Raw genomic sequence first — 72,089 nt, forward strand, 5'->3', positions numbered from 1 at the left:
TGCAAAATGACAGCAGTAGAACATACTGAGACAAAGATAATTGAAGGAAAATATATAGGATATGAAAATATACCAAAACATGAAATGAAATGAAGTGAAAGATGAGATTGTGTGTGGGAGAGTCACACAAATGTACACATAAACACATATAGAAGCACAGACACACACACTTTCTCCCTCTCTTTCTCACTGTCGCTTTCTTCCAGGCACTCATACACACGCATTCTTTCATCCCACCCCATGCACACATACACACACACACACACTGCAGCAAGGTCCCGTTTCAAGGTTAAACCTTTCTAAAGGGAACAGCACCTGCATTAATGATCTGATTAACTGGCAACAATCATGAGATGAAACTCCCAGTGGAATATGCATTCACACACGCATGCACACACACACACATACAACACTAGCACACCATATTTCTTGATCATTGAAAAACACACACTGTACAGAACACGCTGTACACACATCCAAACATACTGTCAACAGCGAGGCGCAGCAATCCTTTAAAGTGCAAAGACAAAGTACACAGCATGCTGTGCACAAATACACAAAACACACACACACACAAAGTGAAGCACATCTCATTTCTATGAAAGATGTAAAGTTTATTATTCTCCCACATCACTCTCTTGTGAAAACGTCGTCTTCGCTGACACTTGAAGACTCAAAAAAGAGATGTAGAGGGAAGCGGCGAGGTTCATCCCATCGCAGCAGCTTCAAGACAAAAACAGAGAAGCGATCTGTCATTACTGTTAACTAGAGAAGGCAGAGAGAGACAGACAGCAGACTGCAGCGGCAGAGTGAGAGGAACCTGCTTCATTTTTTGTCATAAAGCTGTGAGTTGCAGCCTTTTTGAGAATATTTGCTCGGTGAACATGATTTGAGTTAGACCCATTAAACGTAGAAAAATCTGTCAATCAGGCATGTGAACAAAATTAGGCTGCAATAATGAAAGACACTGCTTAATTGTGAACTAACTAACTAATTTGTTAAAAATGGTGATTGGAGATGCAGGCTACCTTGCATTTTCATGGTTCCATTTTGTTGTTTGGTGGATTTTTCTTATTCCCGTGGTTACGTGACCAAGCATAGACGACATGACGTCACACTGAGATATCTCCAGCACAGCTACAATGGAGTTTATTAGCAGCCGAGGGCATCACGAGGCAAATTCAGGTCAGACAGGCAGTCAGTCAGTCAGTCATCTGTCGCTTTGTGAGATGATGCACTTCGTCAGATGGCCTCTAGAGGGCGTCTCTGACTGGCAGTGTTTCCCATACAGAGGCACAAAATCAAAAGTTGGTCACTGTACAGAAATTGATTTAAATCCATCTCTGATGCACCTGATGTGCGCGTCATGTCATGTCTGTCATGTGGAGATGCACAGACCAGTAGCATTGTACTCACACAGTCTCCCGGTGTGAAAACAACAGTCAAACTTAACATCATACTGGTGATCTGCTATTGGCTGGAAACATCAACAATAATTTCTACTGTTTAGAACAGAAGTGAGTGATTTACATCTTGGTAAGCCACATTTTTAATTTTAAAGAGGATTTTGCTGAACAGGCAAACAAGAGACAGAAAATCAGGGAAGACTAGTTGTTTGTGTTGAAGGATTTACATTTGTGTCCAGTTCTTCCTTAGTTGTATTTACATTGTAAATTCACAGTTAGTTTGGCTGTTGAAACAAAACTATGATGAAAGGCATAAGATGAAGCTATGATGAAGCATGTTGACCTTGAATGAAGCTCCATCAGGTGGCCTTATGGTTATTTGATTATTAAGATTTTGTCATTGCATTTCTTTCAGCATCCATGCAAATGGTCGCTCAACTCAATGCCCTTAATGACGATCGCCATGAAAACATCAACTGCATGTTTGTGAAAGTCCTGAATAAGGAGCATTATCTTTATGCTGAAGCCTCTAGTTTCTCTGGAGTGACTGCTGAGCTCGACTGTGACCTTTCACCTCAGTCTGCTGTTGGTCTCGGCTCCAAACCTGCTTGTGGATTTGAGAGCCTCAATATATGGGAACCAATAGCCAGCACAGCTTCATCAGCATACAAACTTCTCTTGGATGTGGACAAAGGAGACCTTCCTCCCACAAACAAGGAGTCAGTTCAGGATGTTGAGGCTCAATCCAACCTGCTCCGCCTTGTTGAGGCTCCATCCCATGAGGCTCCAATGACTGATGACATCAAAATCATTGAGATATTGAGGCTGCTTCAGCACTCCCCCTTTGGTTTTGATGATGACTACCACCTGGAGGCAGTTGGAAAGAGATACCTCTATGCTCCCTCATGTGACACATCTGGATTTGTGTCTGACTGCTGCTCACCCTGTGGATCCACTCTGGGCTGCCTGGATGAGTGGGAGCCACTGGTCAAATCCCACTTTGACTTGGAGAAGGAGGGATTTGGTGACGAGCTCCTCTACGCTTCATCACATCTCTCTAGATTTGCAGTTGACTGCTCCCCACAGCATGGGCCGACTCTGGACCAGCTTGACAAATGGGAACCTGTTGTCAGCAGCACTGATTCTCACCTGATGCAGTTCCTCTCGGTCCTCCTGGAGAAGGAGGAACTTGGTGAAAAACACATGTATGCTTCCTCATCAGAGAGTTCTACATTTATGGCTGCCTGCGCTTCACACCATGGCCCTACTCAAGATCATCTTGATGAATGGGAGCCAATCGTCAAAGCTGATTCTAAACTGATGCTGTTCCTCCAGGACTTGGAGAAGGAGGACAAACAATGTCCTTTTATCATCAAGAGTGAAACGGTCTCTTGTGCACAGACTGAGGCCGCTGGTGAAAGCTCTGTCACCGTCCTGCATCAACCTGAATGTTGTGAGGGAACAGAAGTGTAGCATGTAGAGTCGAAAATATCAAATTTAGAATTTAGTAAAGGTATGGAAATATGAAACTTTGATCAAGATATCAAATTACACTCGTAGGGGCACCACCTTCATAGATGAAGGAAAAACAGACCTTTACTTGGCTATACTAATCAGTCATCAATCTGAAGATCATGAGATCTTTTCAGTTCAGGGATTACTTTTCTCTGCAGAGAAGGAAATACAGAACAACCAACTTTATAGTGAATTAATATATTTAGTAACTACCTACTAGACAAACAAACAAACAAACAAACAAACCATGTAATACATGAAACGGGGGAAATGTGTGACAAATGGACAGATGATAAACCAGAATAAAACACTAAAATATAGGTTGAATAATGAAATGAGAATGAAATAAAATAAAATGAGAATGAAATGAAAATAAAATGAGAAGGAAAGGAAAATGAAAATGAAAATGAAATGAGAATTAGGGATAATTATTGGCAACAGTAAATAGTGATATGCCAGTTTAGATCAATAAACCGGAGAAACGAGGCGGGTCGCTCTAAAGGATCAATCAGACTATACTAACTTTCCTGATTGGATTAAGTGAAAATTTTAGTAAGGCTTTTGCATCAACTCTCAGCAGAAAGACATGGAAAATGTTTCAGCCTACTTGCTGGGTCCATCAGGAGGTTTCGACCGTGTAGAAGCTGGTTTCCCGAAGATCAGCGAGTCTGGTAAGCTCGGCAATAGTCGGGTCGCCTGGCAATGGCAAACGATGGAGTTGGAGCGGGTCTTTTGAAAAAGACGCTCTTTCAGGTGGATCCTTGCGACTGGCTTTCCGCTGTCGACCGGACTCCAGGCAGGATGGAGCAGGAGGCTTCGGCAGGCTGGTCGGTGGTCAGCTGAGAGAGTTGACTGGAGCTTCTGACTTCTCTAACTTTTACTAATTAACGGATTAACAACTCATTCTTAAAATAACTTTGTAACAATCTTCACGGTTCTGGTGATGATGTCTATTAAACTGAGGCTCAACTTCGTAGTATCAACGGCTTGTAAAAAGGCAGGATCACATTAGTGACAAAGAGTAGCTACAAGGCAGCGAGATCTGAATCTCCGCTCGTGCTAAATCTTGGCTTGTTGGTCTTGGAGTTGGTGTTGGTGTTCGTGGCCTCCGGCATAGAGCTCGGGGCGTGAAGCACTTAGTTCTCTAAGTTTGGATCGGCATCGTAGCTTCCGGCATGAAGTGCACAAGGTGACAAAGAACTCAGAGTTTTATAGTTTTTCCGAATTCCAAGGCGGGGTTTTGCAGTGTAAAAAGATACTTCACGCGGTTTTGGAGATTCCGCCTACATTTTTTTGTTCTGGAGACAGGCAACGCCCGTGATAAGACAGAGAGACACATGAGGATACCTCTCTCAACTACTTTAGTAACTAGCCTATGTAATGATAAAGATTTAGAATAACGCGTTTGGATTTTACATACTCAACCAATTACTGTTGTCAGTTGGTGAACATTATGAAACCTGTAAACAAACACTTTTGTATTGCATAAAACCATTACATGAAACATGATTAGACAATACAACTTTCACTGTTCAAACTTTGCTGTGAACTGAGTTGTTTTAGCAGAATAGCCTAGATACATACTTATAATCTTAATATTTAAATCACGAATACATAGTAACTTTGGTGGTTGATATATATGGAAACAATGAAATAGAACATAATTATCGATATGGGGTCCCAGGGGAATAACTGGGTCCAACTATTGGGAGGATAATTAAAACACTTAAGCATATATGATTAACCAATTTAGTATATAATTCACACTATTCTAAAAACTCATTGGAGACATTAGGAAATACAAAGTAGAGAAGAGGACTAAACCAAGAATGAAAAGAATTTATGGATTTACGACTTTTATGGCTCTATCCAGAAAGGTGGGGGTTTCCTACAGAACTAAAAAGAGAAGGGAGAAAGCAATTCCCGATCCTTTTGGTAACATGATACAAAATGTATTTAATTATCTAATGTGACTAATTGTCCAACATCAATTCAATAGAACTCAGTCTTCTGGTCCAGATAAAAAGAAATCTTCTTATTTTAATTTGTGTGAGTCTGTGTGTGTGAGGGAGATCCTGGTCTGCAGTCTGATGTGGCTTGTAGATAAAACTTGTACATTTCAGAAGAGTTGTCTGATTGGTGGAGGAGATCCCCCCTTAGTCTTGGTCAGCGTCAAGGTGACACTTTTGTAGCTTGAAAGGTGAAGGGTCATTTTTGTTCCTGGGAAAGAAAGTTACTCAAGGGTCCATTTTGAGCTGTGGAGACCTGGTTCTGCTACAGAAGTCACTGTCCTCTCTGCTGGACCTGACAGTATCTCCACCTCAGAGGAGGTTCTCTCCGTCTCTCTTGCTGAAAACACCCTGATTCACCTGCTTAAAGAAGGATTGCCCAACCTGCTTCAGGAGTCCCAGGCTCCAGCCAGCCAGGCTGAGGTCAAAGCTCCACCAAGCCTTGTGGTTGAAACTGTAAAGGACACCAAAGATCTGATTGGTCTGACCCTGGAAAAGACACTTTCACCCGTCCTGCCGACATACGGTATGCTTCCTTTTAGTTCTTCTGTTGTTAGATTGAGGACAACCTCATGATATACTAACTTTGATATCAATTTTAAAATTAGCAAAATTCCATCCAATAAAACATCAGAGATTTTTTAACAATCCCGCCCCTCCGCCCCTCCCATTAAATAAAACTGCCTTTCTTCCATGAGTGATATTCCATTGGTTTCCAATTGCGAATGATCCCCCGCTGTGTTATGCTCCAACATCCTGATTCAACAGGAAATACATCACATTAAGGAAGTAAAGATGCCATTTCATGGGGTCTTTTAGCTGTTATATTGGTCAGCTTTACAGACAAAACAGGTGGCGAACCTGAAACTAAGTTCTCACTTGTTGAATTGTGGCGCTTGGAAAAGCAGATGTCAGCCAGCAGGGAAAACAAGTGCGAGTAGAGAACACACATGATGTTACTAATGTGTCTGATTCCAGACTTCTCAGATAACACGCATGACATTATGCAGCGATAATCACAGAGGGGCAACAGTGGAGCGACGCATGAATACAGCCTACCTGGCAGAAAGGGAGAGTTTTCCTGAGAGAGAGGAGATGAAGCAATGACCTTGGAAATGGGAGTGTCATCACATCTCTCTCATGTCCTATTTCTGTCTCTGGCATTGACACTGGCTGCTTTGATAATCCCAAACTTATGCCCAAAAGGCTTCACATGAATGTGCTTTTGTTGAGCAGAGAGAGGTAGTTTACTGTGCTACTACTGCTGTTAAAAATAGGCTGCGGATGTCCTTGTGGCTCAGACACTGTACCATGTCATTTACTGTCTGTCTGTCTGTCTGTCTGTCTTCCTCATGCCTTCTATCCACTGATATAGTGGTGAAGAAAAGGGGAGTGACCTATGACCTCCAGTTGGTGATCATCATGAGGCAAACAAGCACAAATATAAACAAAAATGTGTTATTTAATGCATTTTTTGGCCCTAAAAGACCCTATCCTCATAGAAATGACATCAGGTTGATACTTACTCTGATATACGCTACGAATTTACCTCATAAAGGTTTAATTCAGCCTGCAAAAGTGGTAAACTCAATTCTGTTCTATTCTGCAAATAAAAAAGCTTCTTTCTCTCTTTCTATCTCTCCCTCTTTCTCGCATTTACACACACGCGCGCACACGCACGCGCGCGTAAAGACATGAACACACGCTGAGTGATGTGTGTGAAATATGAAAAGCTTATTCCAGGGAAACCCATCTGATATCTGTTTCAGTCATTACCATAATAATTGGCACTCCACTGCACAGAGGAAGAGCCTGGCGGACTGGGATAGAATACTAACTAGAAAGAGAAAGGAGGGGCACACTGCAAAAAATGTCCGTCTTAACAAGTCATTTAGTCTCGTATTGAGCCTTAGAATCTCATTGTCCTTTAAACAAGTGAAGATCTGTGAGATAATTCCACTTGTTTCCAATGTAGTTTCTTTTGTTTCTAGGAATTTTCCTAGAAACAAATAGCAGTATAAGGCAGATCATTGCACTTGTATCCACAAAATGACACCTGATCAAAGAAAATTGATTTCTATTGTAAACAAATGGAATTATCTCACCCTCGATGGAAGATTTTTCTCACTTATTTGAAGATAAGTCTGATGTTTACGGCTCGATGGCAGATTCTATGATTTGTTAAGATAGATATTTTTTTGCAGTGTAACAGAAAAAAGAGAGAAGAGCAGGCAATTCCAGTGAGCATGTGTCGAGCGTAGCCGCTAATGCTTAGTTTCACGCTGTATGTGCTTTGGCTCCGCTGGCTGACAGCCATGTGAATCCCAGCTCCTCTGTGATTTTTCAGCTGCCACTTTTATCAAAGTTTTTCTCACCGTTGGCCATGTGGGTGTCTTTTTTTTTTTTGCCATTTTGAAAAAGCTTTAGGATTTATTCTGAATCCACAGGTTCAGCACGGTTCAGCCGATAGGGGTTTTTGAAGGCTGATACCAATGCTGATATTTTTAGACTTCTGTCGCCGATAGTGGATATTTTGTGCTAATATCTTTAAATCTGATCATTTTCATGCCAAAAATGTGCAAGGATTCAGTGTTTCCCCCAGAACTGTATTCTTGTCAGGATGGAAAACCATACATTTTTCAGATTGTTTTCTGTATCTGTAGTCAGGGAGGAACCTCTATCATATCAGAGGTCGACCACATGACTGGCTGATATCTGATATTTAATAAAAGCCCAATGTCAGCCCCATATATCAGTCTTCATTGCCACTTCCAAAACCTAATGACTTGATGGGCGGCAGTTGCTATGTGATATTCAATCTGTGTGTATGTACATATGTGTGTATGTGCGCGTGTGTGTGTATATGTGTTGGATGCAGTAGGAAGTTAGTATAGATATTGATTATTAGAATTTAAACAGATAACAGTATTTTTATGATATATTTAAGTAATACCGTTTATGAAAAGTATGTAATCATAGGGATAACTGATAGTATATATTGTTTCTTGGCTGAATGACACATTTCCTAAATGATAGATAGGGAGGACGGGAAAACAGTGCAGTTGGACTCCCAGATGTCCTGACTTGAATCCTCTCCAAAAGTTTATTTTGTAAAAATCCAAAACCAGAGAATTATTGACACCTATGCAGTAATATCAATGCATATGCTTTGTTGGATACAAAGAAACTGGTATTCTGTTTGCAGTGTAGCAGTACTGTAGCAGTAGCATAGCAGTACTGTAGTACTTTGGTAGCAGCCATCAATTCGGTTATGCTTTGTTGGATAGAAAGAAACATGGTACTCCGTTTGAAAACATGTGGGACGTTTGCAGTGACCAAGTAATACTGTAGTAGTACTGCACTATACCGCACTATACTATACTGCTCTGATGGACACCAAACTTATCTGTAAGTCGGTGGTGTTCATGTTGAGCTCTTGCTGTGAAGGAGGAGTAATTTCCTTGTGATTCCAGACTGTTCTGACACTTTGTATAATGCCAAGTTTTTCTTGTATTGGCGTGCGGTAGGTCTACTGTAAATAAAGCTATGACCCCCAGCATGAACAGCCAGGGACACACAACTGAGAGTGCAAAAACTCAATGTGAGGTGGCATTTCCCTCCCAGAGTCAAATTCACATTGTTGACCTTCCTGTGAAAGGGATGAGAAAAACAGACGAAAACTTCTGAGCTCCATTCCAAACACTTAGAAGACTGAAGTACATGGCTCTATCAAAGTTAGACACCAGCCAGCAGAATGATAGCGGTGCTATCTGCCATTGATTCAGCAGCTGAAAGGAGAATGCTAATGCCTCGCTAATGCCACTTGCTAATAATTTCATCATGTCTGGAGAAATCCATTCAGTAAAACCCACAGAGGGAATTCCAATTGGACGACGAGGGAACCTGTGGAGAATGCTAAGCAGGGAAGGTGAGGCAGTTTCACCAAGTTCATGTCACTTCGCAAAGATCGAGCCTTTTGTGGGAGGGAGGGAGGGTTAGCTCTCTGACGGTCAAAGAGCAGCCAAACTAAAAGACGGGTTGAGTTAAGCTGTGGGCCGGTTTGGCTTGTATCCAGCAAGGCGGTGTCAGTCCAAGGTCGGGAGTGAGGTGGAGTGTGAGTCATAAAACTAGTTAATAAATCATTAAGCTAGGGAGGAGAGAGAAAAAAAGCCAATACCTGGCAGCAGGTCTGTTACTGGTGAAATGCGGCAGGAGAAGGAATGTGATTGGTTGAAGGCTGAGGATGTGTGAACGAATTGGCAGCTCGTCCTATCTGAAAAAACTTGTAATTGTGTTTTTTTTTAACGTTGATATACTCATTATTGCCTATTGTATTATGCCATACTATAAGGAATAAGAGAAGATGGCATTCCAAGAATCACTGAAGAAATCACTTGTTTTTAAATGTATTTTGTTTATCATTTCTTTATCATTGGTGGAGGTTTGTTTGCCTTCTAGTTACTTTAAGCCGCACTTCTTGGCAGATAGTGCTGCTTGATTCAAAACACCAACATTTGTGTTCCACGCTCCGTTTTCCACAAAAATCTCCCACTGCAGGCTTTAGGGCATAAGGGCCGATCTCGAATAATTGGAAAACAACCGGTATCCTCGCTTTACCCACTTGAATCTGTCTGACAGCTGCATCATGTCTTGTCCCATCAGATAAACATTACCGGATAATTCCTTGACAATAATCGCTGGTCTCCGTCTTTCGCCGCCCGCCCACCCAAACCGCAGAAAGAGAGCCTCGAGGCGCCGATGACAGCCAGATGACAGAGTTAATTGCGCTATCTTTTGCCGCGTCTTCTAACGGTATCGCTCCATCCTCCCCGTGTCTCCTCCTCCTCTCCTCTCTCATCCTCGGCTCATTAAAAGACGATGTTTGCCTGCTAAGACAGTGGAAGTTTATTCTGATTTGCTATTAGGAGCCTGCGGTCGCAGAAGTCACACCTTCCCTTTTCCCTCCTCGTGCCTCAATTTAGCATGCCCTTCCCAAAGCTCTGTCTAGCCAATATGTCTCATTACTGCACCACAGGGGGGGTGGGGCTGACACACGCACACGCACACGCACACGCACACACACACACGCAGGCCGACGTAATTAAAGCAAGCACACAAATACTGACAGGCACGCACGACCAAATCAGATGCAGGCACAAACGTAACGAAACATAACGAAACCATAATACATATAGCTGCATGCATTTCTTTGTGCAAGCATATATGTAAAATACACACACACACACATACACACACATACACACACAAACTCACACCTTTTAATAACTCCAGAGCATAGGGGAAAAATCACTGACTGTTTGACATAAAAACTCTAGAGAGACAGAGAAATAGGTCTAAAAAGCGAGGCAGCATGAAAGGTTGACAGATACATGCACATGCACACACACACACACACACACACACACACACACACACACACACACACTAACAGGACTGGCAGCTCACTGTGAAACTAAAATAAAAATAAAATGAACAGAGGCCAGTGGCATAAACAGACTATTATTTGAGGTCTGCAGTGTGTGTGTGTGTGTGTGTGTATGTGTGTGTGTGTGTTTATGTGACATACACGCTGACATTGACATGGTTTGCTGTAGGCTCACTCTGTGTGTTTGTTCAGTTGCATAACCAAGACAGCAAACTGACAATGAATCGACCTGGAATCAGCTTTAGGATTCATTCATTACCTTGGATCAATGTTGAAACCGGACTATAGCTGTTTTCATCCAGCTGTCAAGCGAATTTTGTTTTGAAATGTCACAAAAAATAAAATCCGAGTTAGGTGCGTTTCCATCATCTGGGTTGAAGCGAATAAATCGGATTAATGGATGTCTGAAATATAAAAAAAAAAAAATACATCCAGCAGAAAAGTGGAGAGTGTTTCAAGAAATCATTAGTATTAGTGACGTTGTTCTTGTTCTTTGGTGTCAATTGGATCATATTTCATGCTGTCTGAAGATGAAAACAAAGAAGTGCACTAAGTAATATTCCAGTGCACCAACCATGATCAATGGAGACTTATGCATGGAAGAAATATTTCAGAATGTCCAAAATTTGGATGTAAACCCAGCTTTTTTGCTTATTGATATGATATTAATGCAACATTTAAATTGAATTCAAACCGACACAAAACCAACTTCGTTTCAATTAAATTTCACTCATCTGTTTTGTTTGAATTTAATCAGTGACACCTTCATATCTGGGATGTGTGGTCGTTTTGTATGCATGAGTGTGTGTGTGAGTGTGTGTGTGTGTGTGTGTATGTGTGTGAGTAAACCTGAACATGTCCCCGTTTTGCTTTTGAGAGTGTACTTAAAAGCGTATATGCTTTTACGTGAGCACATTGTGAGCCGCAGGCCTGAGTGTGTGTGTGTGTGTGTGTGTGTGTGTGTGTGGCGGGCCAGTCAGAGGTACAGCTCGTCTTCAGATGATGACAAATGGCCTCTCTAGTAGACTGCATGTCCACACGCTGTCACTCGTTTGTCTTCAGCAGACTGAGGCACACACACACACACACACACACACACCCATACTTGCATATACCCACATACACACTTTAACACATGCACCTACACAAAAAGGCCAGAAACATACACACAAATATGGATGTGCAGTAATACTGTGCATGTATTCTTCTTTGACACATACAAGCACTAAAAGACAGGGACCACACACACACACACGCACACGCACACGCACACACGCACACAGATGCTCCAGCCTGTCCTTCAGTTGCAATACAGTGCAGTTAGATAGACATGAAACTGGCTTTTATATAAAACTACGCAACACCTTTATACAATCCATCTATCACCCTGTGGGAACACACACACACACTCTGAACAGCCTTGGCAGATAGTGTGTGTGTCTATGCATGTGTGTGTGTGTGTGTGTCAGTGTAATGTAATGGCTTTATTGACCTGAGGCCCAAGGACAATAGAGCACTCCCCACCAAAACTGCTGCTTGCTTAATGGAGGGCTCTCATAACTCACCTCCAACTCATCTCCTCCCTCTCCTGCCTTTATCCACACTTCTCCATCTCCTCCACTTCTCCCCCCCCCCTCCTCTTCCTCCTCTCGTCTGTCCTCTCCTCCTCATCGACGTCTTCTCCTCCTCTCCTCTCCTCTTAATCTCCCCTCTCTCTCTAATCTCCCACTCATCGTCAAGTTCAGCATAGGCGAATAGGGAGGGAGAGGAGAGGGAAGAAAGTGGAACAACTGTCAGGTTTCTCTAACACCTCCCCCCCCATCCCAAACACACACACACACACACATACACACATACACTCCCATCCTCACTTCATACCTCTCCCATTCCATTATAACTGAAATGGAGTGTCTGGAAGCTGTCATGGATGAAATGAGGGGCAGCTTGGAAATGTACGTGTGTGTGTGTATGTGTGTATGCACATGCGTGTTGGTGTGCATACATGTACACACACACACACACTAGTGCATGAACACACATATTTGCACGTGTGCATGTTTATGGATTCTACAATCAGGTAATGTAATTAAGATTGATATCTCCTTTTCCTGATGATGAAAAAAAAAACATTCATGAAAGCAGCAAAGTCAATACACAATATAATTCAGTCACATGTTCCTGCAACATATAGGGACTTACACTGTAAAAAGCAATCACACACATCAGAGACATGTGAGAAATGTGAGATATGGCTGCTTTAAAGTCACTGAAAGGGACAAGAAATTCTCATTTTCTTGTCCACGTGTGCTTATTGCCACGTGTGTGTGCGTGTGTGTGTGTGTGAGTGTGTGTCGACATGCAGGTATTTTCCTCCCTCAGCAGCAGTATGAGCTGCTGATAATGTAAAGGCGGCGATGGCTTCAGAGGATTCAGATAGACAGTATAGCTTCGAGGAGATTTCCAACTTTACACTCCAGTCAGCAGCCTCACTTGAGAGAATGGGGCGGGTGTAAGAGTCTTAAAAACTCACTCGTGCGTGTGTGTGTGTGTGTGTGGCTGTACATGTGTGTGTATATTCACGTTGCAGAACAAAAAGTGTGTTGGGAGCACATGTACTGGATGTGTGAGTGTGCATGTGTGTGTGTGTGTGTGTGTGTGTGTGTTACCCTCTCCTCTCCCTATCCAGACTAAGTGAGGCAGATCAGTGTGATCCCAGATTACTGTGAGGCTCCTCGCCCTGCAGAGAGCCGTCACACTGCACAGCTTTATTACACCTATCAGTCTCCTGGACGCACGGAGCCGGGGAGCGGCCGCCCTGGAAGGACAGAAAAATCATAACCCACCGGCTATCGTGTGCGTATGATATATAAAACGTGTGCTAGAGTTGCATAAAAAGCATGCAAATAGAAAAGGGCTCCGTATATTACTGCAACTTATCATGTGTGCATATGTTCTGATGGTGGTGTTGACTGATCCTTTATAAAGTCTATAACTTCCCTCCAGTCTGCATATTGATGACAGTAGAGCCCATTGGTTCTGATTATCCTATTAATAGTTTCTCACTAACAATAACGCCTTGCATTAGAAGAGTTGCCACAGACAATTAGGGCTGGGTATCGTTGGGATTTTATCGATTCCGGTGCCATTTTCGATTCTCCTTATCGATCCGATTCTTTATCGATTCCTACTGCATACATTTTCAGGGGTAAAAGACTACATACAGCTTTACTGGAGTTAACCTTGTTTTATTACTCAAGACAGACGTTGCTGTGTATTGTTACTCCTGTCTCAGAATTATACTTTTCAAAACAGCCAAGGCACATTTGGCATAAGGCCTTCCTTTAGAGAACAAAATAGAAGAACAAGTGAAAAAAATCTAAAGTAATTCAAGTAATTGGAGGTCAACATAACAGAACAAAAACAAAATATTTGCCACTGACTGTATTCACCACTTTATTGGGTTGTTCAAGCGTGCTCTACCCTTAATTACAACATTTGCAACAGCACTTGAAGGCAGCATCTGCTTGCTACTGTAGTGACGGTTGGCATGTGCAGAAGAATTGCGGCAAATCTAGGAAATAATGAGGAAAATATTGGACTTTTGGACCCACAGTGCAATCGTTTGCCTTCAGAACACTTGGATTATGCTGCACGAGCTGTTTGGATGAATTTTATGGCCTTTTTACTTTCCGTTTTCGGAACTCTAAAGAAAATATATCCAGCCACTTCTGTTGTTTTGAAGAAGGCTGCCACGGAGCTGCACTAGCCAACTCTTAAATGGACATACAAACTTAGCCGGTGTTTTGACCCTGGTTTCCACTGACATCCGACCGAGCCAGGACAGCCTGCATTGTTTGTGACTGACAGCACAACGAAAGGGTCAAAAAGGTTGTTGCGCAGCTACTGGAGAAGCATCCAGCTGTTGCTTAATGCTTAATGATCGATAAGAGGAATCGTTAGTGCGGTCGCATATTAATTCCGGTGAATTAGGCAGTTTGGAACCGGAACTAAATTGAAACCGGTTCTCGATACGCAGCCCTACATACAATGCCTTGATAACTCTTTCCCAAACTGACACATTTTTTATCCATTATAGCTTATCAAAAGCCTTATTCACCAAAATAAATCTTTATTCAACAAAATATGAGGGTAATTACACTAAATAAATGAATTAATTCAACTAAATTCAACTAACTATAGCCAGTTAGTAAATAAGCTAAATCGAGCTTTAAAGTCACAACGAAATTGCATTTTGACAGCATCTTGCTTCCTTAATGTGATGTATTTCCTGCTGAAACAGGATGTTGGGGCAGGACATAACGCGGGAAGGGATCATTCAAAAGTGTAAACCAATGGGAGATCAGCATTAGCATCGTAGCTATATATTAGCTCGTTAGCTTTTGTGAGTAGTATTGTACAGTGGCAGACACTGAGTTTTATTCCAAGCATTTTACAGTATTGTGAGTGTTTATGTGTACAAAAAGTTTTATTCCGAGCACTCATACAGTGTCATGAGTGTTTACTAATCAATAAGCACACGCTTGTTTGTTGTCTGACGTCATTAAAAGTGTCATGGCAGTAAAATCGAGTGACATTGCAAATTCTGACCGGAGTAGCCACTGACATTAGTTATCACAGTTAACTTTAATGTGGAAAAAGGTGCATTTTGTATAAAAAATCACAAATTAGAAACTGTTGACACAAAATACAGGAAATGAATCAATATGAGGGTGCAAAGTCTATCATGTGTCCTAGATGTGGACAATCATGGCCTTGACGCTCCGTGCTGATGAGTCCAACACAGCCAACTTTTGGTGTCGTTCAGTTTGTTGTCGAAAAATGTGTCCATTTTTTCCCCCCTATTCATTTAGCAAATAGAAAGAGCATAGAGCTTCTCATTTCTAAGATTTGCGCTCTGCTTGCTTCCAGGCGACATGTTGTGTAGAGAAATCTGGGAGGTATTAGAGGTATTTCTCTTGTGGTTTGACATTTCTGCAGCTCTCGCCTCAAGGACAGCACCAGTGTTTCGGGTGGCAGTTTATTTTCTCTGCTACTTTAGATGCACCTTTTCCAATGCACGACATGTCACGAGATACATGGATGAATGAGGTTTGAAATTTCAATTATTTTTCTCATGACATGTACATGTCTTTAAGTTGATTTACCTTCTGGTTCCAGTTGAAATTCCATCCAGCACAGCAGTAGCAGACATCCTCAGCAGTCTGAAGCAACAATCCGTCACTGTCAGGTAGAAAGTGTTGCTTTTGTTCTGATAAATAGCTTGCCAGGTCCTTTTCAGTCAATAACTTACACGGAACTTGCAAAATTGTTATGTCAAATACCTGTCAGACACAAGCTGTAGCTGTATGGTTTTAATTCATTTCAACTACAGTGAGTTCCTCCATGAGTTGACTTGAAATCAATGTCCACAGCACCAACAACAACCTTAACTATGAACTCTCACTGTGCGCGTGCAGTACACCCTTTACCTTCACCTCTGAACCATGCACTAACCATGCTGCAAAATATGCAAAGTTAGCTTAAACTTACCTCGGTCCCGATCGTAAGAACGGAGTGAACTGTCAAGGGAAACGATCGCGCAGATTCATGTAATACTGAGATCAAGTGCATGAAGCAAACAGTAAAAAAGCTCTGATCCTCTGCTGCAGCACAGCTAGCCAGTATGAAAGACGACAAATCCGCCTGGTCCAGCTGTGTTTCAAATATTGACAAAGCTGTCCGACACCACGCTAAAATCAATAGGGATTTTCACTGACCTTGGATTGTGGATGTTAAAGCCATATTTCACTTTGGTGCATACTACCTCCTGGGCTGAACATAATGTTTTCAAGATTGTCTAGATTAGTAAACATTTCTTTTAATGGTGATGTAATGTGACGGCCTCCCATTTTGTACCTTTGCTGCTGTTGCTGGAGCCTGATTTTTCTCCTGTGTAGCACATCTTATCTTAAAGAATAGCAGTGTCGTTTAGAGTTACAGCCCATTTAATTCTGTCTATGTCTAGTTTACATTTCCCCAATCATTCTGCAATGCATGCCATATGTAATTCGATTTTTTTTCTGACATTTACTCATTTTTAAAATACAAACTTTAGTGTCAAACCTAACTTGAAATTGTCCCGGCTAACAAAGATGGCCTAAATTAAAAAACATGAATTTGACAATTATGTTTTTGAGATGACATGTTAAGCAGAGTGTAACGTAATACGGCACTGATGAAAACACTCAACTCGGGCGCAATAAATAACAATAAAACAGAAACCGAAGTTGTTTTTCATACTGTGTGAGAATGAATGGCAGCAAATGGCTTTTTCTGAAGGGGGGAAAACAAGCTCTGAAATCTCCAACTACGCTGACTGTGTGCAGAAACCACCAGGAAGAAAAAAAAAAACACCAGAAATATCATTTAAAAGTGATCTCAAAGTGCAAAAACTGTAGAAACACATGCATTAATACAACAACAGTGTTACTGACATCAGCCGAATGTTGGTGTTTGGCTGCTATACAGAAAGTGAATTAGAACATCAATGCTCTTTAACGCTTTAGAGCTCGTATCGACAGGCTATTAGGCGGCTCCTTACACATTCAGCGACGCGCCTGTCATCCGTAACAAGGCCGCAACCCGTCCCTCGCTCATTTTGATTGCCTCGACTCCTCGTCCGCCCCTCTCCGGGAGTTGATCAGTGTGAATTACGCCGGGCTGGACCCCGACTCCATCCCGGTCCGCGCCGCTTCCCGCTGCGCGATCGATTCGACCGTGATAGTTTATCGATCGGTCCGATGGCGGTTATCAAGCTTCAGGAGGCGATATTGCCATGCGAAAGATATATTAAAAAAAAAAGAGAGCAATAGTCAGGATTGAGTATGAGTATCAAGGACGTTGCAGGGCGAGGAGGCGAAGTGTTTTTCCTCCCCAGAAAAGAAAGGAAGTAGGGATAAGCCACCTGAGAGAGGAGAGGAGATTGTCATTCAGCAGGCGTCTGATGGCTGTCAGACAGTTCTCCTCCACTGCAGATGTGACGCAAACACACACACACACACACACTCCTCTTTCCCTCCGCTGTGTCATCCTCCTCTCCTCCCCCGCCTATCCTCCGTCTTCTCTTTTCCTTTCCTCTCTTTCCCTCTCCTTTCCTTTCCCCACCATTTTTTTCCTTGTCGCTGCTATTTTCTCTCTCTGTTTGCCTCACCTCACTCTGTGGGCTTTTTCCCTCTCTCTCCTCTCTCTCTCTCTCTCTTTCTCTTTCCTGTTTCTTTTTTAGCTCTATGCCCTCCCACCTCCCCCCCTCCCTTCTTTCTTCTGCTTCTTGTTCTCTCTATCCTCTCAGCAGAGATGAGTGGGTGGAGTGAAGCATTGTGCCCTAGAGATTGTTGTGCCAGCCGCTTTTCAGACAGGCCAAACTGTGTGTGTGTGTGTGTGTGTGTGTGTGTGTTTGTGTGTGTGTGTGTGTGTGTGTGTGTGTGTGTGCTTGCAGAGCCCTATCACAACAAGAAAAATGGGCCTCCTCCTTTATCGGGCTTGAATAAATGATTTGAGCTATTGGTTCATCGTTGTTGTCCTACAAATATATAAATCTTATTTAGAGAGTGACAGCTTATTTTCTAATTCCTCCAACTTCCCCTGCGTTCCTCGTTTTTGCAATCGACCTTTCCTTGCTTCTTTCTTTCTTTCTTTCTTCCTTTCTTTCTTTCTTTCTTCCCCCTCATTTTCCTCTCTCCTCACTTGCCCTTCTCTCCTCTCATTTCTTTCCATGTTCTTTATGAAACATATTCTCACTCTTTCTTGCTCTCTCTCTCTCTCTCTCTCTCCCTCCACAACTCCACATATTTACTCATTCGTCCTGCCTTGCTCTCCTCCCCTAGTCCTCCTCTTCGGCCATTTTTAGACAATAAATCCCATCCTCTGCTACAGTACATCTCCGTGAGAGTGCGAGTGTGTACCTAAGTGTGTTTCTGTGTGTGTGTGTGTGTGTTTGTGTGCGTGAGAGAGAGAGAGAGATGCATGCACACATACACACACACACACCAAAGTCGTGCAATATGTCACAGCTCACCTTCTCAGCCCACATAAATTCCTAAAGCCCCCGACTGTAACCGAATACGATACAGAAGATCTCTTCCCCCAACGCACCGCTGTAAACCACCAAATAATATTTTGCGACGTATAATCCGATTTGCATTTCCGGAGAGGCAGAGGGAAGGCAGTGATTCCAATTCTCCGGCAGAATAATTGGTTTTACACTGCGGTTTGCTCATTGGTAGGGAATGAATGAGCGAACCGATGCATCAATGGATAAATAAACCCAATTACTGAATAAATGAATAGGAATGTGACTCGCTTCCGCCATCGGTTCTGCCAATCTCAGTCGCTCTCTGTTTTGTGTGCTTTGTTTTTTTTTCTTCTTCTTCTTCTTCTTTTTTTTTTTTTAAATAAGGTAATATATTTGCTGCGCTCTAATTATTGTGTTTGACAAAATTCAGGTCAGACTGGAGGACGCTGACTCATCTGGGTTGGTTTGCTGTGTGTGAGAGAGAGGATGAGTGGTGGTCTCTCTCTCTCTCTCTCTCTCTCTCTCTCTCTCTCTCTCTCTTTTCTTTCTTTCTCTCTCTGCAGTGTATGGGTGTGTTTTTGTGTGACTTAAGGTTTGACCGGCATGGGTTTTTGCAGGCCAATAGCGATATTTCTGTATTGAAGCCGCCAATATTTTGTGCCAATATTAAATTTCACTAAAACTCTCCATTGAAACCCAGACTAATTAAATTCTTTAAGGGTTATAGCTGCTCTTAAAGACACTAACATCATCTCTGTGTCTCCAGTAGATAGTTCTTTAGTATACAGCATGTTAAGTAACTGTAAGCGATTAGCATTATCTAAAAGTATGAAGATAAACCTTTTAGTAATGTAAAACTGCTGTTGGTTTTTATTCTATGACCTGTAGATTCATAACATCTGAAAACAAAATCTCAATCTTCATCTTAAGTGAAGTCCAACAGCGTAAAAACCTTTAGCTGACTAGCTAGCTTCGCTCACCTCCTGCGTAAACAAACAAGTTACGCTCGAAGTCTCGCGGGAAGAGAGATTCTCCGCTGTTGAGAGTCCATTCTTTTTGTTGAATTTTGTCTATTTTACCGACATTTTTAATGAAAAGTAACTAACTATCCAGCCTAGTTCTCATTTTCTCACTTTTAGGATAATGCTAATTGTCTACGGTTATTTACCACACTGTATGCTAAAGCGTTAGCATAAGAGCTATCTACCGGAGCTATCTATAGGAGCTATCTACTGGAGACACAGAGATCATTTTGGTGACAATCCTCTCGTCACATGTTGGTTAAGGTGACTTTTTGGGCCGAACTCCCCAAAAAGTCTGAGTAATCCTTTAAAAGTCCAATATCCAATACCAGTTGGAGGGTTTTTAAGGTGATTTTAAATCCATTTCATTCAATATCATCAAAAAGCAAAGTCTCTTTCTCTTCTAGTGGCATCAATCCTCATATACACACCAACGATCACCACACACACTCACATACACACCTTGTCGGGCAGGTGGGATGGGCAGCGTGTGTGTGTGTGTGTGTCCTTTCGTCCGTCCATCCATCCTTCCGTCCATCTATCAGGAGTCCTGACAAGGTCCATGTATCACTTAGCCCGGGGCTGTCAGGCCTTTCCCATCAGCCACTGCTGCCTGGAAGATTAATGGCCGTCCTAATCTCACACTTAGAGCCTGCTAATAGGTGGAGCGGCAGACAGACAGGCTTCTCTTAGCCTGCATTCACACTCCAGGAGGAAAGAAAGCCTCACTGCTTTTCTGTTTTGCTCTCACCTACCATTTACACCACTTTGAGTCTGTTCATTGACCAATGCACATTTTATATATCATATATATAAATACAGATGTTTTCTTCTTATTCTCATATTCTCTCTCATTTGTATATACTCTATATTGCATATATCTCAATATGTTCTTAATTTCTCTTTCATACTACCTATATTTCTTTTTATTATATTGTTATACCATACATATTTTAATTCTTTTTTTTTTGTCTCGGTGTATTCGACTGCGGGTAATTTGCACACCTTCAAAATGCTGTAACTCTTTTTTTCATACCTTTCATACATTTCTGCTTAAAATGTTGCATTGTTGATTGTGTTATGTTTAATAACTCCCATTTGCTATATTTTCTTTCTGCTAGATTTTTTTTTTTTTTTTTTTGCTTTATTGGACAGTGGGAGAGAGAAAGGGGGATGACATGCAACAAAGATCCAAGGCCAGATTTGAATTAGTATGATTTAAATGTTTGTCTTTGCTGTATCCTATTACTGTTTGTTGATGCAACGGCCCAGTTTCCCCCACTGGGACCATTTCAGTTTCCTCTCATGGGAAAATAATAGGAGAGGTCATCCTATTTTACGACCATTTTTACGGTCATTGGGAAAACATCTAATTGGCGCATCTATTAGACATCTGTTGGACACATCTGTTCAGTCCACTGACCTCAGATCAGGAAAATTCTGATTTTGATGCTTAATGAATGATGAGCAACAGAAGCCTGAAGGTTGAAGGCGGGCTTGTGTAAGTAGGCTAAGTGGAGCTGCACAAGACTGGTTCAAGACTGTGGTAGTACATATAAAAAAGGTGAGTGTGTGAATGTGTGCAACCCAGACAGTTGCTATAAATAATTATGTCTCCTCAGTCAACCTACTTTTTTCACTAATCAACATTTTAAAAATACTGATACAGCACACACTCCAGCCCTCTCCTGGCATGGTTCATATTCAGATTCATTTGTCACTAACTACTTCCAGGGACACTTATTAGTCAGTTCCTAGTTTATGAGTGTGCATGCAAGTAGTTCATTAAGTCTTCCATAAGCAGTTTATGGAGAAAAGAGCTGGTACTTAATGGCTGAATAAGGGCCCATTGAGTGGTTTATGATGCCTTGTGGATTATACCCCCATTGTTATAAACCGTAATTGTCTGGAGGACATGAGCATAAATTCCCGACACGTAACCGGGAATGATCGCTTTGTCATGTCGGTTATTCCGTCGCTCTCTCTCAGGTTTCTGCTCCAACGAGCTCGGCTGACATTCAATTGAGTGCGAGGATGTTAGGGAGAGCTGGGGAGACAGCATCTCATTCTCTTCCGTGTCTGCGTGCCAGCTAGTTACTCTCACACATAGGCATTGAACATGATGTAACTCCCCTCGCCTGCCATTCAAACCGGCCTCGGCAAATGCGCGTGTCTTCCCAAGTGTTGCGTCTCTCCGGCGTTTTGATTTCTGCGGTGACTCACGCGCCCGTCTAGCCCCGCTCGATCACGTCGGCTGCCTAATCAAGTGTCTAAATAGCATTTCCGTTAAAATAAGAAGACAGCAGCTCCTCTTCCAGTGAAAAGGCTTCTGTCGTGTTTACAGGAGGAGAAACGTCTGCTTCCATCTCGTTAGCGTTGTTCATTCTTCGTTTGCTTCGATTTCATCATGCATTAGCATATCTTCATCTGAGTTTCTGAATTGATGTGTAGTAATTTATAATCGGAATTCACAATTGCCATGCTTCGCACCAAATCCATGCAAAAATGCTCTGCAAAAACATTAACTTACATATTTATGGTACCCTTGATCAATACTACACTGGTTGTCAATGGGAGGTGATTTACCTGAACTGATTCTGTATCGGCTTTTCAAAAACCCACACCAATCAACCCTGAATGTTTGAATCCCATATAAGCAGACGATTCCCCATTAACCACAGTTCAAACTCCCAAATTTTCCAAAAACACAGCCAGTTCTGAATTTTTGAAGCCCTGCATGAATATTTTACCATGCGCAAGCACTCATAAATCAATTTTTATTACCATTTGGAGAAAAAAAAAACACATTTGGAGTGAAAATATATTTTCTTCACTCCTATCCCGTGTGTGTTGCCATGGGAGTGCAAACGTGATTTCATCCCATAATAATAACAGCAGACTTTCCCTGGGAGAGGCGGCGTCAGCTAGAAGGGGGCGACTGGCATCGTTCGAAAAATGGAAGCTGTAATGATTTTTTTAATTAGGACGCATTGTTTGTGATTACAAAAGGGAAACGCTAATTAATTGGAGAGGGGAGAGAGTAATTGATTGTGCCAATACAGTTATGAGAGTCACTCGGGAGAGAGGGGGGGGCGGCCGTGGACGGCGTGAACGAGGGCCCTCCACCGCTGACGTCAGCACATCTTCAGAGGGGTTTGATAAGAGCCGTCACTGTACACGACTAATATGAAGCCCTGGATGAGAGCTCTCCACTCTGCAGGCAGGCTGCGCTCTCACAGGAGCGTGTGTGTGTGCGTTACATACTAATTAAAGTAATAATCCGTAACTTTGGCATATGAATGAATGTACGTTTTGCTGCTTTCTATCACCGACTGATACCATACCAGTGGTCAGTTCAAGAAAGCTTTCACATTTGCTGTTCTAAACACCTATGAGGGAGTCCCTTCTTTTATGTTTACAGACGCAACAGCAGCGGTTTGTTTGGAATAAATAGAAGGTAGAAGAAATAATAGAAGCTGCAGTCTACAGTGAGTGTCTTTTTTTATAGCAGTATGTTGGGCCAGGGTTGACATTGCGTGCAAAACACCAAAGCAATGACCGCTTATCACCAAGGGGGTCGCCTTCTTTTAGAGTGTTTTTAAGTGTATGGATGTTGGTGAGTAATGAGTAGGTTATGTGTGTTTCAGGGTTTTGACTGATATGGGTTTTTGAAGGCTGATACAGATACTTTTGGATTGAAGCTGCTGATAACTCATGATTTGTGCCTTTTAAAAATCAAAAAATTAAATTCAGGGTGGTAAAGCCTCTGAAACAGCATTTAGACCATCATGGGACACTAAAACTCTATAATAACTCTGATAATAATAAAAAGTATTCATGCATACTTGTGTGGAATCTGATCAGAATGTCACATTACTGTCTCAGGTTAATGTCTTCCCAAAGACAACCAGTTTATTATTGATCAATTCTGCAATAATGCAATCAACCAAACTGCATCCTATCCATCATATCAGAGGTGGACGACACTGACGGGATGATATCTGATTTTTAATAAAAAGCCAATATCGTCTCCATATATCAGTCTAATCCTGGTGTTTGTCCCCCTAGTAAACGTGTGTGTGTGTGACTTTCACTGATGGATCTGAGAATGTCTCAAAAGTTCAGACTGTGCTTGAGGCTCGGTGTCTCAGGGTGTCATCAGATGTTCCGACAGTTTCTCACTCACTCACACACACACACAAACACACACTCACACACACAGTGTAAAGGATGGAGAGGAAACGTGGCACAATGATATGTTTATTGAGAGGCTTTGGATAATAGAAAAGGTGGCGGCTGCTGCTGGAATGTCACAACCATCGACAAAAACATGGACATGAACTCTGCCCTTATCTAGACACACACACCCACACACACACACACACACACACACCCACCTTACACCCACCCCCATCTCTCCAAAGAGAGAAAAACTGACAGCAATGCACAGGACAAGACAAGTATCACAGTTTCTACAAGTTCATTTCTACATGGAAAATTCACAGTTACACATACATAAGGGAGATTTTCTTAGGCACGGCAAAAGCAAGAAGACGTGTATCTCAACAGCAACAAAACAAATGATAAAAATAAAACATTTTGCACGTTTCTTAAATCCTCGAGGGGGGAGGGGGGCCAGACGGACTGAATGCTTACACCGAGGGACTCGAGTGAAAGATCACACCAAAGAAGAAGAAGGGCGTTGAAGTTGAATGCAAAGGAAAAGAGAAAAGAGTAAGGACTCAGTTCATCTGGTTTACCCCCCCCCCCTCGTGTTTCGGTATACATCTCTTTTACATTTTAAGGTACTCTCTCTTCCTATACATATAGACATTAAGGATTTTGCAGAACGCGGGACTGGAACATTTAATATAAATGCAATCCCAGGTCGGTTCAGAAGAAGGGCTATAAGAGCATTTTTCGGTCTATGCACGGCTCCGCTGGTCCGTGTCCGGCGGGTGAAAACGCTTCGAAACGATCAGATCACGAGTAAATCACATACAGACAATTATCACAGACGTGTATTTGAGTCGTTTTGGACTCTTTTTCTATATCTGCAAAGTTCAGTATGTTGCCCCGTCTGTCTGGAGCGCTTCAGGAGCACGATAAATATATAAAGAGACCATCGATAATTCAGCAGCCCTCTCCGGCGCGTCGACACGACGAGAACGCCGACGCACACACACCCTCGCGCGCTCCCTCCCACCTCGTATTTGGAAGACCTTGTGCTCCAGCGAGGAGAGGGAGTCGACGACGTTCTCCCTCCCTCCTCGGTTTCTGATACATCTAGCGGCTCGAAAAAAAAACCACACACGCTGGCCTTGTACTTTTGTTTTAAATTGAGCGCTGCCGAGTGGTGAGCTGGTGTTTTCGTTTGTGTGGAGGGAAGCGAGCGCATTTGTTCAAACGGGATTGGGGTTCGGTCTGTTTGTTATTCCGTTATTTGGCCGGTAACCTCGCAGCAGCCTCGGGGAATCCGACGGGGAGACGAGGAAATGTTGAGGCAGTAAACAGAGGCTTTTCCGTGCAGTTGGACAACGCTGAGTACCCAAAAAACAGAAGGTACTGGAAAACTAGGGAATGTCGCAGCATATAGAGTCGATTCCCAGACAACTGGGACACCAGACCAACCATCAGATCTTAGGGAATGCTTGTGTGGCGTCTTGAATTAGCATTTTAAAGTTCAGTTTTCATGGTTTTGTTTTCAAAGATACCATGGCTCAGGAAAAGAATAATGTAGTTCAGTTAAAAAGTTGAATTCGCTAAACTGAACGAATCTAAAGCCTAGGTCCTCAGTACTGGATCCTGATTGGCCGACAGCAGCAGCTCCTCTAATTCAAATGAGGTAAACCTGCTGAGTGGAGGCTTTCCAATTTAAATGCTCCAAACTCGCCTGATTGGAGGAATTTCAGTCATTTTTTAGTGAGAGGAGCCAATCAGGACCGAGTCCAGTTGTGATGCGTTTCCTGGAGTTAGTCTGAAACTGTCTAGAAATAAGGATGGAGTTTTGAAAATGCAAAAACCACTCAACAAAAAAAAAAAAAAAGAAACTTTAACAGTGCCTTCATTGAACATCTTTGATGATATATGTAGATAAATAGAGAATTCCTATCATATGGGACCATTAAGAAACCTGATAGCGCTTTCATTCACGCCGGGTCAGAAGGTGTTACTCTTGCTGCCATCTAGCACCAACAGACTTCTTGCAAAGCGGCAGGATCCATACCAGGCTGTTAGGAACACGTGAGGAACATGTGAGGAACATGTGAGGAACACGGGGCCAGTGACAGACGAGTCATATCACCTGGATGAAAGGAAAGAGAAACAAGTCTAGCATGTAAACCTCATGAAAGAGTGGAAGGAGCGCGAGATTTCACACTACACAGGACTCTGCTTCTGTCTTGAAGGTCTGGCTCTGCGCTACCGGCTGAATGAGCAAACCACAGTGATACTATTGCTTCACATACGGTAGATAATAAAGAATGCTGGACGCCCTGCAGTAGTATTCAAAGCAATACCACACACAGACAGCAGCGACTTGTGGGGGGAAGGATAGGATTCCTATCCAGAAGTTATGTTAGTTTTGAGATAAAACTTTTCATCTTCACAGCAAAAATGGTTAATCACAGTGGAGATGGCATTATGGTGCAGGGTGTGTGTGTGTGTGTGTGTGTGTGTGAGTATTGTCCTGCACGAGAGACAGAAGTGTTTGTTTGCTGTGTGCTTGTTTAGATAAGCCTGTGCCTGGATGTACTGCTTCTAGTGTTTCTGTGTGTGTGTGTGTGTGTGTGTATATATATGTTAATTCAGCAGATGGAGTTTGATTCTCACCACTGGGAAATCTCAATCCCACAATGCACTGGGAGCGGGGCCAAATGAGGAAGCAGCAGCAGCAGCAGCAGCAATAGAGGACCAACCAGTGCTTGAATATTGAAAAAACACAAGAGCTCTCTCTCCCTCTCTCTCTCCGTCCCTCCAGCATCCGGCCATTGTTGTGCTATCCATAAACACAAATTGGGTCCATAACCATGAATTGACTCTTAATTCATGTGCATAAACCACACACATGTATCACAGACACAGTAAAAAGATACGGATTAACATAGAGTGCAGAGGAAAACGGGTTGTTGGTTAATCCCCCCCACATTTTTTTTTTTGTTTCTGAGCCAAACATAGACCACAACAGAAAACAGGAATGTCCGGAAATCCTGGCTTGAGAAAATTCCCAAGGACAAAACAGAGAGCGTCAATATGTAGGGTCTCTATAGGAGATTATTCCGATTTTGAGGCTACTTTCACGTGGGTCGTCTTCCTTATTTCAGCCGAAAAGTCTTGCCAGTGTCTTTTGTGGAGTTGGAATTCAGCTTCTTTAAACGCATCGTATCATACAACTACAGTGAACATGGGGGAGTTACCGGCAAAAGAAGACGAACGCACCAAAACGAGCGCTCCCAACAGAGTCGGGTGGGATGGCGAGACGTCCCGGGACACGGTATCGACACCCAGCGCGTTGATGACATCACATTCCCCCACCACGGAAGGGTGTTTTCAAATCTGAACAGATCAGATCAATGTCAGTGTGTATGAATGTGTGTGTGTGTGTGTGTGTTAGGGTTCGACCGATACAGGTTTTTGCAGATGTTTTGCGGATTGAAGCTAGCGAAAGCTGATATTTTGTGCTGATGTTCATTATCTTTAAATTTGACCGATTCAGTGTGAGGGTGGAAAAGCCTCTGAAGCAGCATTCTGGCCATCATGGGACACTAAAACTCTCCACTGAAAGCCAGACTAATGAAATTCTCTTAGGTGGGTTAGCAGCTCCTTAAGGCAGGGTGAGGCAGGTTTCATTGCAGGTTTTACAGACTGACACCCTGAAGCTGTGGAGTCAAATCCTCCCACACCACACTGGAATGATTCTCTGGTCCGACATCTGATAGAAAAATAATAATAATAGAAACATATCGACTAGCTGATATATCGGTCTAACCCTAATGTGTGTGTGTCTGTGCGTGTATGCCTGCTCACAGTGAGAAAAAAGAGTCTTCTATCCCCTGTAGCCCTTCTTTGGCGGGTCTGGGAAGAAAAAAAAATAAAAAAAGAGGGGGCTGGTCTTCACTCCGAAACAACCAATCACAGTCCGGCGGCGGATGTGAGATCGTGAACTTAAACGGCTGCTAACACCTCGCTGTGAGATACGGAGCGACGGAAAAGAGCGCGAAAGGACGGAGGGGTCGGTCAGTCCGGGTTTTAGCCTGGGTCCAGGTCCTGTTAGTCCTTGCTTTAGACTGGTGCTACTGCAGGCCCAGCAATCGGCGGCCGGCTTCCCACAGGCTCAGCTGCAGCCGGGGGTCGGAGGTCGCCGGCGATGTCATCTCCCTGCGCCCGTCGGCCCAGTAGCCCCCTCCGCCCTCCCCCTCCAGGGCGGGCGACAGGGCGGCGTACAGCACGGTGGCAGCGCCCTCTGCAGGAGTCTGGAGGAATGCACACACACACACACACATGCACAGTAGCCTTAATTGAAAAAACATGTGACATATCAATGATACATAAACATCAAAAGTAAGTGGAGTGACTGCCGGATGACAAGTTCAACAATAAGTTACCAAAGCACAGAACAGGCCCGAGTGTGTGTGTGCGTGTGTGTGTGTGTGTGTGTGTGTGTGTGTGTGTGAGTGTGAGTGCCAGAGGAGCACTGATGTCACTGTATGTTAGCATCAGTGAAAACAAGGCTCAGGGTGTGTGCCTGCGTGTGTGTGTGTGCTTGCGTGTGTGTGTGTGTGTGTGTGTGTGTGTGTGTGTGTGTGTGTGTGTTGTAACAATGATCTCTGTGTCAGCTGTGAGACCAGGAGCAGGTTTCAGAGAGCAGAGAGGGGATCATATCCTGGGAGCATCAACAGTACACTTGCCTATTCTGTGTGTGTGTGTGTGTGTGTGTGTGTGTGAAACACAGAGTTGTGGTAAACAAGAAGAAACTCTGAGAAACTACTGCCGTAAGCTGGACGGATGTTGAACCAGAGGTTGTGTGTGTGTGTGTGTGTATGCGTGTGTGTGTGTGTGTGTGTGTGTGTCAGTCAGTGTGAGCAATAGGGCTCCACAATATTGGCAAAAAATTAGAATTTTGATTGTTTTCCTGAATGAATTTCTTGCAGTGCTAAATATTGTGATATGAGTGACGATACAGGCGAACACAACTTTTTCTTCATAATTTGTTTTGCAGTCTTTTTTTTAAAGAGTTATTTTGTTCAGTTTGAATAAAATGAAAGATTTTCTCCAACATGTAACTTGATTTGCATTCTTCAATTTTTTTTTACTGTTTCTTTTTTACTGTGCAGTTGTCATTTTATATTTAATACTTTTTTCTTCTTTATTTACTGATTTATGTCTTTTATTTATTGGTCACATTTTTCTTAATTTTGTAACTGTTTTGATTATATTATGAAATAATAATAATAATAAATTGCAATTTCTATATTTTTCACGTGTGCTACCCTAGTATTCCAGCCTGAATTCTTGCATGACAGCATGTATCTGTGTCCACCAGCTTGCTTGTGTTTATGAGTATATATGTGTGTGTGTGTGTGTGTGTGTGTGTGTGTCACACGGCTGGCTGTCTTTCACACGCCCTCCCAGATGCTTCCCCGATATCAATATGAAAGGCCAGATGATGCATTGTTCTCAACGTGAGGACCACAGCCTCCGAGCACATTATGAAATTACACACACACACACACACACACACACACACACACACACATACACACTTCTAGCCTTTGGCTCTGCTCTGAGCATGCGCTTAAATGTTATGGCCTGAGATGAGAGGTGTTTTAACAGACCAGTGTCCGTGTGGTGTGTGTGTGTTAATGGCTACTTGGTGGAGTGTGTGTGTGATTAATGTGTTTGTGTATGCGGGGCAAAACCATCCAAAAGGCTGTGCTTGGAGGCAACTGCCTGTGACAATTACACATTTGCACATTTCTCTCACACCCACACACACACACACACACGTCTCCTTCCATTACGTCCCAGGGACATTAACAGTAGCCTGAGGCCAATGCTTTAAGCTATGCAAGAAATATTTTAAAATATCCGCACTGTGAAAAGCCTGCTTTAATTTTAGCAGCACTTCCAGTTTCAGTCATGTGGATTGACTGTGTGTGTGTGTGTGTGTGTGTGTGTGTGTGTGGCCTTGTGTAATAAATTGTTGAACAATGTCTGCAGTAGAGTTCATTGTTTCAGTTCACTGTGGTTCACCAGTACAGTATGATTCAGATCTTAAACCAGATTTAACATTACAGCAGCAGCTCCTTTCCCTTTCTAGGAAGAAAGGTCATTTGGACTCTAATGTTATTGGGCTATTGAAATATATGGATACATGTCTGTTCAGAAGACTTATAAGGTTTTGATAAGTGAGGTGGGATGCACATATGAGGGATTGGTGCCAGAAACATGGCTTTTGATGAGATCTACAGTATCTTATCCAACTGAGATCACAGCCAAATGAGGCAGCGAAATGTCTTTGTCTGATTTAAGCTCGACTTCAAATGGGTGGAAGCAGTTTGGCTCTGTTGTAAAGTTAGTGAAAGCCTTCCTAAGCTCTTCTGGCTGCAAGTTCTTGATATGCGCTTTATCTCTGCTGTTGGATGGAAATCTGGTATTTCCATAAAGGAAGCTTTTCAGGAATTACAGTAAAGTACAGATTACGTCCGATCCCATGGCACAGCTGTGGCGATGATATAGTTTTTCCTTAATATGAGAGGATTGCCGGGGTTCACAGATAAGGTGTGAGGATTCATAAGTTAGATTTTCACAACAATACAACTTTTACTTCCGTTTATGAATTGAATACTGCTTAATAAAGAACAGACATGATGAACAACACCATGATGCAGTTTGATAGTGTACAGTGGAGTGAAGTGTCTCACCTCTTACATAAATTAGATGAATTTTAAATAGATTTTGTTTCAACCTGCTAAAGTCACCTTATGCTAGCTTTAGTGTTAGCTAGCAGACACAGCTAGCATAAACAATTTAACAGTGAAAGGAGCGCTACTAAGGATATGAGACATAATGTTAGCATATTACTAATACTAAAAATATTATGTTAACAACATGAACTGAAAGGAACGCTATTAAGCATATGAGGCATAATGTTAACATGTTACTAATACTAAAAATATTACATTAACAACATGAAGTAGCTGACTGCTAACATTAGCTAACGTTATGGATCAACATCATGGATGTTCCCTTCAGTCCAGTTGCTGTAGCCTTTCATTTGGACCTTCTCCAGCTCTGCTCATCTCTCCACCATAACAAAGAATAATTTTAGTGTATATTTTATTTTTTTTAGTCCAAAGACAGGTTGAGTTTGCCTCTGTTTCCCTCTGCTCCGCTCTCTTCCTGGTGGGGTTTCCCACCCCGAGGATGACGTAAATAAAACATGGCCTCCGTGTGAATAATGCAAATTGTTGAAGGTGGCGACTCCTACCCTGAAAAGCAGGCGGGCGGCGGCGCTCTGTACCAGGCGGAGGGGCGTCCAGAGGTGCCGATAGAGAGCGGTGTCCACCATGCCCGGGTCCACGGCGCATGAAGTCACTGGGAACCCTCCACGCTGCAGCTCCCGTTGCAGGTGGGAGGAAAATAACAGCTGTGCCAGCTTACTCTGGCAGTAGGCGCCATGGGCTGAATAACACTGGCTGAAGAGAGAGAAAGCGAGAGAGTAGAGTGTCTCATATTTGTACATGAACAACAATGAACTGTGCCTTTGTACGCATTTTGTTCAAATATAACAAAACACAGGTCATTTTTTGTTTTTCCATCAGTTTTTCCCTCAAATCAGTTAATCATGTATGGAGAGAGTGTCATGTATGCCAAATGACTTGTATGCAAAAAAGTCTTGAGTGATGTTCTATGAGTTATGTTTGCTGATAAAAAAATAATAATAGCATCTAAGATAGAGTTTCACACCGTATGAGAGAACGCCATGAATCAGGGCTAATGATAAGGAAACATTGAATGATTTTGTTAACGGGGGGGAGGTCACACCGAAAATGGAATAATCTGGCAGAAAACCTTAATTTTGCTGTTGTCATTCCTTTTCTCACTTTAGATCCATCATTTCTGCACGTACACCAGCTGACTGTTAATGGCTTCTGTTTCTTCCCCTGCGCTATTCTTGTGTTTCTTCTGTGCTTATGCATCCTTGTTCCCTGTGTCTACCTTAGTTTTGTGATGTCTTTTATCTGACTATACAACTTGTATTGGGATACTATAAGATAAGATGTCTTTAATATACACTATATGTGTGTGTGTGTGTGTGTGTCAGCCTACCTGCCATTTAAGTCATCTAGCCTGATCTCGCCGGCGCGGTGGGCGGAGGAGGAGACATTGACCACGCGGGAGCAGGAGCCGCGTTTCCCACAATCCTTCAGTGCGTCCAGGAGCAGCCAGGTCAGCAGGAAGTGGCCTAGGTAGTTGACCCCCAAGTGCTGCTCAAACCCATCTTTGGTACAGCCCTCGGGAACCAGCATGACACCCGCTGACACACACACACACACACACACACACACATAAACACACAAGCATTTCATGCACACAAAAGCATAATTCAGTAATTGTTTGAGGATAAGTGTGGATGTATTCCAAAAATGGTGCATAATACCTTTAGGAAAAACGCCAAATCCTTAGGTAGGTCAGACGTGCTTGTTTTATTAAACATGCTAGATTCACGTACGTACACTTAAACAGAGCAAACACAACACAGCACACGCTCTCATGAAAATACAACACTCACCTTTAAAAAAAAACTGTGGTGAGTTTATAGTGACTTTATCATACTTTATGGTATTTTTTATCTGTAGCATCACTACACTATTCCAATAGGGACTTACAGTGTGACTGTGGTCCTCAGTGAATGAAAATGACAGCAAAATCCTCTGGTAGGTCAGACGTGTTTGTTTTATTAAACGTGTCAGATAGAGGCTACTGTATCTGTACACCAGGGGCGGACTGGCCATCTGGAGCAGTCCCATGCTGTGTGTTAGTTCTGCTGTAGACTGGCCCGCCGGGTCCATACAGGTGTGTGTGTGTGTGTGTGTGTGTGTCATCACATCCCACGAGTCCATCTTTCTCCCCCCAGCCACTTTACTTTGTAAATTGGTATTGGTACATTCTACCTTTCGTATGCTGAGCTGACAGTAACAGATTGATTGTGTTGTGCATAAATGTGTCGACCTAACAGATGAACATTATGCTGCCTTCAAGGTGCTGTCAGAAATATCAGAATTCCGAGTTGATCGCACATGAACCATATAAAGAACAGATGAGCCCCAAGTTGCTGAGATGTGACGTTTGTGGGCAAAGAGAAATGGAAACCTTGTCAACAACTAATGGCAAAAGTGATGTATTTTATTATATTTTGAATTAAAATATATCATCCCATGTATAAAATCCCAAATTCATTTGAAAGATTCTGAAAAAGTAGGCCATATTATGTGTCCATAATGTGTGGAGCGGGGCGGTGGGTGGAGTATCTGTGGGTCAGTTGTTTTTTTTTATACACCAACATGACATATGAACGTGACGCATAGCGGTTGGCTGAGGTAAGTGTCCGTCACTCACCATTATTGACCAGGACGTTTAGCGGCAGGCCCCGCCCCTTGAAGCTCTGGACGAATCGGCGGACAGACTGCAGAGAGGCTAGGTCCAGCTCCTCGAACTCCACTGGAATGGACACACACACACACACGCACACACACACACAAGACAGAGCCATTGTAAACGGATTATTTCTGCTAGCCATTTCGGTGGTAAGACATCAAAGCGTGTATTAATCATCTCTTACATTGGGCTCTGCAGCTCCTTACACTACAACACTGGCAGCACTCCGCTCCCCTCTCTCTCCGGCACATAATATCAAACCTAATACTTCCTCCTGAGCTCCATCAAAGCTTAACACACCGTTATATCAGGGCTAATGTGTGATAAGACACAGGAAAGAAAGCAACGGGCCGGGCGCCGTTATCGTCGGAGTGTGAAAGTGAGCGTGAGTGTGTTGAAATTACTTTTGGGATGAAGAAATATGGAGCGGCTGACTATTGTGGACCCTCAGAAAGCCGTGCACGTGTTTCTCGTGCACACACTGAGATGAACGTGCCCTTTAATGTCCAAGCAGGAGCTAAGATGATGTACGGTGTTGTAATAAACCTTTGCAATGAGAATTCCCTCCACTATGGCCAGTAAATGATAAGGGATTATATTGGATGGTGTCTGTCCCGGCACATCATCTCACTGCTCTAACCAGTGGGAGTGTGTGTGTGTCACAGTGAGTGGACCAGCACCAGGCTGTCAGGATCACTGTCTTTCTCTCCCCCGTCACCATGTTTGAGCGCGTGTGTGTGTGCGTGTGTGTCGGTGTGTTTGTGTGTGTGTGAAAAAGTGCATGCATAATGTCTGTCCTGACGCTCATATGGGACCGCTTGCTGTCTGTCTATGGAGCATGATGTGTTATGACAGGTTGAGCTGAGTGTAAAGTATCTGATGTCGAGTAGAACAGCGCTGTGTGCTCAGCCAGCCTCACTGTTAATATAATAATTCACATTTTCATTAAAATAAATAGCCATTTACTCTCTATAGCCGATTGCTATGACACAATAGTGATTCAACCTATAGCCAGTTCATGAAAGCTTTTACATTTGCTGTTCTAAACACCCGGTGTCTGGTAGGTCTTTCCTGGGAAAAACACTTAGAATTTGTCTAAGTTGGTGGCAGGATGAACTAGTGGTTTGAGAGGTCCCCCCCTCAGCTGGAGGGGCCCGGGTTTGATCCCCCATGTGTCCACACCTGCTGAAGTATGCTTGAGGAAGTCACTTAACCCTTATCTGCTCCAAGGACACTATAGCAGCCGGCTGACCCTGCACCCCAACCAGAGGGAGGGAAGATAATTTCCTCCCTCTGGCACTAATAGATCAAAATCACATCAAATTGCCAGCTGGGACAATATCACTGTGAATAGCAATGTGTTATAAGGAATCAGTATTAAAAAATGCTGTCGGTCATAACCGGTATTATATAACTGCAATATTTCACACAGACAGTCCCACACAGTATTCCCTGGTAAAAAGTAAAGGTAGAAATGCAATGAAATTTAAAAAATATTCAAGGTTAGAATATGACTTCTGCAAATTCTGCTTAAAATTCAAACTGTTCAAACAAATTTGCTTGATTGAAACCAGAATTTCGCAGTCTCGCAATTCACTTCCGAGCCCCAGCTGGGCCGGCTGTGAATCGTTGTTTTTGGACCCGCTCCTTTGTATCTTCCCCCTCTAACTCATTCTATCGTCGCCATAAATAAAACTAAGGAAACTCACTCCTCTTCTCCCTCATTGGTGGAGTGACCTTCCCACCCCACACAGGATTGCAGTCACTCCTTATCTTCGGCCGTAAATTGAAATCTCATCTCTTAAAGAAACGCTTTATGTCCTCCTCCCTCCCCACATCCTGCTCCACTGGCTTTTATTTCACTGCCTAGCACTTCTTCTATGAAACAGGAATATTCCAGGCACACAGGAATATTTGTTCCATCCGTTTGTCTGGGTGTGTAACTTTGGTTGCTTGTAATGTTGGTGATCTCGGAATTGAAGGTTATTCTACTGCTGCACTCATTGTAAGTCACTCTGGATAAGAGAGTCAGCTAAATGGCCCTAAAATGTAAATGCACTCAAACGCACAATGATAACATGACTGGTGAGCAGACACTTGTGTTGTCAACTTTGAAGCCTGAAGTCCCATTAGTCTTTGCCGCTTTGATTAGAAATGTAACTCAGAAGTCTCGTCTGCGCCCATTTGAAGACTTATCTCTCCAGACAGAATATTTATTGAGATAAAGAATCTGTCACCGCTGTGCGCTTTGGGTTGCTTTCCAATCAGAGCCGCATTACGTCGAAAGTGTAATTGCTACGCTGAGAAGAGGAGGCAGTTTGCTTTCTGTGTGAAGGTAAAAAATAATTAATGGAAACACCATCAACGGACGTCAAAATCTTAGCGGTGGAGATTAAATTGCTGAAAATGTTTACGTTCTCTTTGTGAGCTGTTCGTCAGACTTCAAATTCGGGTTAGCCTGACGTGGGATTTGAAGGCCGATACCAATATTTTTCCCACGGTGCAAGACATGAGCATAAGGAGCCAAATTCAGGTCAGTCAGTCAGTCAGTCAGACACTTAGCTCCTAACACCAACGGCGCTCTCTCACCTCGTATTGAGTGATGCTCGTCCGCCACACAGAAGAAAAAGACCACTTCTTCCTATAAATACTGAAATATCTAAGACCTTCACCCACTGGGCAGCGTGTTCTTATACTTATACTGCTGCATTGTGTTGTGAAAATGTCGGGAAAGAAGAAACTAGACATTCTGTCTTATTTTCAGCCCATCTCCTAACTGGTACCTTGTACACAACAATATTCAATTCCTCAGCAACTCTCAACATGATGCAGTCATTTAGACCAGTGATAAGGAGTACTGTATCATAGCCATGTGGTTATCTGAAACACTCCTCCAGCCAATCAGAATAAAGTATTAATCAAGGCCATTGTATAATAGATATTAATGAATGATATTTTGAGAGCTGTCATGTCATGTTTCCTCTGGCAGGAAGAAGCTGAGCCAGTTTTGAGGGAAGTGGCAGAAACTAGTGATAGCCAGGTACGGTCTCCTTCAAATGGGGAAATGCTAGCAAAATATGAAACAAGTCTGTTTTTTTTAAAGGTATTGTTATCCATTCTATCAGTATCTTAGCAAGGACAGCAAGAGATAAAAGGAGCTAGGGTCAGGGAGACAGCAGAGAGCACCCAGACCAACCAAACCCCAAATCCAGACTGGACACTGCACCACCCATGGCTTCACTAGAGACTTTTTCTGTTTATTTTATGTATGCAGCTGTTAGTGCTGAGTGTGAATCAAATTAGAATAATTATATAAAATAATTCCATTCAAAGGTAATACAGAGGTATGTTATAAGATCTTTAATTTTATCAATTTAAGATTCAAGTTAATAACAGTATAGTGATATGTAATATTTGGGGGTAAAAAGGTCAACAGTCAAATTATCACAATACCTGCAAGTTATCACAGTATTTATATGGCCTAATTTCTTTTTGAGGGTAAATAATGATTAAAAAAACCACCATCAGAAATTGGGTTCCGGCAGTAAAAAATGACTTAGATCCCTAAAAAGATCTTCAGTACTAGAGGTGCCAAGACTCATGCCAAATAATGTAAAAATGCATGAAATTGCACATAATGGGCAAAAAAAAACTTCTGGGAGAGGAAACCCACACCCCTCGCCAAATGTCCCCAGCACTTTAAAACGAAACTGACACCCTTGTCATCAACAGTTACCATCTGGATACAAGTGTTTTAGCTATGTGCGTAATGTTATACTGAGGATATTTTAGACCATTTAGGGGGGTTTAAAAGTGAATTACTACACTACTACTATGGTACAAAGTCGAAGTCTGACATCTCATGTCTCAATCTGGACCTTCAACAAGAAAAACTACATACTGCTACTCATCCCTACGACTCCAGACAGCCTGTAGAGGGTCAAACATAATGGAGGGAGACAGGAAGAAGACAGAGAGAGGAGGAGGAGGCAGGAAAGTTGATAGAGTTGATAGAGGAAAAGGCTGCTGTGACAGATGAGAGTGCAGCCGTCCCCGATGAACGTCTGATAGCAGTGTTATCTCCCAGCCACGCCACTCATCTCTGTGTGCGTGTGTGTGTGTGTGTGTCCCACCTGTCAGTCCCGTCCTCTGAGTGGGTCCCCTAGGGGCCGGGCCCTTTCAGACAGGACAGTCATATCTAGAAAGCCCACTGGGAGTGAAATGCCATCGATCGGACTGCGGCCCGGTGCTGCCAGCCCTCAATTAAGATCCCGGTGTCGTCCATAAAGCCGAGCGTCCTCCACTCAATAACCTCAGCCCCGTCTTCAGAAACACTGACTGCGTCCTTGTCACGCTGGGATCATCTGAAACTATGTATGAGGGCGGTGACTAATGCTGCCTTCAAGCGCTGTGGGAAATACCGTAATTACGAGCTGAGCTGCATACGAACGACCCAACCACCGGTGCCGCAGTGATGACCAGAGTGCAGGGACCGGGGTGTGTGTGTGTGTGTGTGTGTGTGTGTGTGTGTGTGTGTGTGTGTGTGTGTGTGTGTGTGTGTGATGCAGGGGGACCAAACCATGGGGTCCTATGTGTGGTAGGTAATTTGTGCACCCTATTATTTATTATAGCATAGTCTTGGTAACACAGTTGTTGAGTGAAAACAGTGCAGGAGGCACTTGGAACATCTCTGGGGAAAGCCACTGAACTCTACCGTTCTTCTATTTTAATTATATCCATCTATTTTACAGGTGAGACGTTACATTAAACATGTATTATTTACATGATAGGTTAGCTAATTCTTTCACCTACATAAATGGCACTAGTTATGTTCAGAGATGTAGATTTATAGTTTATTTGTTACATGTTCAAATCCTGATGAAGTTAAGCTAAGTCTTGAGTATTGGTCAGCTGTGACACATCGCCATGGTAACCATAAACAACCTCCAGGTCAGGCTGAGGGATGGAAAAAAGGGAGTGCATGTACAGTGATTATAACTGAAGGGCAACAGGAGATATTTACATGATTGAAATGTAATTTAATTTGATTTGAAACCTGTAAAAGAGAGTTATAGCCCATTGTATGCTATTTACACTCACCTTTTGTACTGTAATCTATTTTACTTTGTTGTAGCCTACTGTATATTTAATGTTCATTACATAATGAGTTGGCAGTTGGAACATCTCTGGGGAAAGCCACTGCACTCTACTGCTCCACTATTTTAATTATATTTGTCTGTTTTACAGAATAAACCCAATCTTTTAAAATGTGTCACTGAAGACCTGTACTTCATAAGTGCAACATATGCACACCAATAATTACCCAGCATTCATCAAGTCAACAACTCAAAATCATCCTTCGCATTGCTTGAGCTGCACTGAGGCTACTGTAATGACAATTTGATTTGATTTTGAAGAAATTTGGACAAGTGATGCATTCTGGCATTTTCAAAATTACACTGATTGGCCCACGGGGAGTGCTATAATTACAGGTCAAAATAAGGTGACATATTTGATTGGCCATGAGGGGAGCCACATCATTCATAGGGGGGCGACATGTTTACTATTGCCTTGTTTGTTGTAAAACATCAACCACCAAAAAACTGCTTTCGCTACATGGCCCATTTTGTTATTATTTCCAACCAGAAATACTTGAACGCACTGCAAGCCACATTTATGACTTGTGAAACCTTGAAGGCAGCAAAAGTCAAAGCAAAAGTGGTTTTATGGAAGAATGGAAGAATGATTTCTACTTCTGCTCCAGAGCTGGTGGACCGACGACTCAAATAGTTTTTTTTTCCCCATCCATTCCCTTTGTTAAACATACAGCTCGGTCCTTGCATTTCCACCAATTTGTCCCATGTGGGTGGAGAGGCAATCACACACTAGTGAGCGTTACACAACAGCGTTACACACATCAGCTCCCTAGTTTTGAACACTAACTGTGATTGTAGACTGTTCCCGTCACATCAGCGCACGTTGGGTATGTAGGAGTCCCAACAGCTTGTAGTCAGCTCGGCCAATCAGAAGTCATGTATCAATAGTCATATCCTGGCTCAACGCGCTCGGTACAAAGGATACTACTGTATACTGTATCAAACTTACAATGTAGTGCAGAATGTGAAACAGAAGGTTATGAATAAACAAACAGTTGAAACCGCTAATGCATGTTCCACATTACTCACAACTAACAGTAGATGAGTAGATGATTCATTTCCTGGCTTGGAAGCTGTTGCATCTTCCTCTGCTGCCTTTGCTGTTTTTTTTTTTTCCACAAAAAGGATGAGGGGTGGACTGTCAATTCCCTTATAATGAATCCCCCCCCCCCAGCCCCGCCCCGCCCCCCCAGCCCCGCCCCGCCCCCCCCGCCCCCATTTCCACCTGGCTTTAACATGCATCATCATGTCTGGATATGATTTAGCTGGATCACATTTGCATAGACATTAAAATCTGGTTTCTTTTTCCCTCACCAAAACGCAGAATGCCAACGCTTCTTCTTGTAATAATTACATTTCAAATTGACGGTAAACACCTCGTCTCGCTGGTTCCCCATCCACCAGTGTCCCGACGATTCATTTTTGACAGTTATGATCTGCGTGCTAAAGTTTATTTCTGTTTCGGTAGTTGGAGATACAATGCATTTACGCTTTGTTGTTATTGAGGCCAAATGCGTCTTTGACAGCCTCCGGAAGCGGTTTGGGTAATCGGTCTTGAAGGTGTCTTGGGTGCATTTACACCCTTATTTGGCATGTTTTTACGCTACAATACAAAGGATGCTTATTAACGCCAGGCAGAAAGGGGGTCAAAGCTGTTTGTGCCTTGGGATAGGCAAGTGGTTTAATTCCCCTGCGTCTGGAGCCACATGTATTCCCCCAATGGCCTGGGATCAAATCTACTACTTTTCACCTACTCTGTCCTCTCCCTCTCTGCAATCCCACTGTCTAAATAAAGTCTAACTAGAATACTAAAAGGAGGAGGAAAAAAAAACAGTAGTTTCCAGAGATGTCTCAACCCCTTTGAAATCCTATAAACGCCTCTTATGAGACCCAGAGGAGGTGGTATAAATAGTTTCACTGTGCCCTGTCTGTTAATAAAGTGAAAACAATACAGTGGTATCAAAGCATATTTGGTCTGGGCATGGTGCCAGGGTGAGATCCACGAGGAGGTTTTTATTCAGCTAATGTAGGAGAGAGGAGGCTCGCTGGCGACCCAGTCAACCTGGACTTGTACTGTTGATGGAATGATACACTCCCAAGCCAAGACGGCTGTACATCCAATTCTGTTAATATAGTAGGGCTGTCTGCGCGGCGCTGATACACTGCGCTGTCACCATGATTCACACACACATGCTGGAAGACACACACAAAGACTGCAGCTTTAATACAAATAGACCCTGGCACATACATGTCACACACACACGCAATAAAAGATAATACACAAGAACATAGCTTTTTGCACAAATGCACGCACTCACACAAAGACACACTCATGTACAAACACACACACACACACACCCCAACAAGGTCACAGTCTTTTGTAAACAGACTCCAACAGAGAAGCTAAGTGGCAGATTCAATTACTGTCATTACCCAACAAAGCAAAAACAAAGGCAAATCTAAAAATAATGTTAATTGGAGTGAATGAGCTCTGGAAAATTGCACGTTGGCAAAACACTGTGGGTCTGCAGGAAGGGAGCAGCTCGGTTACCTAAGCTGAGATTTTAATGTGTGTTAAACACACACACACACACACACACAGATTCCCTAGCTTCACACTGTTAATCTAGGCCTATGGTTTGAGGCAGAATGTGTTACTTTCAAGTGCACCGTGACTAAAGTTAGTGGACAGACAGTGCTGCCTGTGGCAAAAATACAGAAATACCCCTTATCTGTGTGTGTGTGTGTGTGTGTGTGTGTGTCTGTGTGTGTGTGTGTGTGTGTGTGTGTCACGCAATACCTTGCGTGTTCATAATTTAAAGTAAAATGCCTTAAGCCTCATTGACTAAGCCCACTTGCCGTCTAAAGTCATTAGCATATTTCCATAGGATTGCATAGAGGTGTTCTAGGGACAGTTCATTACCTTGCCTACAGTGGTTCATCAGGCAATACACTGCAGTATGATTGCAAATGGGGACACACACACACACACACACACACACTTAGTTACATTCTACACAGGTGCACAAACTCATACATGAAACACACACACATAATCAAAACAGCACACACTCGCATGTAAATACACACGCCTAACAGAATATCATTAGAATATTCCTATAATATTACTATAGGGACTTGTGTGTGTCTGTGGTATTCAATAGTGAGTTATAGTGACTTTATCATACTTTACACTGTTTTTATATCTCCTATGGTATCACTACAATATTCCTATAACGACTTATAGTGTGTCTGTGGTATTCAATTGTGAGTTTGGTATCATTGTAACATTCCTATAGGGGGAATTACAGCATAGTGTTGATGTGATATGTGTATAGTATCCTTCTAAAATCTATTATAGGATTAGTATAGTTCTTTTTCATACGGGACATACTTGTAGGGCTGAGTATCAAAATTCACTGCTTTTTACAATTCCGTTGCTTTTGCTTCCTTGCTTTATTTTTCATTGGAATGAATAGCAGAGAAATCCCATTTATTGCTGCCCTTCACACAGCCAATAGCTATCAGTGTTGCTTCAGGTACATATTTTATGTACAAGGCCACTCGCTACATTCCAGATACAACAAAACTCCACTAAACGCCGTCTTAGTGCGCGATGTGACATGAAATTACTTTTCTGCCTCTCACAGATAACCAGGGCCCAGCCAGTCAGAGATGTGGTGCTTCCATTTAAATGCCTCCAGTGTGATGTGATATTGAAAGAGTCCAACTGTACACAACACAGCCGGTCACGGCCACAAGCGCTTGTCGGCAGTGTAATAGAGACGCTCAAATGCTAGCGAATCGTGAACATGATCATCATTTATTATCCTTCAAGGGCGTCCTGGTGGCTCAGCTGGCCAAGTCGCACACATGACACTGTGATGTCCTGGGTTCCACTTCAACTGATTTTGGTTGGAAATAATAACAAAATGGACTCTAACAAATCCGTTTTTTAGGTGGCTATTATTACCTCCGCCAAGGAGGTTATGTTTTCGGTGCCGTTTGTTTGTTTGTTTGTTTGTTTGTCTGTTAGCAGGATTACGGAAAAACTACTGGCCCGATTTTCATGAAACTTCGTGGAAGGGTGTAGCATGGGCCAAGGAAGAACCCATTACATTTTGGAGCGGATCCGGATCCGACTCACGAACAAGCAATAATAGCACGAACCTTGGCGGAGGTCTGCGCTCTCCGAGTGCCCTTCTAGTTTTATTTTAGAAATCAATTAACGGCAAACTGAGGAGGAGAAAATGCGTTGATGTTTTATTTAATTTATGAGCGAAACATTGTTCTATACTATCTGCAGCTGTCTCTCCAACATCCAGAGGACAATTTAAAAGAATGCACGAAAATGCATGACTAAAATTTATACATACAAATATAATGCTAAAATACATCAATTGTTGAATTGTTGTAAACGTCCACTTTTCCATTGCATTTAGCACTCTGTTGTCATTCATGTGCCTCAGTGTGTAAATCTGATATTTCCGTCAGCACTTGAGGGCAGCGTTACTTTCTATCTCAGGCCCAGAGCACACTAGAGGATTATCAAGCAGATTAACACCAAATGTGGCCATCCCAACAATCGGGAGACTGATGGTCCGCCCAGATTATCTGGTAGTGTGAAGACTTTACAGCAATGAAAACAAACCCGTTTGGTATTAATATGAAATTCAAGGTGCTGAGACTGTATCAGTACAGCACGTTTATGCAATATCAAGTCTCATAAACGTATGACCACACCAACATGTTTAACACGAGAATTTGATCTGTCTGACTGCATTGGAATTCATCTCTACTTCTAACACATACACACAGAGAGAGAGAGAGAGAGAGAGAGAGAGAGAGAGAGAGAGAAGACATAATATAGATCATCGTCAAAAGTGTCAAACTGATGCAAATTACATGAAAACAATGTATTTTAAGAGGAACAAGGGCATAGGTTAATATTTTTCTGAAAATAAAATGAATTTTTGTTCGTATTGGTGGTTGTTTGCCTTTTGACGATCACTGACTGGTGCACACACTCGTCACCCTCAGACTATCAGTACTGTAGTGCAGGTTCCATGTCAGGGACCCCCAAATACACACACATTAGGTCACAGACCTCCATCTGATAAGATTTTGTCTCAGGGACCCATGTGGGAAAATGTTTTGTTGTTGAATTATGCTGCCTTCAAGTGCTCCTTGTAAACTTGTACTTCCGAGTCTTTGTTACATCTTGGCTAAATAGTATTTGCAGCTGTTGTCTCGTCAACACATAAAGGATAGTTTATAAGTTTTTATAAGTTTTTCCTGCATTGCAAAATCTTGGGCGTGCTGCCTAAACAAAATTTTGAACCACCTACGAAAAAACATGAAAATTGAATTCAAATCTGCTCAAAAATTCCATTTAAATACTAAATAAAATACTATATTTGTTCAGTTTCCATTAGAGCTGCTGTTTTACCACTGTACCAAGTTTTGGAAAAATTGGCAGATTGGTTATGTCTAAACTGGAAATGAGCTCTCCAGTGCCTCCATGTTTGGGCCAATAATGGAGGGTTTGACTCTTCTTCTGTCTGCTGATGGGCCACAAAGTTTGATGGTGTTATGTGAATCCGTTCGTACGTTATATGCCTTTTTGTGAGAAGCCACGCCCACTGCTACACCCCCCTTTGGCCAGTTGGTGTCAAAAGTTCTTCCTTGCCCCATGACCAATCGTTCCACAAAGTTTCATGCAAATCAATCGATAACTTTTTGATATATAGACGGAATGGGGTGAAAACGTACATACGTAATCCCCGTCCAACTCCGCTGGTGGAGGTAAAAAGCCTGTTTAAGAGGAACAAGAGTGGACTGTGATGTGATGAACTAGTCCACCAACAGAGGGCGCATGCCATTCTATCAGTAGAGACTGGAGAGGAAGCCGCAGGTGGAGTTAGCCAAAGTAAACTGTATGGAAGAAGTTGCGCTATGGATAACAAGAAGCGTACAATTCATGACTTCTTTCAGTCTTTCAGGAAAGCCAAGGTGATGTTGCAAGTGTCCAGTTAAAGTTTGTAACGTTACAAAGCCAGGGGTTTGGTTTAAGTTGGACGTGCTGACAAAGCCACGTTCACTTGGAATTTCTTTATTTCCAACAGCACTTGAAGGCAGCATTAGTATTATAGTATTCGTAAAACTGTCTACACTGTACATGGGCAGATAACAACGGCTAGAGTGAAACCTATGATTAGACCAGTCATTCTTATACATTCTCTAATTGGCATAATGTGTAATGAATTAAGTTATAGCGGAGATTAAACTGCTTCTCATTTCGCACATGGACCGCCTGAGGGTCCCGGAACCCCAGTTTGAGCACCGCCGCTGCGGCCTTTATTGCAGCTCGACTCCTTCTATTTCTCTTTCCCCATAACACAAAAAAAAAAAAACGTGCAAACACTAGGAGGGGTGCCAAAGGACGTTTGGACAGAGATGTTTAAAGCTCCTGCCTCACATACTAATGAGAATCCATTACCTTCTCATTCCCACACACACTCACTCACACACACATTCTCATTCAGGGCACAGGCATCTGGCTACAGACACCCCCCTTCCTCCCTCCTTGTCCCCTATGCCTCAGTGCCTGCCAATTACAAAAGGAGTAATCAATTCCACCACGGCCCCGTCTAGGGAAATCGACTTCAATGACACCGGCTACACGGCCGCTGTCGCTGTACCTGACAGCCACTTACACACAGCGGAGGGACCCAGCTGGCCCGCTTTCCGCTGCAGGGCCAAACAGGGCTAACCGGGGCCCGCTCCCAATTAGCGGCGCTCCATTTCCTAACATACATAGTTTTTGTTTGTTTTATTTGTCTCTGTATACATACGTTCCGCTGCTGCTGGTGTTCTGCATATGTGCTGTAAGTCATATATTGTCACACTTTTCTTTCATGTGTTTCTACTTCACAAGTTCAAGTGGCGGAACTGTCGGCTGTGTTATGTGTAATGCCCCCATTTGTTCTACTCTTAATTATGTCCTACTTTTCCTTGTTGTATCCTATTTCTATTGACTGCCGCAAGCATCCAATTTCCCCACAGGGATCATTAAAGATTCATCTCATCTGATCTTACTCCCCACTAAATTGGTAAAATATATTTCCTTGGTTCTTTTTCCACTTGTTGCTTGATTTGTCAGCTGGGATTTCAGTCGCTTTATCGCATGTTCTCAACCAATGACTGATAACCATTTTAGCATATACAATATCAAGGTATATATGATATATATGTGGTCACAAGGTCTTTTGGCCTAAAATGGTTAACAATTATTACATATATATCAAGAAGCAGATGGAGCCAATTTGTCGTGACTACTTCCATGCTCTCGCAGCCATTCCACTCTAGATTTATAATGTAACAGGAGCCTGCAGTCAGCTCCACCAATCAGAAGTCATGTACAGTATTAACACAAGAGTCAATGAAACGTAACAACCCAAACAGGTTCAATATTATAACCAATCTTTTAACAATTACAACCAAGATGAGTAACTTGCCGATTCACACTTTGACCAGCATCAGACCTGAGAAAACCTGATAAAACAAACATTATATTTATCATGTTTTTATGTTGCAGATTACCAGTACAATACAATTTAATCCATTTAGCGTCGGTGCTGATAGCTGATGTAGGCATGGGCGACTTTTTAATTCACCAGATCATCTTATAATGACAAATGCCGGTGCAGTCAGTGTGCAGAAATCAAACCGGCAGAAGCTCCTACACCGTGTCGCACCAGTGAAACTGGAAACTGGCCCGGCCCTATTGGTCATGCCTGACTGTTTCTGGTTTTGGGCGGGTAATCCCCAGTGTGAAGTCTATTCATTTCTGTCTAGTGTCATGACAGGCCACATAATTACACCGTGGTCACAACTCTCCTGCGCTACAGCCACTATTAGACTATTTGAACTTTGACAATCTGCAGACTGCCAAAAACACAACACATTATTACATTATTATTTCACATCATAACACATTATGGCATTACAGGAATGTCACTTCCAACTGCTTTGCTATTATCAGATGACCTGGCAAACAATAGGCAATTTGCACTGGATTTTTTTACTGTCCGGACTTGTAAATTTAAAATTACGGATGCCTATTTATTACAGTTACAGGACCTCCACTAATAGTAATAATATAGTCCAAATTGTCTTAAGCCCTATTCGCACAGAACTAGTATTATCACTTTGCAAATCATAAGCGTGGCAGATTTGCGCGGGACTAAAATCACAGATGATCTCCGCAATTATTACAAATCACTTCGCGCCCCCCGTGGAAAATGGGCTAGTGACAAGCCGTAGCGGGCCGCTAAAGACTCAAGGCCCTTCGGTACAGCGAAGGATGACTTATGAGGCTCCTTAGTCACAAGAATATGGTGGAATTTATGGTGCTGCGAAGGTCGGTCAAATCCATTTCTCAACATGCGAGTTATAGTGACCAGTGTAACCTTTGGTCAATGGAATAATAAATCTCTTCCTTGCTGTCATTTGTCTCCCCTTCCTCCTCCTCCTCGTATTTCTCTCTCCTCTTTAGTCCATCTCTCTCTCTTCTCTTTTACAGTGTTCCCCCCCCCCTCACATTTGCTCATATATACGTATATGAGCTGCATACCTACAAGTGTGTGTGGACTGCATGGCTGTGAGCAAGCAAATGTGTGTGTGGGAGTGCGTGTGTGCGTGTGTGCACGCACAAGTGTGTGCATGTGAGTGGTATACCTGCAAGGCTGCAAGTATGTGTGTGTGTGTGTGTGTGTGTGGTAAAGCCTGTAAAAACAAGCCTGAGGGACACACTGCTGCAGCTCTGCCCTTTATCTTCAAACGTTGGCAGAACAAAACAAAGTGCAAAAATGTGTGTGCGTGTGTGTGTGTGTGTGTGTGTAGACATATTTGCAGCGTTACCTTTGGCCTCTTTGTACTCTTCGCGGATCCTTCTGACTGCTGTCAGACCCTCCTGCTCATCCCTTCCACCTGAGAGAGAGAGAGAGAGAGAGAGAAAGACAAAGAGAGAGAGAAACAGAGAGAGAGAGAGAGAGAGAGAAAGACAAAGAGAGAGAGAAACAGAGGGAGAGAGAGAGAGAGAGGTTACTACAGTGTCTGATATGGCCTTACTAGCTTTATTACAATAATCATTTAATGTATAAACTGCTGTTTGTGACTGTTTGTGACTTTGACTTGTGATGCGACTTATACAATGTAGCCTACATCTTATAAACATGCACATTTGCGTTACTTTTCTACACAAGACATATTAATAACAACATATATTGTGTTAAAATGTATTGTCATTAACATATGTTGTACTGAAAAGTAACACAAATGTGTGTTGTCCCAAAGACACACAAATATGTTAAAAAAGACACACTTTTTTTTTTAGAGTGTAGTAATAGGTGGACAAGCATTATTATCAGTATCGATAAGCAGCATGGATAATGGCATCACTAATGATAAAAATTGATAGTATATCAATTAATAGTATTGATAAAATCCTAACAATACCCAACCCTAGTCTGTGTTCTCATCACTTAACAGGTAAGTTGACCAATGTGCCAAAAGCTTGCTGTGCTCCTTTAAAGTTAGAGAATTTATTTTAAGACTTTTTCAGACTTTCTAAGCACCAGCGGATACCCTGGTGAGAGATACAGTGATTGACACTCGGGACAGACATTTTGTTTATCGAGGACGTCTGCATACAAATGAAGCCCGCCACAATGAAAGAGAGGAGAAGGGATTTAGAAAGAGAGAGAGAGAAAATATGAGGGAGAAAGAAACAGGAGAGAGACAGAGAGAGAGAGAGAGAGAGAGAGAGATGGAAAGCTGGTCTGTCTCATCTTCTGATCCCCTTCTCCAAGAGTAAACTTCCTCCCAAAGCAGTTAGATGCGCGCTCACGCACACACACACACACACACACACACACACACATAGATACACACAGGCACGCACAAAGACACAGAGACACAAATAAACACAAACTCTTGCTCTCTCCACACACATACTGATACAAACACATACACACACACACCCTCTGTCCACACATGCTGGCACAAACGCACACACACACACTTTCTCTGTTCACACACACATGCACACACACAAAACCCGCTCTTTCCACACGCAATCTCTCACTTTCTCTCTCCACACATGCATCTGAGACACACACAAACAAACACACGCTCTCTCCGCACAGGCAAACTAGCACACACACACACAAATAGACAAACTCACCCATTCCATCCACACACACACACACACACACACACACACACACACACACACACACACACACTAATCTTGGATTATCATGCAGGCCTTTTCAAGGGCACTGCATCGTTTGGCCTGATGCGCCGCGGTTCAGGCAGGGCTGAAGGAACACGGCTCTTCTGGGTGAACGCTGCATGAGGGACACACACAAACACACACGCACACACACACACACTTTCCTAACAAAATAGTAGATCTGCAACAGGCTACTCTGCTGAACCCACAATCACAAACACACTGCGTATGATTTAACACACACTTTTTTGCACAACCGCTCTAGGTCAAAGCTTTCCATTAGAATAGCCGCTGATTAAAAATTTGCCCTTAGGAAATAATTTGCCTACTAAATATTTTGGGCTGGGGGGTGGATATTAAACACATAACCTAATTAATTCATTAAAATAATCTCGCCGGCTGCTGAACAAATGAACGAGCCGAGCATGACAGAGTAAGAGGGTCTTAACACGCAGCTCATACCTGGAATATTATGTTAACAACTGTAATGGGCGAGGGAGAAGCCCAGCGGTCCATCCAGCTGCACTGGCTGGAGGGCAGATGTGGATTTGACAGAAATGCGCATTGGTAATAAAGGCAAAACTGCACTCTAACTTTAAAGGTGACATGTGTAGCATTTTTTAAAAACATGTAATTGTCAAATTATTTGTGATATCTTGGTATGATTATCATAAACAAATGAGACCATGGTTATTGGTCGCTTCTATTTCATGCCACTTGTATATGGAGATTTTTTCCTATCTTTAATCAAGAGCGTGGTCTTTCAATTTGAGAGCATGATTTATTGATTTCACGTTCAGATTTTGTAACGCTTTCCCTCAAACCCTGTCCTCGCACTCAAATATCTCCTGCTTGCACTTAGATTTGCTCTGCTTCTGCTCAAACTGTATGCTTGCACTCAGATATAATGTTGCTTGTACACAGATTTCCTGCGCTCCAGCTTCAGCCCTTCTCCTCGCACTCAGCCTGCTTCTGTGCGCTCGTGAAACGTCTGCTCTCGGATTTCTGCTCTGCTCTCGGATTTTTTTGTGCAACAACCCTGTCAAAATTCCCCAACCAATAGAATGCCAGGTGTAGTGTTGACCAATGAAATGATCCCTGCCTCGTTGCGGGCGCGTTCGCTTTACTTCTTAGAGCGTCCCGTACGGGCGGTTACTGTTTAACCGGGTTCATCCACTCCCGCCCTCCGGGGCTTTATTAAATACGACTTTTGGAATAAAAGGACAGTTAATGTATATACCAGCGCCTGTACTTTTTCTTTTACTACAATAGCTACATAAAATAGTAGCCGTATAGCATACCGGCCTCCCGTCGGTGTGCTAGAGGAGAAAACAACGTCACCTTCATGACTCAGGAGCGGGAGTCTTGCGGATCACTGGCCAATATGGACCGCCAAAGTCAAGGACCTCAAGTAAGTTTTTTATTTTAATGGTGCTATTACTTCCTTCAAATTGAATTGGTTAAGTCATATTTGCGTCCATGATAATATGCTTGGCTTTCAAGTGTTGTACGTTATGGGAACATTGTTGCTAGGCAACTAACAACAAAATGGACGCCGCCGTGTTTCATTTTTTTCCTGTATTTTAGTGTTTAGGAATGGGAAAAGTACCAACAGCAAAAGTAACCAGCTAACACATTAAGACAGTAGAAAACAAAAGTAAATTCAATGAGCAACTACATTTTAAAAACGCAATTGGTGTGTTGTGTATATATCCTTCTCTTCAAATGATGTTTACCGTTGCTGTGTCAAAGTCTGCTCTATCAGAAAGGTTTCACATATTGGAAATACGGTAAACACCCACTTGCAGGTATCATATTCATATCTGTAACATATCTACAATTAAATCAGTTACATTGCCTATTAATGACTTCTAAATGATTTTCAAAGCATTAGTAAATGATTTATTAAAAATTAATGAAGCCATTAATTAATGCTTATAAACCCAGTCAAACCCAGAGAAATTATGAGTAGCTAAATGTGTATCTCAATCTCCAGTAATCACGCTGTAGCATTAACTGAGATTGGAATAAATTGGAATAATATCTGTGACACAATTTAAGGATTTCCTCAGCTTTAACAGTAACAGACCCCTCGTTGTTCAACTGGAAAGCTAGTGCTTAATGTCTGCAATGTAACTGATTTAATTGTAGATATGTTACAGATATGAATATGATACCTGCAAGTGGGGACGTGTTTACCGTATTTCCAATATGTGAAACCTTTCTGATAGAGCAGACTTTGACACAGCAACGGTAAACATCATTTGAAGAGAAGGATATATACACAACACACCAATTGCGTTTTTAAAATGTAGTTGCTCATTGAATTTACTTTTGTTTTCTACTGTCTTAATGTGTTAGCTGGTTACATTTGCTGTTGGTACTTTTCCCATTCCTAAGCACTAAAATACAGGAAAAAAATGAAACACGGCGGCGTCCATTTTGTTGTTAGTTGCCTAGCAACAATGTTCCCATAACGTACAACACTTGAAAGCCAAGCATATTATCATGGACACAAATATGACTTAACCAATTCAATTTGAAGGAAGTAATAGCACCATTAAAATAAAAAACGTACTTGAGGTCCTTGACTTTGGCGGTCCATATTGGCCAGTGATCCGCAAGACTCCTGCTCCTGAGTCATGAAGGTGACGTCGTTTTCTCCTCTAGCACACCGACGGGAGGCCGGTGTGCTACACGGCTACTATTTTATGTAGCTATTATAGTAAAAGAAAAAGTACAGGCGCTGGTATATACATTAACTGTCCTTTTATTCCAAAAGTCGTATTTAATAAAGCCCCGGAGGGCAGGAGTGGATGAACCCGGTTAAACAGTAACCGCCCGTACGGGATGCTCTAAGAAGTAAAGCGAACGCGCCCGCAACGAGGCAGGGATCATTTCATTGGTCAACACTACACCTGGCATTCTATTGGTTGGGGAATTTTGACAGGGTTGTTGCACAAAAAATCCGAGAGCAGAGCAGAAATCCGAGAGCAGACGTTTCACGAGCGCACAGAAGCAGCCTGAGTGCGAGGAGAAGGGCTGAAGCTGGAGCGCAGGAAATCTGTGTGCAAGCAACATTATATCTGAGTGCAAGCATACAGTTTGAGCAGAAGCAGAGCAAATCTAAGTGCAAGCAGGACATATTTGAGTGCAAGGACAGGGTTTGAGGGAAAGCATTACAAAATCTGAACGTGAAATCAATAAATCATGCTCTCAAATTGAAAGACCACGCTCTTGATTAAAGATAGGAAAAAATCTCCATACTTGTATTGTTAGTATTAGTGTTTCTCAAGATTAAGACCACATTTCCCATAAACCCTGATGCTTCTTGCCCCCCCTCCCCCTTTCTGGCATGGATAAGAAGAGGATCAACATGTTGGAAGTGATTTTTCCATCGGCCTTTCACTCCTTCCACTATCTGTCATTGCCAGAAACTCTGAAAGCTTTAGCTCCGTTTGCTCTGGAAGAACAGCGCCCTCTTGCTGTTTTGTGCCGTAAAGCAGTCCAGATAGATTTCCCGCCAAATCCGACCCGGTGGCACACAATGTAAAATGCAGCGTAGAGGCCGGTAGAGGCCGACAATCTTCTCTGTGATGGTCTCGTTTGTTTACAGTTTACAATTATATCAATGTCTCAAAATGAATGTGGTAATGATTTATTGGTGTCAAAATGCTACATACTGCACCTTTAAACTGTGGCAGATTTAACAAAGGATATCCACATATGCGAGGAAGTCAAGAGAGTGGGATCTCAATCACTCTGATAAGATTAGATGAAACTTTACTAAACCCTGTGGAGAAAGTGGTTCGATGCAGCAGTAATAGTAATAGCAAACAGCAAAGAAACATAGAATATAAATAAGAATATAGAAAATGGGGGTATTAAAACATAACACAACCAACAATTTCAAGGACATAGTACATAGTGGCAAAAAGGTTTTTCTCAATATGAAATAAACCAAAGATAGGAAATATATGCAGCATGAGATAAGTAAAAGAAATTGTAAAACTATCAAGATGTATTATACATTCAATGGCAAATGTGTTAATCCGGTGTGTAGGCTACATTTCCCAGTTAATGTGAGTGGAAAACGCGAGTGAATGAAAGTTCATTGATAAATTCCATCAAGTCTTACGTAACAAAATTGGCCCGCAGAGGTTTTTTGCCTCTGCCGTAACAAATCTGTTATGATGATGTGCGTTTTGAGGAGACAGAAATTATTCCCTTTCTGAACCTGACTTATCAATCATGCATATTACAATCTGATTTGTATGGCAATTGTCAGTGAAATGTAATAAAGTCACAGATGAAAAACATGCACCCTGCTATTATTTCACATATTTGATTGGCTAATAGAGTATCAGTCTTTATTCATGATTTGTAGGGAGGCAGCTCTGTTTAAGGGACAGGAGGTGAATAGATGTACAGAGTTTGAACCACAATAAAACAGCAGTGCCCATATCTCATTAACAATAATCATAATAATCATTATCATAACAACAATGGCATCATTACTCTGTGATTTTTAACATGTCTGAATTACAAATCTAGACTAGTCTGAATGAGAACACATCATCTCCAAGTGACAGCATCAAAACGTACTGACACACTAACGGGCCAGTGGGTTCAGTGTTCGGGCCAGTAACTTTGAAAACCACTGGCCCAGATGGCTTGTGGAAAATTCACCTGAATGTCAACTACTGACCTAGTTGATGCTTCATTATCAACAACGCAATAGTATCAGTTATGGGCAGTAAAGTCCAGACTGAGTGTTTTACTGTAAATACCTGATCTCATTGTGCCCACTTATCTGAAAATAAAACTTTATGTATTCAAGTGAATGTAGTATTTACAGAATTACACAATTACACAGAATTACACAAGAAGTAAAAAAGACTTTCATACTGCACATATTTTAATATATTGTCCCATTATACATATTTTTCATTCCTTTTTTTTGTCTCAGTATGTTCTACCGCTCGTATTTTCCACCCCCTGCATACATGCTGTATATATTTTCACACTTTCCATTCATTCCACTTCTATTTAATACATTCTACTGTTGCAATTGTTGGCGGTGTTATGTTGAATACACACCCCATTTGCTCCATTCTTGTTTCCTTTGCTGTATCTAATTACTATTTTGCTGCTGCGACGACCCACTTTCCCCACAGCGATCATTAAAATTTCATCGCATCTTATCTTAATACATACTCAGAAAGGCGGCATTACCCCAAAAACTGTCTCCAAAAACACTGCTGGAGAGCTGCCGCAAATTATTTACTCTCCACCTCTGGTGCTTTTCCAGCGACCGGTTTAACTGAAATATCTTCACTTCATGAATTACCTCAAGAAGTGGAAGGATATTTGCAGTGAATATACACCGAGAAGTCCTGCGGCATCAGCTTCAACACACATAGTATTGTGTGGGACTACAACAGACACTAGCAAATGTATTGATTTTGTGTGTGTGTGTGTGTGTGTGTGTGTGTGTGTGTGTAGCCGTAGTGCTCTAGTCTCATTCATGTTCCGCTCAGACAGTCTCCAAGGATACACTGACATTGACATTGCGGTATACACACTGAATGAATAAAGCGGAGTTTTCTTAAAAGTTTTCAAGCTCGGGAGCTGAATGGGGAATGCAGTCTCGCCCTGGAAGGCAGGCTCATGAAAAAATATGACTGTGCTGCACATGGAAGAATCCTGCAGCTGTTACAGGCCTGCAAACCCATCCATCCAGTAAGATTCTTGACTTGTACATATACTAATATATCATATTTCTACACAAAATAAATGTTTTACTGTAATGTTAAATATGTCCCAGGTTTTTCATGGCATATAATGGTTTTTTTTGGAGGGATCCCTGTCTGCATTCATCATTATGAGCTCAAATACCGGCCTAATTCTAATGGGTAACGCCAACTTTCCTCCTCAGCCTCCTCTCTCCTTGCTCCCTTGCCGAAGAAAGCCATTATTTTTAGAGTCCTGACTCATTCTATAATTAAGATGTGATATCAATATATAGGTTCTGCATAGTCAGTCAGCTGGAATGTCGATCGATAATGAATCCAGGTTCATTAGCAGACTCTAATGCTGATATTTAGGCTGCTGATCTAGTTGTTAACTGGATTTGAGCTTTAATTGCTTCACTACTGGGTCATTCTGGATATCTTAAAAGGTATTACTGACTTCATGAAATTGATTTACTGTTTGACGTAGTGTCTTCCTTATTTGGAGCCAGGTGATGGCCCGTCACGTCACCGGACAGACATGAATAGAGGATCCGAAACCAAAAACAACCCAGCATGACCAAGCCCTAATGAAATAAGACAAAACAGAAGAAAAATAAAAGAGTGTAGCCTTCTACTCTCATCCTGCAGCCTCAGGCCAGGATCACACTTCCTGCGTTAAAGCTACAACATGCAACTTTTGACATTAAAATGAACATAAATAAAAAGGATATATCATATCTTGTCATATCAGTCTGGGTCTGTCTGTGACCCGGTGAGGAAATGCTTAAATCCCCATTTGCCTGAAACTGGCTTTTCCATGATGTGTGGGATGTTTTGGGGCATTTACTATTTGCTGTGGGCGTGGCCAGCAGTGAGTTGGGTTGTGACTAGTGGCCACAGAACAGGAAGTCATAGTAACAGCAACAATGGTGGAAAAAACAAAACCCTTTGAAAATCATGGTGAACATCAAGGTTGCTTTTTCTATTGCCAATTCCCTGCATTTGCTGTTTCAAGGTAGACAGCTCATAAAGATGAGTGACTGTTTGGGACAGGAACTTGACCGACTGAGAGAAAGGAGGGCGGGACTAAATACACTTCCTGCCTCAAGGTGACAAGTTGCATATTGTAGCTTTAAAGTCGAGATGAAACGGCATTTCGAGAGTATCTAACTTCCGTATCGTGACGTATTTCCGAGTGAAACAGGAAAGACAGGCGGGACATAACGTTGGGAGGAATTTGATTTGAACGTTGAAAAGTGGGTGTGTCATAACACCCGAAGACACACCGAAGTACCATGCTGTCGCTAGCTAGCTAACTAATGAATCTTAGCCTCTTAGCTCTGTGCGCTAAAAGTTGAAGATTGATTGATGGGTGGATGTCATGATATTATTGGTTGAAATTAGTTACGGGCATGCTTACGTAAGCACACGGCATATTTTGTTTTACAGGAAGAAAACATGATTGAATTTTGATATAAGAATACAATGAAATTGATTTTTGGTATTTTTTTTGGCATATATTGTTAAATAGGTGTACAGTATGACCGGGGATGTGATCTAAAAGGGTTAAAATGGCATTTTTCATTTCATCTCGTCTTTAAATGTGTTACTTTCCATTGTTTCATTCATTCATTTCAAATGAGAGAATCCCTTCAGAAAACCACTGTTGTTTTGCACTGAGGAATAAAATAAAATCCCTTCAGAGGTCTAAATATCACAGGATGATGAGATTTGAGGGAAATTACAGAGATCCTTTATACTGTATGAATAGTCCTGTGGAATTACATACACAGCACGTACAGATACTACACTACTGGACCTCGCCCAGTAAAACTAATACACTTCAAATAGTTCTTTATACGCACTTAAAATACACGTAAAACTCATGTGTAGCTGTTCTATACTGTCAGTCCTTGTATCAAAAGTTGGGTCAAACAATTTGAAAATGAAAGAGTTCTTAATCCCATAATTGAACATATCAACAAGCCAGTAGAGGGGTAATTTTAAAAGGAGGCATCATGTTGCAGTTATGCATGAAGACTTGAAGAAACCAAAGAATAAAGTACAGCCATTTCGCCTTTCAAACGCCTCTCGTACTTTAAATCTGCATAGCTCCTCGCGTTTAACGACCAATTTGACAACAAATAGCATTTCTATCCCGGTGGAGATCATAAAGCCTTTACATCACCTCCCGCCAGATTTCCTCATGATGAAAACAAACCGTTTTGATGTTATCTGAAGCCTTAAGACGGATCAGCGGGAATGTCGGGAGGCTTCTGAACGCGCTGTTGACCCTCTGATACTAATTAAGCGTCTGTGACAGCTACAGGCTTTAAGCAGGCATACACAGAGGAGGCATTCAAAATCAGCCTGTCACTGCAAAACCATGGCTTTTCCCACACAGTACACATTACTGTATGACAGAGAGATGCATCTATAGCAAGGCGGGTCTGAGCAGGAATCTAACCTCTAACCTGGCAGAGAGAGACATTGGATAAAGTGGCTTTGTGGTGAGTCAGACACGCATACAGATACATGTATCATTCACAAATCTAACCTCCAGTGTGCAAATATTGATTCAGGGCAAGACTAACAAGAGCAGCAGTACATGACAGCACTGACAATAAGCTTTACAGTTCACTGTGTATGTGTATGTGTGCATACGTATGGCAAATGTCACACCTAGAACAACTACATCAGTTACTATCATTATCATTATTATCTTTTGATCCCTGCAGGGAGGTGGTGTTTATGGGCGAGCACATCCTCTCGCTTTTTGTTGATTGGTTTATACTGGGTGGGAAAGCCGACTGGATTCTTCCTTGAAATCTTGCCAGCTAATAATTAGGATTGGACTGATATATGGGGCTGATATTGGCATTTAATTAAAAATCAGATATGGTCCAGCCAGTGCCGTCCACCTCTGATATGATGGATATGATGTAGTTTGTCTCATTAAATGTAGATAGAACTGATCAATACTACGTAGGGATGTAACGATACATTCTGCTCAACATTTAACTATAAACCAGCAACTGGAGTTTCTCATGGTGATGTTATTGTACATGGTGCAGCGTGTTGCTAGTGTTACCTGGAGGGCAAGGCTGTCTTACAACACTCGCTAACAGTCTTTGTCTTGTCAGTTGTCTTGTTGCCGTTTTCTTCCTTCACTGGAAAGCCAACATGCTGCCACACAGCAGACTGAGAACCTGACGGAGCGTCCCCACTTTCAGTTTGGCCTGAATCCATCTGCTCTCCTGCTGCGTCGACACAGCAGCGACTTCAGCTGGACTCACTGAGCTAAAACTCTGCTGTTCAGACAATGCAGAGGAGAAAAGACCATTCTGACAGTCGTTTCTTAGATATTAGACCGCAGCTGTTTCCAACTCCAATTCCAATTTGTGTATCGCGAAATTTCATGTCACAAACCTTCATTACATCCCTAAAATCCGTGACAATAAAAGTGCGGTTCTGTGCTGGAAAATTACAGTAAACAAAGACAGACCTGAATATGCAAAAGGGTTCGTGAGGAAGGAAACTGACTGAGCCTGCAGGTTGGGCAGCGACGACACACTCGCCGCCTATTTTGGGTGGAACATTGCAATGTAAACAGATGGAAGCAGGCCTTTGGCGAAACCTCTTTATCATACCTTTAATACTGTGTGTCTATCCTGTTAAATGTTTGCATCTCCTGCTCCCGGTCCTGTGTGCGTGACGGATGACGGTGTGGTGCTTGATACTGTACCTATGATAACATGCGCCCCCAGGCTGGCCATGTGGCGGACCACCTCATAACCGATTCCCCTGCCTCCTCCTGTCACTATGGCAACCTTGCCATCTTGTCTGGGCATCACTGGCAGAGGCAGAAGAGGACAGACAGATAGCAGGGAGAATGTCATTCAACTAGGAAGCTGCTTATATCCTCTTAAAAAAAAAAAAAAAAAAAAAAAAAAAGGCAGATCTCTATTTCAAGGCGTGAGAAGTGCTTTCGGTACCAGCTCAAAACAGATCTCAAATGTTACACCTGAATGAAAAATCACTTTACAATCCCTATAGGGACTTGTAGTTTGTCCGTGATACTCAGTAGTGAGTTCATAGTGACTTTATGGGACTTTTTGTTTTATCTCCTATGGGATGATATTCCAATAAAACCCCTGAATAATATTATATATAATGCATAGTTCTGCTGTGATATTTGTATAATATGCTATCCTTCTAAAATGTATTATAGGATTACGTATAATTATTTTCTGTAAGGGCAGACGAGGAAAAAAATCATTCTCTAGTTTGTAACAACTATGTTATCTGAAACTCATCCTTACTGTGATCCAAATGTCATTACCTTCAACTACATCACCCTGAGTAAAAAAAAATCACTATAATATTCCTGTGTGGGCTTACAGTGTGTTTGTGGTACTCAGTAGTGAGTTCATAGTCACTTATCGTAATTTATGGCATTTTGTTTCCTATAGAGACTTAGTTTTGCTGTGATATTTGGGTAGCATCTTGTTTAAAATCATGAGCAGGCAGGACGGAGTGCACAATTGGTGCGCACTTCTGACTCGCCTTATCAGTGGTTGAAGTGCATTTCATACTCTGGCCACTCCATGGCACATGGCTACCTTTCACCTGGTGTGTTTACATGTTTTGTAACAGAGAGAGAAAGATATTAGAGGGTGTAATAGATCACCGGCGATCTTTTACTCCAAGTGACTGACAACCGGCGACTGAAAATAAGCACTGTAAACAAGTAACGTTCCGTTGTCTCGCGTGGAGAGAACACAACCCCACATTTCATTCAAAACTATGGCAATATAATGCTGCCTTGCTTAGCAACAAACGTGCACGCCTCGTAGAACACGACGTGAGAATTTTAAGGAATCGTTATGGTCTTCTGGTAATTTCGGCATATAAATGATCCACCAAATAGCGCTTTATTTAAATAAAATCTCAACTTTTATAACTGCCTAGTTCTGCTCGCTACCGCCCACCACATTGTATTTTGGTGTACGATGAAGATGGTGGAACACGGGAACCAATTCTAAGAGTTTCATTTTTATTGAAATAAGTACTGCTCGGTGTATTGAATGTATGCCGAATTGAAGTGTGGATCCTAAACGTTCACAAAAGATCTTAAAACATGTTCTACAATGTACGTAAGTCTGCCGATACGCAAGGTCACGTAAAGTTGTCCGTTTTTCAATGGACGTATGGTTCTCTGCATACGAGAGAATGGCACGTATCACGGCTAGTGTAAGCTAGTAGTAAGAGTTGAACAAACCTGGCAATCTGAAAGGTCTGCTAAACAGCTGAGCCAGCAGCACCTTCAAACCGACCAGGTAAATCTTGATAATTGGTAGAATATATGACAGAAAAAACGCCATATCTCTCCGGTGCTTTCCCGTCTGCTCCTACAGTACGGTAACCGAGCAGAGCGGAGCAGAGGAACGGATATCCGTTTGTTTTTGCTTCGGACGCGTTCCAATATGAAGCCGTCCATGCTCTCCTTTCCCCCTGAGAGAGACACTAGCTGGGTTTCCATCTAAGTATTTTTATGCAGTTTATGATGTATCATATTTAAACCACTAAATAGCAACAACGAATTTGAACGAATGTCCCTGAATATCGCAAAAAGATTTACTCTTGTTTGTGGTGGAAAGGTTTTGTTGCTCTTTTTTTTTCTTTTTTTTTTTTTTAAACGATGTAGCAATGTTTGTCCAAAATATCTGTCCACTGGCCTCCCACATGTTGTCTCTCCCATGTAGACTAGTTGCTACATAGTGCATTTCGTTGTTTTCATCTTCAGACAGCATGAAATATGAGTATTTACACTGAATATATTATAATAATATTATAACAACTTGCTCAATAAGAATTTTTTCTTGTGGCTGTGTTTGCTGAAGTAGTTACCTTTTATGTTCAGGAAGCCAACTTTTTCACTTCTGCTTTTTATTTTTTGCCACATTTCAAGTGTTTGCTTAAAATTTGCTTGACAATTGGATGGAAGGGTTAGGGTTAGACTTACATACTGGTGCTAATCATTGATGACAGCGCTCTCCTCACACTGAACCAACTGTTTCTGATATGGTGGGCTCAAGTTTGCATGTTATACAGAATCACAAAAAAATGGAATGAGTAGCTCAGGCCTATTTGAATAGATCCAAAAAATACTTATGTCCTATTTTTCAATAAGCATTAGTGTTATGAGTACTACTTCACATGTTGGTGGCTCCAAATGACAGTGAGAGGTAACTGAAAAAAAAAATGGTAACTGTGATGCTTTATACCAAAGGATACTGTTTTTATAATGTTGTCGATGTTTAAGACTCACTGTGCGCTCACACAAAGCCTCATGAGCTACAAAAGCGGCCGGCAGCCATTGATTTTCACTGACAGTTGGCGACGAGGGGCAGCGGACGCCGCGGCAGCAGCGAGCGGCGCGATGCCAGCGACCAGAGCGACAAGATGAAGTTGAGCTGAGGTTAACTTTATGCAAATTAGCGGCGACGCGCTGAAGCGGCAACCACTGGCAGAGAGGGATTTGATTTTCTCCCCACTGTAACGTCTCGCTATGTTCTGAAGTTCATATCAGATATTCGTTCCATATGGAGAAACTGATTGTTGCTCTCTCCGGTTTCTCTAAGCTTTATGATCCATCGTTGTTTGTTGTAGTGTGAACTGAGAGCAAAGAACCAGGTCAGATTCAACCAACAAAGTTATTCTGGTTCAGTTACAATGCACACAATAGCCGAAAGTAAGAGCGTTGTTTGGAAATATAGACGAGGTACATTTTGCTAGCTAAATACAATCTGATACTTGCTAATACTGTGCCTGTAGGGCCATATATCCACCCAGATATCCTGAAGCTATCCATCCCGTAGCTGTGGTCATGTGATCAGTGCATGATGGAGGGGACTCATCGCTGCCGCTCGGCTGCTTGATGTGCCGTGTGATCCAGCTCCGTAGAGCCGACACATTGCTCCCTTCAGCTGGCTGCCTATCTCATTAACCACTGTCTTGAGAGGTAATACAGGATAAAAGGAATGCGGGGATAACGCACTACTCCTCTGAACCTTAATTTCCCTGGGTAGGCTTTATGAACATGTTTGTACAGCGGCACAGCTCCTGCCTGCAGCGTAACGTTATTAACTCCTCTCGCTAGGAGGAATTCACCTTCGGCTGACAGGTGGATTTTTGGTTTGGCCCTCCTGGGACCACTTCAGTCCATTACACCAGTCAGCTCTTTTTAGACTCTACTCTCCCGCTACTCCTGATAATTGGTGGAATAGGACCTCGGCCGTGGAAATCCTGACTTTTATTCTGTAATCTGACTAAGGGTGCGCACACGACAAGGTTCCATGAACTCATTAGCATCCAAGTTTCCCTCCCAGCTGATCATTCAACAAAGGAAAAAGAAAAAGCCAAACACATGGGATTTGAAGCCAAATCCCCTACATGATGTGTGAGAGCCTAATTTGTAGTGAAAGTGAAAGGGATGTAGTGAAAGTTTGTGACACGAAATTTCGACGATACAAAACTTTGACGATTGTCCGCGATTTCAGCTGCGGTCTAATATCTAAGAAATGACTGTCAGAATGGTCTTTTCTCCTCTGCATTGTCTGAACAGCAGAGTTTTAGCTCAGTGAGTCCAGCTGAAGTCGCTGCTGTGTCGACGCAGCAGGAGAGCAGATGGATTCAGGCCAAACTGAAAGTGGGGACGCTCCGTCAGGTTCTCAGTCTGCTGTGTGGCAGCATGTTGGCTTTCCAGTGAAGGAAGAAAACGGCAACAAGACAACTGACAAGACAAGGACTGTTAGCGAGTGTTGTAAGACAGCCTTGCCCTCCAGGTAACACTAGCAACACGCTGCACCATGTACAATGACATCATAGTGATAAACTCCAGTTGCTGGTTTATAGTTATGTTGAGTTTCAGTCTTAAATCTGGTTTCATATGCCTTAAAAAAGTCGTTGTTTCTCTTTGCTCTACTTTTCTAGTGAGAAGCCCTGGTTAGCAGATGAATACTTTACTGTTTTTGTTTTACTCTTAAGGCTTCTTTGGGGATGAAATTGATCTTAAGGTCCCCTTGAAATGGCATCTTTGCTTCCTTGATTTGATGTATTTCCTGTTGAAACAGGATGTTGAATATGTTCACGAACATGTTAAATGTCAGTTTTCAGTCTATTTTCATGGCCTCATTCAAATGAATGGGAAGTAAAAATCCAAATGCTACAAACCTCCATCCAATGTTGGTGAGTAGTTTATATTCTGGTTTTCATGGCGGTCAAGTGCTGAATAACCCCCATGTTAAAACTAAGTGGAATATTGCTTTAAAGAAGTCTTAAAAGTTTTAAATGTAACTTACGGAAACCTGTAGCCACCCTGGATATGGTTTGCACTTTTCCCTTATAAATAAAAAGGGGTTTCTTTCACTCACAATTGTCTACATTCAAATTTTGCTCCAAACGTCCAAACCTTGAGCTGGATGGCTGAACGTATCCTTACACCCCCACTAACCTGAGCCATACGGTCAAACTCCCACCGTGTGCATCCGTCCTATGAGGCCGTCCCCACAGGAACGTGAGTGAAGGGTGAGGCTGCGTACCAGATGAGCCCGTGTGGCTGTTCAGGAGGATCACGGCTGAGCGCTCCCACCCTGACCTGCACCGGCTCCTATAGAGGAAACCCCCCTGAACACAGCCTCAGTGACGGCGTGTAACCATCTCCCACCTCCAGGCCGACGCCGCTGACACTCCATGTCACGCACTGCGACTTCCAATCAATACCGCCGCACCCCGCAGTCCCCTATACAGCAGTGACATCCTGGGCCTATAGAATTCACAGTCAGATCTGTGGTTGCATGTTGTGTGAATGCGTGTAACTGTAGTGTGAAGCAGATTGATTAAAAAGAGCAAAGTCCGCATTTAGCCTTTCCTGTTTATTTTAGTCTTTTGGAAATGTGAAAGGACACCTGTGCTGAGTCACCTGTTCTCAGCACCATGCTGAGTTGCTTATTAATACACTAAATCAATTTAGTGTGTGTTTGCAGTCAAGTCGACGTGTGTGTGAATGTCAATTGATGCCATGAAGGGTAATCATTGAATGTGTATCATGTTGTTTTTGTATAGATTTTCATGTACATGTAGTTTTGCCCCTTTTATCTATAGTCATGATGGAGCCTGTTCTATTTGCCTTGGACAATAAACAGGATTTTGATCCAAAAGAGTTTATTGTTTTATTCATGTATTATATACATTTATCCATAATTTTCAACAAATTAAATGCAAGATATAAAAGGGAATTTTGAATTCCCTTGAACTGAAACCTTGTGGATGAGAAAATGACCATTGCATCTCTGATTCTTGATTAGTATTTTTGTTTGACTGTATGATTTGACAGTGGCCATGGATGCTATACAGGATTTTGAGATTAAAATTAGGAGTGCAGCATTTTGCATGATGACTTTTGCACATTGAAACTATGTTGTGTCAATTTAAACCAGTCACAAAATACAATAAAATGTATGCAGCCATGGTAATGTATGGTGCTTTGGATTAAAGGGTTCACCAAGCTGCATATGACACACACCTGTTCTAAAACAGGGTACTACAATATATTGAATATATAGTAATCCACAACATTTTCATATAGATAAACGTCCAATTTGCTACTATCACTCATTGATATAACATAATAGAGATTCAACCTATAGTCAGTTCATGAAATATTTTACATTTGCTGTTCTAAACACCCGGTGTCTGGTAGCTCTTTCCTGGGAAAAATCCTCTGGTGCAGAGGAAGTGATGCATTTTACATTTCCAGTTTGTTTGGAATAAACAGAAGAAGAACTGGGTAGTTAGCATGAGCAGTGATAGCCACCATGGACCAACAGAAAATCCAAGCTCCGCCCACACTGTTTGATTGACAGCTGATCTCTGGGAAGTGCAGTGCAGAAGACGAAATAAAAAAAAAAAATACAACTTCATCTAAAGACTTGTGAAGGAAAATGTGCAGGAAATCAACTACGTAGCCCAACTCTCCAAGTCCCTCATTTCAACTGTATTACAATCATTTCTGTTAGCTCTGGGGCGTTCACAGTCACTTCCCCTCTTTCTCTTGATAAATCATTAGTATCAGTTTTGTGTCTTTCCCACTATCCAATAGTCAAGTTGGGGCCGGAGCAGCAGCACTGACAGGCAGTTGGCCCCAGTTAAAGTCAAGGCAGCTAAATGAGCAACAACATGAAGAGACTGTCACAACTGGCCTGATAGAGGCTGAGCGGTGCAGGGTTGTGTCGCTGAGTGTGTGTGTGTGTGTGTGTTTGTGCAGAGGAGTGGGTGTATGTGTTCATGATGTTGTGTGTGTGCTCATTCTATCGCAGCCTGAGAGGTTGAGGGTCAGCGAGGCGGGCCGGCCTGCTATTGTTTAGAGGAAATCGCATCTCACGCATGACTGTGGCTTGATTTGGGATGATGGGGCATCAGGGAGACAGTCGAACACACGCGCACACACGCGCACACACACACACACACACTGGGAACAGGACATGACAGGAGGGTGTCTGATGTAAACAACATGTGAGCAGCATCAAAATAGCTCCAATCAACAGTCACCCACTCTCTTACATGACAACCACTGGCTGGCTGCAAAGCTCGCCCTGTCTTATTTTCTAAATCCAGGCTGACAACAGCTCCACAGGATGTGTGTGTGTGTGTGTGTGTGTGTGTGTGTGTGTGGGCCGTAGAGTCTTTATTCCATCTTGTATATGGATCCATTCCTGGTGAGAAGGGAATGTGGAAGATATTGGGTGTTTTAGAGACAGAATGACGCTTTAGATGGGAACAATTTTGACATGTCGCGCTTTCCCCCCCTTCGGTTTTTGCCGCTGATCGACTGCCAGCCACAGGAGCTGGTGTGGGTGAAGTGTCGTGCGGCGAAGACGAAGGCGTTTTCCGGTGGGTGCCGGGGACAATTTGTTGGCTTCATATTGGGACGCTGTGTGCGAGTTCGTGTATGTTTTTTTTCTCTCTCTCTCTCTCTCTCTCTCTCTCTCTCTCTCTCTCTCTCTCTCTCTCTCTCTCTCTCTCTCTCTCTCTCTCTCTCGGTCTGAGCCGCTTCTCCAGATGCCGCGAGCTGAGCTTTTCCTCTGAAGCCTCCTCCGTCTGAGAGGCAGACAAGTCAGGGACGGACTCAAAGCCCAGAGACTCAGCCAGAGCTGCACGCAGCACCCAGCCTCTAATGAGACCGTGTGTGTGTGTGTGTGTGTGTGTGTGTGTGTGTGTGAGAGAGAGAGAGAGAGAGAGAGAGAGAGAGAGAGAGAGAGAAATCCTTGAGGGAATGCCTTTTTTTTGCAAATCGTAGCGCAAAGGTGTGTGTGTGTGTCTACGCTTGAGTGTGTTTTGGTGTGTTTGAGCAGCGGCATGTTTGTGCACGAGTGTGTGTGTCTGTATGAGCATGGAAGTTTTGTGTGTGTGTGTGTGTGTGTGTGTGTGTGTAAGAGAGAGAGAGAGAAGTCCTGGAGGAATGCCTTTTTCACATCTGGGAGCGCAAACGTGTGTTTGTCCCTGTGAGCGTGTTTTTGGTGTGTGCATGCTTGTTTGTGTATGTGTGTGTTTTGGTTGTTTTTTGTGCCTGTATGTAGGTTTTGTGTGTGTGTGTGTGTGTGTGTGTGTGTGTTCATCAAACACCATCTTGACACCCTCTCTCATTACTGTCCTCAGGGAGTTGATGCTTTTCCATTAGCAGATGTAGAATAAGGAACAGTGGGAGGGACACTCGCTCGCACCAATTAAGTCTATCATTAACTCCATGCAACACATCCACACACACACGCACGCACACACACACACACACACGCACACACACACACACACACACACACACACACACACACACACACACGCACACACACACACACACACTGTATTACACGCGTTTAACTGTCTGTGTGTGTTTTTCTGTTTCTGTCCGTAACCTGTTGCCACTGAGACAGTAATGAGGTGAGATTCTTTCATCTCTCCCGCTCTCTCTTTCTCTCTCTTTCTCTCTCTCTCTTTCTCACCCACACATGCATGCACACACACACACACACACACACACACATAAGCTGTCAGACAGAGCTTCATGAACACGGAGAGCGTTTGAGGCGGTGTGTGTTCTGCTTCCTTGGCTTTGAGCCCTTCACTAACCCTTCTGTCTAACCCAACTAACTGCAATGCCTCGCGCACACACACACACACACACACACACACACACACACGCATATAGTACTAGTCACAGCCAGACAGTATTCTATCAGCCAGCTGATTTAACCTCGCCTAACTGCAGCTGACATGAACTTGAACATCCCCAGCTACACACACACATCTCATTTTGCGTGTGTGATTGCGTGAAAGAATATTAAATCAGATATCACCCATCTGAATGCGATGCCTAGTCGGACTGAATTATTCCTCTACTCTATTATTTCTGGTGCGGCAGTAAACTCATTACATTTCATTGGATCGACTGTCCCATCAGCACACAGGTGGAGCTATCTCACCTGCGTTTAGAGTGCGGCTGGCTGATATTTTTGATGATGCAATCGTCCGTATTTTTGAAATATCGAGCCGCGGTTCAGGCTTTCATCGGCCCCCGATCTAATCTCTCCTTCAAATGCAATCTTCCAGCTCAAAGACTGAGCGCAAGCTGGTCCTGAGCACAATTCTACTTTTTCCCACACACTCAGACACACTCTCCTAGACAGCCAGATTCCACCGATATGGGTTTTTGAAGGCCGATATTGATATTTCTGGATTGAAGATATATATATTGTGCCGAAATCACTCAAAGTCATTTCAAGTATTCAGCGTTTCTGCCAGAATTGTATATGGAAAAGCGTCTGAAACAGCATTTAGACCATCATGGGACACTAAAACTCTCCATTGAAACACAGGATCATAATCATGCATATGGAATCTGATCGAAATGCCTCACATCTTTGCTTTTACGAACGGCTTTCTTTTTATTATTATTTTTAATGTTATTATATGTGTATATGCATGCGTATGCATGTATGTGTATGTATGTGGGCTTACATATGTATATATATATTTTTATTTTAGTTTTACTGCTTTTATTAAGTAATGATGTCACTACTGTTTCATTTATCTACTACTATTGTTTTTATTTATTTATTTTATTTTATCTTGTGGTCTCACCATTGCTTTGCCTCTTGTGATGTTGATTGTCTGTCTGCTGGAAAGCACTTTGACTTGCTTCTCTGCATGAAAGGTGCTATACAAATAAAGTTTATTATCATTATTATAATTAGAAGTAGTTCTGGTTAAGGGCTTCCCACAGACAACCAGTGTAGCATTGATCAATTCTACAATAAATATGTAATCAAACATCATATCAGAGGTGGACGACACTGACTAGACCAGATCTGATTATAAATATGTCAGAAAACCCATATCAGTCTAACCCTCACCAATATTGATCAAACCACGGGGATTGTGGATGTGAGTCTTATATAAAGTGGGCTTCCCCATCCAGTCTACAGTGAAATGCTAATAATGCAGCAGTTTGAGCTGGAGGGAGTCCATCACTCTGACTATCTCACATCTCCATCCATCGGGGGACGGCACGCTGGGGAACGTACGCTTACAAAGGAAAAGGAAGGAAGGAAGAGAGCGAGAGAGAGAGTCTGGGGAGAGAGTCTCGGACACAGCAGACCCATTTTCCGGAGTGTGTGTGTGTGTGTGTGTGTGTGTGTGTGTGTGTGTGTGTGTGTGTGTGTGTGTGTGGATGCAGCAGACACGCGTCACCTCAGCTCCACTGCCGTCAAGCTAAACTGACATAAACAGCCCCGGGCGGCCCTATCAGAGATGGACTTTACATAACGGCTGAGTCACTCACAATCTATTTTTATGGCTTTGAGGTGTGTGTGTCTGCGTGTGTCTGCATGTGTGTGCGGGCATGCGTGTCTGTGTGTGTGTGTGTGTGTGTGTGTAAAGAGAGAGCAAGAGGAAGGAGATAGACACATAAACACGTGCGTGTGTACACACACACACACACACACACACACTGTAAAACTATGCTTTCACGATACTAAAAAACATCATTGAACACATCACCTCAGAAATGATAATAATAATAATGCTGTAATAATGTAGTTCAATTCAAAAACTTTTCATTTCATTTTGGATTCTTTTCAGTGTTTGACAAAGCGCACCATCCTTGATTTCTTTGTCCTCTCCACTAATATTTAAGTCATTATTAAATAAAAATTTATAAAAGAAAAGAGCAGATGTTCAACAGTCAAACCAAACATATATTTTTTCAACAGTCCGTGACATTAGATGAGATGTGAACGACCAATATAAAAAAATAATATTAACACTACAACAGCCAAGATTCTACCACCTCCCTAAAACTACCAACAGTTCAGTGCTACATATTTTACTGCATTGATTTTACAAAAAAGCAAAAAAATCAGAACAATCTCAACAGTGATGTGTTTGTTTCAGCGGGGCATGTCTAAAACAAACAGCATATGTCATACATGAGATAACAACTATTCATCAACTTGATGTATTGTATCACCACTTGGTGCCCTGAACAGGAGAATGTTAATAGCTTTAAAATCCATACGCACCATCAGTCTTATCTATGATCCAAAACACAGAGGAAATGTTGTTTTAGTGGAGGATAAGTGCCAAATGCAACAATGGCAAAATTAGAAAGGGTAAATTTGACCTTTCTCCTGAAATAAGTTTATACCTCATGAATCACATTATTTTAGAGATATGCAGCTACTGGGAGCCAGTGAATATAATATTTGAACAGTGTTATATATATTTGTTATATACATTTTGTACATGTTATATACAGCAGGGTGGCACAGGGAGACCATCCATATACGGGATGGCGAAAGGCCTTGTCCTGAGAGAAGAGAACTAGTATATTATTAAGTATATTATTCTTATTACAAAACAAAAAAGGTAAGCATGATCAGCATGAGCAGTCCAAATGCTGCCTTCGAGTGCTCCTCGTAAGCTCCAGCTTCTGAGTTCAGAAGTTGTAAATGCAACTTGTCGCACATTCAGGTGCTTTTGGTCGGAAATAATAACAAAATGGACCATGTAAAAGTTTTTTTGGTGGCTGTTCTTATTTTCAAAATCAACAGCAGAATTAAGAGGAGAAAATGTGCATCAGGCCTGTAATTTATGTTTTAATTCGTTTATTAGACAAAAGTAATTCTAGGGTGCTAGTAATGATGTAGGTCTTTGCGATATAAAGAAACTCCAGGCTAAATAGTATTTGCAGCTGTTGTCTCTTCAACACATAAAGGACAACTTACTGTATAAGTATGCAGAAAAATGCATGACAACTAAATGTATAGCAATGAGTGAAAATCTACAAAATCATAATAAAATCCATCACTTTTACTATCAGTTGCTAACATGGCTTCCATGCTCTCTGTCCCCTAAACATCACACATCAACAACTCATAGAACAGCTTTCCCAGTCATATTTATCTCTTGGTTGTGTCGTTCATGTGCAGCTCAACTCAGAATTTCGATATTTCTGACAGCACTTGAAGGCAGCGCAAGTATTGAATCACAGAACTGTCTATGCTGTAGCAGCATAAGGTGTAACGGCCTGTCCACTACCAAGGCATGAACGCCAGATAGCCACACACACACACACTCACACACACTTTGTCATATGGGTACATTATGAAGCCAGAATAGACCAGGATAAGCTCTACATTCCCCTCCGCCCCCTCCAGCTTCAATAATTTACTTTTATTTCTACATATTTTATGACTTCAATCTCAATTGAACTTGGATCTATCGAGGTGTATTAACATCCAGGCGTGCCGAAAGCTATTCTATCAGCGCCCGCCCGCCTCCTGCCTGGTGTCAGAACTGGTATTACTCTGTCTTGTCAATGGGATAAGTTGCTTAGATCATGCAAATATAACTGTGTTGCATTTGCATCTGAGTGATGTTAAGAAAAACGACAAGAAAAGCAACGAATAGACTTCTTACTGCTGTAAAAAGGTCCAAGGAGGGGAGAAATAAAAGTACAATCCACTCATATTTGACACACTCCACACTGATTGTATGATTATGATAATGATTATGGTTATTGTTATGGTTATTGTTAAATTAGCCGTATGTCTACCACACACACACACACACCTAGTCACACTACTTAAGCTTTTATTTGTGCCATTACACACGTACTACACCGCAATATTACAGTTTACTCAGCTATTTAATGAGGTTAATATTTTCAGTAAACTTGAGTAAATTTCACTTATGGCTTATACACACACACACACGCACACACACACACCTACACACACGCACGCGCACACACGCACGCACGCACACCTGTCTCCCACGCTGAGTCCCGCTGAGCCTTCCCTGCTCCACTTTTTTTTTTTTCTTCATCTGTCATTCTGGAGCATGTCTCAGAGTTTAACCCCCTCCCACGCTGGCACACACACACACACACACACACATGCTCACACACACACACACACACACGCACACGTGCATAGTGCTTTTCCTCTGCAACAAACTGCACAAACATATACACTCAACACACAGCTCTCTTCCTTCTTAACATCTTACCACACACCCTTGCGCACTCACACACACCCACACACACACACACACACACACACACACACACACAATCCAGGGCACCGATTTAAACAGACAGACACAGACAGAGTTGGAGCAGTTGTCATGTAGCTCTCCTCACTCTCTGCTCTCCCTTTTTATGTTATTACACACTGGGACAGATAGAGTCTGGACTGTCATTTACAATGCGTGTGCGTGCGTGCGTGCGTGTGTGTGTGTGTGTGTGTGTGTTGCGGTGGGGGGGTGACAGAGGGTGTATACATATCTACTCATGGCTGACAGGAGTCATTTTGTAGGCAGGTCAAAGAGGGCATCTGCCATCCCACCAGACTCTCTCTCTCTCTCTCTCTCTCTCTCTCTCTCCCTCTCTCTCTCTGCAGGAGAGGACAGAACAGTTTAGGAGGCCACGGGGTTTCTTCTTCCTCATGGTTGAATCCGGCGGTTTCTTATGGATTTTTTCAATACTAGACGCCGGCGCCCCGTCGCTCAAAATAAATAGGAAGGGTTTAAAATTTTTAAGCCTATACCTGCGAGTTAAGAAGGAGAGATGCTCGGCTGCGGCATCGCTAAATCCTCCCGGGCGCGTGTGAGAGAAATCGTGATTCAAACGAAAATGTGGGAGAAACTACAGTGTCATAATGAGGACAGAAACAAAGATCTATTATACGTTACAAGGGATTCAACTACGCTTCTTCCCCCCCTTCAAAAAAACACCATCCTCATCCGTTTGGTGCCACTTGCTATGACTCTGCTAGGGAATTTAGGTCATAAAGATTTATAGGAGGCTGGAAAGGTGGGCGAACTCTAATCTGCGAGTCAAAAAGTAGGTAAAGCGGGTCGAGGTGGGGTCACCCTCTGCTCCGTCCCTGCCTGAAATGTCCTAAAACCCCAAAAAAGCAAAGTGTCCTTGGTGTGTCCTTCACCATTCTCCACGCTGGAATTTTGGACATTTTTTTTTTAACTTCCCTTTTTCAGTGTGGATGGGAAAAAAAGAAGAAATGCTTTGGACCCAGATGAAATATGGCAATCATATCTCACATGTTTAATAGCCTTATGGGCCATGTGACAGCGTGGTGGCATTGGGTTGGGGGGGGCGAGAAAGGGGGGTGGGGGGACAACGTGCCTGCAATACTGA

The 72,089-nt window shown here is 42.4% G+C and overlaps 1 protein-coding gene across 1 annotated transcript; it reads right to left on the minus strand.

Annotated features, from left to right (window-relative positions):
- Positions 1-27,760: 27,760 nt before the first annotated feature.
- On the minus strand, positions 27,761-59,700 carry LOC139911360 (polyprenol dehydrogenase). The gene is made up of 7 exons (XM_071898882.2): positions 59,598-59,700; positions 58,062-58,169; positions 47,207-47,275; positions 33,090-33,191; positions 31,800-32,007; positions 30,958-31,165; positions 27,761-27,940 (listed from the first exon to the last, which is right to left on the minus strand). Exons 1-7 carry the CDS (start codon positions 59,698-59,700, stop codon positions 27,761-27,763), a joined length of 978 nt encoding a protein of 325 aa, XP_071754983.1.
- Between the last annotated feature and the right edge of the window lie 12,389 nt (positions 59,701-72,089).

The sequence above is a fragment of the Centroberyx gerrardi genome, chromosome 10, assembly GCF_048128805.1.
Source record: "Centroberyx gerrardi isolate f3 chromosome 10, fCenGer3.hap1.cur.20231027, whole genome shotgun sequence".
Lineage (NCBI taxonomy): Eukaryota > Metazoa > Chordata > Actinopteri > Beryciformes > Berycidae > Centroberyx > Centroberyx gerrardi.

Coding starts and splice junctions, on each gene's coding strand:
- LOC139911360 (XM_071898882.2), bottom strand. CDS start 59,700: ATGGCGTTTTTTCTGTCATATATTCTACCAATTATCAAGATTTACCTG. Junction 47,276..58,061: donor GGGGGCGCATGTTATCATAG/GTACAGTATCAA, acceptor TCTCTCTCTCAG/GTGGAAGGGATGAGCAGGAG. Junction 32,008..33,089: donor AAACGTCCTGGTCAATAATG/GTGAGTGACGGA, acceptor TGTGTGTGTCAG/CGGGTGTCATGCTGGTTCCC.